General features: G+C 41.0%; 1 protein-coding gene across 1 annotated transcript; it reads right to left on the bottom strand.

Annotated features, from left to right (window-relative positions):
• Positions 1-13,545: 13,545 nt before the first annotated feature.
• LOC126262741 (ejaculatory bulb-specific protein 3-like) lies at positions 13,546-64,233 on the bottom strand. The gene is made up of 3 exons (XM_049959549.1): positions 64,096-64,233; positions 25,668-25,859; positions 13,546-14,776 (listed from the first exon to the last, which is right to left on the bottom strand). Exons 1-3 carry the CDS (start codon positions 64,148-64,150, stop codon positions 14,580-14,582), a joined length of 444 nt encoding a protein of 147 aa, XP_049815506.1. The 5' UTR covers positions 64,151-64,233; the 3' UTR covers positions 13,546-14,579.
• Positions 64,234-72,089: the final 7,856 nt, after the last annotated feature.

Here is a 72,089-nt window from a genome sequence, read left to right as displayed (position 1 = left end):
TTTTAGAAATGGTTTAACAACTGAAAATGCTATATTCTCTTTTCTCTGTGAGGTTTTGGACGGATTAAATAAAAGGTTGCGAACGCTAGGTGTTTTCTTTGATTTAACGAAGGCTTTTGACTGTGTTGACCACAAAATATTACTGCAGAAGTTGGACCATTATGGAGTAAGGGGAGTAGCTTACAATTGGTTCGCCTCTTACTTTAAGAACAGAAAGCAGAGGGTAATTATCCGCAATATTGAGAGTGGTAGTGATGTTCAGTCCAAATGGGGCACTGTTAAGTGGGGCGTTCCCCAAGGGTCGGTGCTGGGGCCACTGCTGTTTCTTATTTATATAAATGATATGCCTTCTAGTATTACAGGTGATTCAAAAATATTTCTGTTTGCTGATGACACCAGCTTGATAGTGAAGGATCTTGTGTGTAATATTGAAACAGTAACAAATAATTTAGTTAATGAAATAAGTTCGTGGCTTGTGGAAAATAATTTGATGCTAAATCACAGTAAGACTCAGTTTTTACAGTTTCTAACTCACAATTCAACAAGAACTGACATTTTAATCAGACAGAATGGGCATGTTATAAGCGAGACGGAACAGTTCAAGTTCCTAGGCGTACGGATAGATAGTAAGCTGTTGTGGAAAGCCCATGTTCAGGATCTTGTTCAGAAACTAAATGCTGCTTTATTTACCATTAGAACAGTATCTGAAATAAGTGACACTTCAACACGAAAAGTAGTCTACTTCGCATATTTTCATACGCTTATGTCGTATGGTATTATTTTTTGGGGTAATTCTTCTGATTCAAAAAGGGTCTTTTTGGCTCAAAAACGGGCTGTTCGAGCTATATGTGGTGTAAGTTCGAGAACCTCTTGTCGACCCCTATTCAAAAATCTGGGAATTCTGACATTGCCCTCACAGTATATATTTTCTTTAATGTCGTTTGTTGTTAGCAATATTAGCCTATTCCCAAGAGTTAGCAGCTTTCACTCAGTTAATACTAGGCAGAAATCAAATCTGCATGTAGAATGCAGTTCCTTGACTCTTGTGCAGAAAGGAGTGCAGTATTCTGCTGCATCCATTTTCAATAAGCTACCACAAGAACTCAAAAATCTTAGCAGTAGCCCAAACTCTTTTAAGTCTAAACTGAAGAGTTTCCTCATGGCTCACTCCTTCTATTCTGTCGAGGAGCTCCTGGAAGAGCTAAAAAATTAAGCAAATTCCAGTGTTACATTGTTGATTGTCTTCATTTAAACTTATGACTTGTCACCTGAATATGTTTTTTTTTTCTATATTTCATTTTATCTGTTTCTAATATCGTGTTATAATTTCATGTATTGACTCGTTCCATGACCATGGAGATTTCTCCTTAATTTGGTCCCACGGAACAATAAATAAATAAATAAATAGATAAAAGCCAGGCACTGGCACCTCAGCAGTCAGTAAATCACTGCAAGTGATGAGGGGAATGTGGTCACTTGCTGAAACACTGTGCCCTTGAACACTAACACCCGGCTATTCACCTGTAAACTCTTTCATTATTAATCAGTTACTTTGACAAGTCTATGACTTCCTAAAACAATGCCTTGAAATAATGTCCATACTGTCCAACATTATCCCCACCACACCTAGAATAACTTGCCATCACCCTCCCAATCTCCGTAGTATCCTTGTCAGACTCTAAGTTCCTTCAGCACCCATCTCCCTACCCCGTGACTCCTACCCCTGTGACCATCCCCACTGTAAGACTTGCTCTATGTGTCCTCCTGTCACCACCTATACTAGCCCTGTAACTGGCAAAACGTACTGTATACTATCAAAGGGAGAGCCACCTGTGAAACAACATGTCATATAAAAGCTGTCATGTAAACACTGTTGGCCTTTTACATAAGCGTGACTACCACCAAGTTATCAGTTAGGATGAGTGGTGATAGGCAGAAGGTGCATACTTGGAACACACAGTATCCTGTTGTGGAGCATGCTCAACAACATGACAGTTATCATCTCAGTGCCTGTTTCACCACACTTACCATCTGGATTCTTCCCCCAGATACCACTTTCTCAGAACACTGCAGGTGGGAAGTGGCACTACAGCATGTCCTCAGTTCTCGCCACACACCTGGTTTTAATTTACGTTAATTTTTTAGTCTCAGCATTTCTTCACAGTAACTATTCCTTCCTTTACTCTCTTTTAGTTTTCTACATCTTCCATTTTTTGACCTGTCTGTCCCCCCCCCCCCCCTCTCCCCTCTATCAGATATGATACACTTAACTTTGTAAGCAATGTGTTAGCAATCTCTGTCATGCGTCTCACCCAATCTTCCACCTTTAAGCCCTCAGGTTTTCAAATCTTGTCTGGTACAGTCCCTAACATCAGTTACTTGTTCTCTTCCTGTCCAGTAAGTCTGCTCTGACCCTGGGTTCCAGGTAACTTCCAAACTCTACACCTTCTCCTAAATCTTACCAGTCCTTTTCCTGCACCCCTTTTCCTTCCCATTCAGACCTTCCGCCAGAAGAAGGAGCCACTGGCTTCAAAAGCTTGCAACATTTAAAATCTTTTATATGTGTGTTCTCTTGCCACTGCATTGTGAGATTTTTTTTTTACCTATAAAATTACATTATATTTTCTACCATCTCTGAATTTTAATATCTCCTATTCCTCTGGCACAAGCACCTGATGCACATTTGTGTGTGACACCCAATCATTTATATTATACTCATGCTCATCCTTCCCCATCCCCGTGTGTTAATATCACCACATGATTTCCATCTTCCCTGAATGCAAATGATTTCACTTCATTTACTAAGCAAATCTTATCACACCTAATATCTGCCTCACTGCGTCCTTCCTTTTCCATTTCATTATTAACCCTTCAAGCCGGTAGCTTCTGGGTGTGTGCCTAGCCTACTGGCAGTAGTTCATATGGCTGGCTGGCCCCAGAATGCAGCGTTTCAGTGAAATTGCTCTAGGATGGGAATTACTTGTTCAAATGTTATGAAAATTTCAGGAATTGGTATCAATACATGTTTATTATGATTAAAACATACATTGTCACTTGAAATGAATTTTGAGTGTTGTATATTTTGAAAAATCTTCGAAACAGAGTCCTACACCACAGTCCTTGCACCAGAACGATGTTTCCTTATGTTTCCCCATCTTCTTGCAGCAGACTGCACATCTCTTTGTAGGCTTACTCTTCTTCTCTGTGGGTGGGATCTTCTCAATAAAATGCCTCGCTGTGAGCCTTTCAGGCACAGGAGTTTTTGAAGGTCGCCCACATCGAGGTGAAGTTACATTCTTCCCGTGAATTTCCAGCAATTGTGTCATGAGCAGAAGCCTGAAATTTATATGCGTTTCTTCCATTGTTTTTTCGCTAGCATTGTAAACAATAAAAGCATTGTGCACTGCAACATTCATCAGCCTTCTAAACATTTTCATATACCACTTTACACCTTCCTTCCTTTCCATGAGAAAAGGTTGTAGTTTCTGATCCTTCAAATCTACACCGCCCATAAAACTATTGTACTCTTTTATGCACTGAGGCTTTCTTACCTCTTTGCCCCTTTTGGTTGCCATAACAACTGCATCATTATGAAATGTAGAAATAAAGGCAACCTGCTTTTTATCCATCCATTTCAGTACCATTACGCCATGTGAATGGGTATGCTACAAGTTCACCTTTCCTCAGTTTTGCACGTCTCAAGGCATCAGGTACATTCTTTCTATTCAGTCGAAGTGTGCCAGCTACATTCATACCTCTTTCCTTCAAAAGATGGCACAAAAGGATGCTGTTATAATAATTGCCCATCCAAAGCGTATGGCCTAAGTTGAAAAGAGGCTCAACAAGCTTCACTACAATCTGACCGGTTTTCAGAGTATCTGCAGTAAGAAATTTTGTTTATATTTGTGTGGAACTGTTGCATAAATAATAAATTGCCATAAATAATCTGTGGAAGATTCGCAGATCTCATAGGACTTTTTACCAAACTTTGCCGATTTTAGAGGTAGATAGGTTTTTATTGCAGCCTTCCTTTCCATAATGTATGAGATTCATCAACAGAAATGTTTTCTCCCATGTTGTATGTATTTCTAAATGTATCATTCAAGTGTTGAATGATGGAACCCAACTTGAACAATCTGTTACTGCATTCAAATGTATTCAGTTCTTCATTGTTTACAAAATGAAGGAATCCGCAAAGTAGCTCAAACCTTTCTCGTTGCATACTCTGGTAAAAAATCGGTGTGTTCAAAAGCGGATGCTTGCTGAAATACAACTTTATGGATGGCTTCTGAATAATTCCCATCAACATCTGCGAAAAACACATAAAGCTCATCTTTGTCAGTATCTACCCAGTTACATAGCCTAGAACGAGGTTGTAGAACAGTCTGTTTTTGTATACAATATACAGCATAATTGTATACAATGAGGAAAGAGCTACTTGACTTCTGCAATTCCTGCTTGAAAATATCACTATTGAGAAAATTTAGATGACTGGCATTTGAAGTTGATTACAAAATTATCCTACTGCTGCCAACATACATTTCACATAATGACCATGAAGATAAGCTACAAGAATGTAGGACCCATATGGAGGCATATAGACAGTCATTTTTTCCCTTGAACTATCTGTGAGTGGGACAGGAAAGGAAACAACTAGTAATCATACATGGTACCCTCCGCCACTGTGCAGTGGCTTTGGGAGTATTTATGTATATGTAGAGGGGAAGCGGTAAGCTCTGCACTAATAAAGTGTTGCCAGTGTGAGGAATGGAATGCAGGGATAATGAACGCCTAGATATGTCATATAATTAAATTTTAAACTATTTTATTGCATAACAGTAAATACCACTACATCTTTAAAACCACTTATCAAAACACTCTAAAATTGAAAGTAAAAGTGTGAGTTTGTAACGACAACTGTATCTATAATAATTTTTTCCTCTATGAATTTAGATAAGTTAATGTTGGCAGGGTTTTGAACTTCTTTTTCGGCTCGTATAGTGATGTTAAAGAAACTGCGAGTAACTTTTGTAATGAATATTATTATTTATGCTAGATTTCAGAGAATGTGATAATCAAAAGAAAGTGTACTTAATGTTAAAAATATTGTAAAATGTGGAAATTGTAATTTAAACACTTGGTCCATACGTAGGTAATGCATTAGAATATGTGTAATAGAAAACCTGTGGTGAATACCCTACCTGTAGGGGGGCGGGAAAAGGTGGAGGCAGGCGAGCGCGGGAAAACGCACACTGGGCGCGGTTTGGCGCAACGGGCACAGAAGTCAGTCGGAGGCGAGCAACAGTAAGAGTCGGAGTGGTAAATTGATCCGAGGAACAAGTACTGTACCGAGGAGGCTACCTAGGAAAAGTGGATTACATTGAGCCTCGGGTACACCGATTCCGACGACTACCTGGCATGGCTATATTCTGAGGCACAATATTGGAAAGATTACGACGCTAAGAAGATGGAAAGTGCCTAAGTAACGTGAGCCTTAGCCGCGCTTGTATGTGTGCTGTGCTGCCCGTAACCTCGCTGCCCGCCAACCGCCGCACCGACTTGCACAGGTCAAACTTTTATTTCATCTTTAGAAGTGTAAATGTGTGGACCAGTGTCGAAACTGTTTCTAATTGTGTAATAATAACGTGAATTTTACCAGAATTGCTTTAGCCATGACTTATCCTGATCACTGACCTAGACAGGATCCTTACCTCGTATTGTGCAACCCGAGTATCCTGAACTGAAAGTTTATAATTAGTGCAAATGAGAATTATCAGCAATCAAACTTTTGCTATAAAGAAATGCAATAGTTCTGTGAACTATTGCAAATGTTGGTAGAAGTATAAATAAACTGAAAGATAGTCTTTTGAATTGAGTTATCGATGCTATTTAATTAACTTGAGACAGAACTAATGACAGTTAAATTATTCAGAAGTAAAACAAAAGATTGGTTATCCATTGATTGAGAAATTTGAGTGTTAATTTGACTTTTAGTAATTAACAGTTTCAGTATAACGACCATAACAGTTTCAGGGCCCTCCCCCTTTTCTTGTTCATTCTTTAAAACCTTGAAATGTGCTGATCAGATTTGACCAGTAAAGTCAAGTGCTATATTAATCCTAAGTGTCTTAGTGTTGTTTTCCAATTTTAATAGTGACATGTGTGCTTTCAAAACTGCTTATTCTAGGGAAATCTATGCCCGATTTCAGTCTGATCAATATACTAAATGCAGTTCGTAGTAATCATTGCAGTGTGGTGTTGTGTGAATTTAGCTCGTCCAAATTAGTACAAAAAGAGAAAGCTTTAGTTCAGTGGATTTTTCTGGTTCCAAACTTTGCCATATAACGCATCATTACTACAGGTTACTATGCTTGTACATGCACCCAGTTGTACAAGGAAAAACTCACTCATTGCCTAAGTAGGCTGGCGACCGAATTATTAATTAACGGTAGCATCTACTGTGTGTACTTCTTGTCCATGCGAACGCGCAGTTATACTATACATTTGCTTGATACATCACTGTAGTTATTTACTGATTACAAGTCCGATCTTGCTTCTATTAGGTACACGCGGTCAATTTATGCACTAAAATCCTTGTTTATAAGGTGAAGCCCGTGAACTTATTACAGTACAGGCTTTATACAGCTAACGTACGTCCGTTAAAGGGCGGAAGCGTTACATGTGGCGACCGTGACAGGACATCCAGTTGTAGTCGATTACAAATTAAAGTAAAGATCGAACAGTGGATGTCCAGTGGCACGAATAGCAATAAAGATCAGTAAAATAAACTGCAGTGGGAGTCAAGTATAATAGTGTGGTATAGTTGGCGTTTAATATGGACAGGAACGTAGGCAGGATAGATGCGCCAAGCGAAATGGAGAATGCGGCTGGCAGTAGCAGGAGTTTACGCGGCCAGATAACAGATGGCGTTAGCGGAAGACAATTAGCATACATACAGTACCATGAACACGTCAACGAGCAGATTGAAATGTCGAGATCGTATCGAACACAGCAAGGGACAAAACAGGAAGTAGAGGGTGACTTTGTAGATGATAGTGGGTACGTGAACGAATCCACTGACATGTTTGATTCACCACAGATAAAGAAAGAACCGAAAGAAACTTCTGAAGTAGAACCGGAACACGCGGATTCCGTAGAACAAAACAGTATAAAAATTTTAAGTATGAATGACTTATTTGAACAATTAACCAAACAAATTGCAGGACAGAGTGAACAACTCAAAACACAAAATGAGCAACTTCAAAAACAAGTCGGCAATCAGGTTAATCAGCTTAAAATGCACGTAGACGAGCAACTCAAAACACACGTGGATCGAATTGAAGCACAGGTTGAAGGACAGGGAATTAAAATTAGTAAACAAATAGAACAGGTAGAACAAAAAGTGGGTAATTTAAATTCTGTGGTAAATACTCTGAAACTTGAAGTTGATACCATTAACAAGAATATGGATACTATGCAGGGGGAAATTGTTAACACTAACAGTAGGTTCGATGTTGAAATTCTCAACATCCAAGAGAAAGTAGAGCCCCTGGTAGAAACAAAAGTAGACGAAAAAGTCTTCGGTCTCAAATCTGAGATCTTAAACGAATGTCAACACGGAATTTCACAGTTAAAAAGGGTAGTTTCAGACACTGAAAAAGATTTAGGCGAGAGAGTTACCGAATGTGAACAAAATTCTTCGAAAATTCAAGGCAAAATTTTTGACCTTGAGAATAAAATTAAAGATAGGCCTGGTGTTGTCAGTAATGGCACACCGATTACGAAGCTGTTAGAAGGCGAGGAACGCTTTGATCCCGCCAAGAAACACAACGGATGGCATCCGTTAGATTTCATCAAAAATTGCGAGAGAATATTTCCTGAACACTTGTCTAATCAGGAAAAGATAAACGTTGTAATTAGCACCTTAGCAGGTGACGCTAAGCGCTGGGGAATTAATTTGGACACCGAACGAATGACGTTCGAAGAATTTAGGCAAAGATTTACGGAAGAATATTGGTCCGAACAAAAGCAGGACCACTTATGGCGGGAGTTCATCATGGCCAAACAGCATGATAATAGGGGCAGGAATTCTTTGAAAGATTTCTGCGAGTATTGGTACAGGAAGCTGACGCATTTAAGAGGCCGAAGATCAGATTCGGAAATTATCTGGGAGTTATATAAAAAGCTTCCGGAGGATTCAAAGAGGTATGTAGGAAGCAATCATCGTAGCTTCCAAGCATTTCTCGAAAGAGTCGAAGACGAAGATCATTGGCGCGAAAGTCGGGCCAATTATCAAAACTATGGTAACCGTAATAACCGAAACAATGACGAACGAAATGACGGCGATGGATTTCGCGTCAATATAATACAGAGAGGAAGAGGCAGAGGAAGAGGTAGAGGAAATTATTCAGGTCGCGGTAGAGAGTATACCGCGCAAAGTAATAACGACGCGGGAAACTAATTTCCGCGAACGTTGCGGGCCAAACGGAAGCGGATAATACATACCGGCCCCGATTTGAAAAAAGATACCGGACCGACCGTAATGTAATGAGACAGGCTAGGGACAGGCACGGAACGCCGCGACGTGTTGTGGCGAAACAAGCGTCAGCTGCGAGCCAGAATGAGTCATTTCTGCCGCACAGAACGCTACATGTTAACAGGCGAGTGGAGCATCAGAGGGCAACGACCCAGCCTAGCAGAACATCTGTTGGGAAAGAAGCCGCTAGAAATACGGCAGCAGTAGATACGAACATAGCCGTCAGGGCTAATGAAAACTTTACGAGTGATAATTCTGTGGCAAAGGAAACGATAAAGGAAACTGTGAATACACAGAGAGGTGCGGTTAGCAGTGTTTGCAATGAAAGAAAAGGCGAGGATGAATTAGCAGAAGTAACTGATTGGCAGGTGCAGATCGACGATCTGTACAAGGGCCTGAAGCAATGTGAGTGGGAGGATTTTAAGAAGGAATATGAGGCAAAGAAATTAGTTAGTGGAAAAGGAGATAGTAGGGACGTCGATAAGGTGACGTGGCCCGCATTGGAAGAGGAGAGAATAAATAGCGCCGCGCAAAGTACGCGTGCCGCCAATAGGATGCAGATTAAGGGTAGGAAGGATTTGGAGGATGAAATCCTCAGCATTGACGAAGAAATAACTTCTGCTAACAGTCCGCCAATAGTACAAACTGCTACCGAGAAGCACCGTGGAGAAGGGGCAGATGATTACCTGAAAGTAATCAAAGTCCACGAGGATTATACCGAATATGAAGTCACAGTGGATGTGAATAAAGCTGAGGATGAGGCCGTTTTGCCAAAAGAGGAGATTGAATTGAAATCCAAGCCTGACGACAATACAGAGGAGGAACTTAGTGCCTGTCTCAGAAAAGCTTTTATGTTAGAACCTGAAAGCGATCCGGAATGGTCGGATTCCGACGATAGTTTGGATGATGAAAGGTACGCAAATACGGACGAAAATGAATGTACTAACTTTCCCTATTGTTCAAAAGTAGCGTACTTAAGTGAATCTGATGGTGAGGAAGAGAGTAATGATGACTCTAGTGACGATGAATTTGCAGGTGTAAACGAAAGTGAATATACTTTTACTGAAAGAGGGTACGAGAAAATTAGTGACATTTTTCCAAAGAAAGATACAGAAAGTAGAACTGGGCCAAAACCGAATGAATTATTTAGTAATGTAAAACAGGGGCATAATTTGCAGGAGCCTCCAGATGATTCTATACTGGGGCACGCCTTAATAAATGTTTTGAAGGAGTGTGAATTACAGGAACAGAAAGTACCACCTGATAAAATGATGGCAGAACAGGGAATGTTGTACCTTGCTAAAGACTTTGAAATTTCAAAACCTAAAAAGCCACCTGATGAAACGAAACGTTGGCAAGATCTGAATGGCTTAGTGAAAGATGTAAAAAATAGGAGGCCTAAAAAACCACCAGACTTAAGTGACTGTTTTATGAACCCTAAAAGACTGCCTTGTTAATAAAGAGACTGGGGACGGAATACTGTATTTGTATTTATTATTAGTATTATGTATGACTTTATTATTACTGTATTTCAGTGTTACCTGGAAAATGAATTATTGTTTTGTTGATTTAGAGTCTGGGGCAGATTTATATCGGATTTTGAGAATGTCATGAACACATTACATCATGAAACTACAGGATTTCCACCGGAAGAAATTTTGTTAGACAGAAGTAGTAAAAGTTTAATTGAAGAAAAACTAGAGTTTCCACCTTGTACAAGTTTGGGGTTGGATCAAAAGAAAGAATTGGTGATAAAAAGGGCAAAGCAAAAAGCTGAAGCTAGATCTAAAAGACACAATAAAAATTTAAAAGTTTCAAAATTTAAAATTGGAGATTATGTTCTTGTAAAAACCCACGAAAAGTCTAGTGAACTAAACCATGAAATTTCAAAATTTAAATATATTTATAATGGACCATATATAATACAGAATGTTCCACACGACAATGCTTACTACCTGATCTACCCAAAATCCAAAAGACCTTTAGGTGTAAGAAATATTGTGGACCTGAAACTGTATGTTCCTAGAAATGAGTGAAATAAGAATAATCAGAAAACGACTGGCAATAAATGTGCTGTATCTTATGCTGAACCCAAGTTATTCTAAAAGTAACTAATCTTTGTAAATGTCTGTATACCCTTGAAAGTGTGCTAATGTAGTTATGTAAGTTTCAGATTACCACTTGTACCGTAACTGTAAAAATGTATGGAGAAAGGATAAAGGCTATAAGCCAGATAAAAGATGGGCCTGTCAAAAAGGAAAATGGGCAGTGTATGAACCATGATATGAAGGACGGCCAAATACTAATGAGGGCAGATAAATAGTCGATGGAAAATTGTAAATATGATCCAGAAGAAGTGACAATATGAAGTGAAAAGGACTGCCCAAATCCGCATAATAGGCAGCAAATAGGTGTATTTAAATTTTTTCAATATATGTGTGTGTGTGTTTTGTTTAGTAAGTAAGGAAATGGACTGCTATTCAAAGCAAGCAGCGACAAATTACATTATAGTGTGTGCAAAATATGCAATTGTTTTGTAATTAAATGTTTGTATTCCATAGTTTTAAATTATTTCTTTGATAAATTTAGGAAAAATAATTAAATTACTATTTTAGTAATGTTATGATGATAAGTTGGACTGTGCAAAAGGCACTTGAGTAAATGACAAGTAAATGTTTTTGGTATGTTAAAAAATATAGACCTATATAATGTGAGTGAAAGGAAGTAGGTGGTATAAAATTTTGGACATTTACGTAAAAAGGATTCAGAACAACTGTATAAATGTAATATTTAGTGTTCCCATTAAATTTACACGTTGTGAAAATTACTGGAAACAGGGGCATGTGTAACGACAACTGTATCTATAATAATTTTTTCCTCTATGAATTTAGATAAGTTAATGTTGGCAGGGTTTTGAACTTCTTTTTCGGCTCGTATAGTGATGTTAAAGAAACTGCGAGTAACTTTTGTAATGAATATTATTATTTATGTTAGATTTCAGAGAATGTGATAATCAAAAGAAAGTGTACTTAATGTTAAAAATATTGTAAAATGTGGAAATTGTAATTTAAACACTTGGTCCATACGTAGGTAATGCATTAGAATATGTGTAATAGAAAACCTGTGGTGAATACCCTACCTGTAGGGGGGCGGGAAAAGGTGGAGGCAGGCGAGCGCGGGAAAACGCACACTGGGCGCGGTTTGGCGCAACGGGCACAGAAGTCAGTCGGAGGCGAGCAACAGTAAGAGTCGGAGTGGTAAATTGATCCGAGGAACAAGTACTGTACCGAGGAGGCTACCTAGGAAAAGTGGATTACATTGAGCCTCGGGTACACCGATTCCGACGACTACCTGGCATGGCTATATTCTGAGGCACAATATTGGAAAGATTACGACGCTAAGAAGATGGAAAGTGCCTAAGTAACGTGAGCCTTAGCCGCGCTTGTATGTGTGCTGTGCTGCCCGTAACCTCGCTGCCCGCCAACCGCCGCACTGACTTGCACAGGTCAAACTTTTATTTCATCTTTAGAAGTGTAAATGTGTGGACCAGTGTCGAAACTGTTTCTAATTGTGTAATAATAACGTGAATTTTACCAGAATTGCTTTAGCCATGACTTATCCTGATCACTGACCTAGACAGGATCCTTACCTCGTATTGTGCAACCCGAGTATCCTGAACTGAAAGTTTATAATTAGTGCAAATGAGAATTATCAGCAATCAAACTTTTGCTATAAAGAAATGCAATAGTTCTGTGAACTATTGCAAATGTTGGTAGAAGTATAAATAAACTGAAAGATAGTCTTTTGAATTGAGTTATCGATGCTATTTAATTAACTTGAGACAGAACTAATGACAGTTAAATTATTCAGAAGTAAAACAAAAGATTGGTTATCCATTGATTGAGAAATTTGAGTGTTAATTTGACTTTTAGTAATTAACAGTTTCAGTATAACGACCATAACAGTTTCAGGGCCCTCCCCCTTTTCTTGTTCATTCTTTAAAACCTTGAAATGTGCTGATCAGATTTGACCAGTAAAGTCAAGTGCTATATTAATCCTAAGTGTCTTAGTGTTGTTTTCCAATTTTAATAGTGACATTGTATGTGTGCTTTCAAAACTGCTTATTCTAGGGAAATCTATGCCCGATTTCAGTCTGATTAATATACTAAAAATATACTAAATGCAGTTCGTAGTAATCATTGCAGTGTGGTGTTGTGTGAATTTAGCTCGTCCAAATTAGTACAAAAAGAGAAAGCTTTAGTTCAGTGGATTTTTCTGGTTCCAAACTTTGCCATATAACGCATCATTACTACAGGTTACTATGCTTGTACATGCACCCAGTTGTACAAGGAAAAACTCACTCATTGCCTAAGTAGGCTGGCGACCGAATTATTAATTAACGGTAGCATCTACTGTGTGTACTTCTTGTCCATGCGAACGCGCAGTTATACTATACATTTGCTTGATACATCACTGTAGTTATTTACTGATTACAAGTCCGATCTTGCTTCTATTAGGTACACGCGGTCAATTTATGTACTAAAATCCTTGTCTATAAGGTGAAGCCCGTGAACTTATTACAGTACAGGCTTTATACAGCTAACGTACGTCCGTTAAAGGGCGGAAGCATTACAAGTTTCTTTCCTGTAGCTGCCTGTACAAAATATTTGAGGTGAAGACTTGATAGCTGATGATGCAGTCTGTGTATGCTTTTGGATTGAAAGGGAACTTTGTAGGATTTTTTAAAGTCTGGGTTACAAATGATAATAGGAAGAATACCAGTACCAGTACATTGAAACAAATGTCTAATTTCTTTTTAAACACGTAATTATTTAAACACTTCACAGGTAATAAATATGAAATGCTTTTCTGGAACAATAGATAAATGATTGTAACGTATGCCTGACGTACTTAATTCCTCTATAAATCAAGTGATTTAGACTAGTTGTAAGGGAATTGGATAGATTTTTTTCAGTTCTGGATAGTATTATCACTGTGTAAAACTGACATACATCAACTGAATTTTGTATTTTTACTGTAGAAAAATCCCAATCATGAATACATTATTTTCGTATGAACTACCACAATAAAATGATTTTCAAATTTATGTATATGTATGGTCTTTTCCTTAGAAAGTTGGCCATTTCCATTTCAGAGTAATAAGGACACTAATTGCTAACCTTTAGCTTCTTCAAATATGGCCACAGTACTGTCATTTCCCTTAACTGTAAACCTAAATAGCTTTTACACAACCTCATCATATTTTTCAAAGAATTTTACTCTCCTATGTCACTGATATACTGTATTAGGATATGTCTAATTACATAGATTCCTAGTTAACTTTTAATCCTGTAAATACAGAAAAAATACAAAGAACTGCATAGTGTTGTGATCTGTAAGTGTCATGCAGTAATATTCCACAACAGATCATTTTATGTTCAGAACCAGCATTACATTATCAGACAACCTTCTAATAGAATATTTACAGCATACAGCACAGCAATTAGCCACAGTTTCAATTTTGTTTACAATGAAAGAGCACTATACTAGTTTCAAATTTACACATTCATCATTTACACTTTATAAAAGGCAATGCAGTGTGTTGTGTTTTGATAAAAGCATAAATGGAACCAAGCCATTTGGGAATGAATGTGTAAATTCAGAACCAGTAATGGTATTTTTCTATAAAGTAAACCAAATCCAAATTGTGGCTGATAGTTATAGTATGCTATAAACATTATGTATCACACAACCACCACAACTCTCCAAGAATGTCATTACACGACAAAATTAATTACACTAGATTTTTTTAGTTCTAGGAGCCTAGCACACAATTCATCACTTTCTTGCCAATGAGTATTCTTTCTGAGAAAAATTATAAGGATCATTGTTTCTTATCAGAAGCACTGTTGCACCTGACAAGGTAAGTATCAATGTTCTTACAAAAGAATGGGAATTTTCTATTACTTCAAAAGGCCTTTTGAATCTTCAAACTGTGATGGATTGGAGTGTTTCCTTTCCTCTTTCACCACTTGTATTTATATTACTTCTCCTCTTCATCATCATCCTCATCATAACCATATTTTTTGCGGAAGTTGCCTTCTGGGTCATACTTGGCAATAAGTTCATCCCAGTAATTGCGCTTGTTCTCAAGGATCCAGGCCATGACACGGCCTGCTTGTTTCTTCTGAACAGCACTACATTTAGAGCACTCTGTTTGCAGGGCATCTGGAATCGCCGCTGGAAAAATAATAAGAAAAGACATGTATAGCTTCAAAGGGTAATTGGTTTGTTAGTTTATAAAAACATGAGGCAGCACAATTTTTGGAGGAGTGCTGTACATGAGAATTTTAACCAACATCAGTTATGAGGTAAGTTGACATAGCTTTTTGTTAATCAGCTTGTTTCAAAAGTTTTAAAAGGTTATATAGCAGCACTCACTCTGGATCACTGAGAGAAAACTATTTTGTTGACAGAAAATGTTACTGAGCTACAGTAGTGCAGTTGGTGTTAACACCATTGGCTGAAATTAATACCAAAACATCAAGCAAATACTCCCCCCCCCCCCCCCCCCATAAACTCCAACTACTCTCATCATTCCCCTACTCTTTTTTTTGTTCAGGTGTAATTTTCTTAAATTACTTGAAAACTGGAATGTAGGACATACAGCAGACACCTATGAAATGGTGAGAACATAACTGAGTGATAAGTAGTAATATTATGTAAAGGAGACTCTGTAATTACAATTGTAGGTAACTGTTTTCTTTGAGAGCATCAGTGTAATCAAGTATATGTTAAGATGTCTATTAAATTAGCTGAATTAGCACAAATAGCACTACACAGTGTAGCTATTAATACAATGTACAGATTAAGCTACTATGAACTGCAACATGACAATGCCTCACCAGGAAAGCCTGAAGAATTACATTAGAAGACTCTACGGGGAGGAAATGTATCTGAATATTAGAAAGCTGGACAAGCTTTGACAAAGGAAGGGAAGACTGCTCAGTTCTCTCTGTTTCCTACTGTGATGCCAAGAAGAGGACATGGCTCCAGTATCTGTTAGAGTTAAACATCACATCAATTCCAGAGTGGCCGACAGAATTAAACATCAAACAAGCTTAGCATTGGTCAGGAAGAGAGTACGTGACATGTGCCACCAACTGATGTGACGTCCAGAGAGTTGCTGGTGTGGCCCCTTTTTAAAGCAAATTCTCTAACCACACAAGACTGGGACCCAGTTGATGGCATGTCCTGGGCCCTAGTGGAGTGCACAAGGAAGAAATCAGTGTCCTGTCAGCTAGCCATGTTTGAACGTCTTAACAACAAGGCATAGCAGAACAAGGATGCTCACGTGCTTGTCAATCTGTGTGAGAAGGAATTCAACACGACCACCTTGAAAGTATTGAGAAAGGGTCTTAATTTTGCAGTTATCCCCAGAAATGTTCTTTTTGTGGCCTTTGTCAGTGCAGTGGAGCAGGTCGCCCTGAAATTTCCTGCCAGTGAGGCTGAAGAAGTCTAACGAGAGTCGTGTAGGCACTCACTAAAACCAAGGTGCCCAAATCAAACACCTGGTGACGAGAGGTTGGCCCTCAAAAACCTATATGACAGCATTGTGATGTTACCAGCAGATAAGGCGGATAAGGGAAATACTACTGTTGTCCTACAGAAGGCAGATTATGACAGTAAGGTGTGACAACTTCTGGATGACCTGGTATATAGACCAGTAGAAAGGGACCCACAGACAAGGTGGTCAAGAAGACCAGGGCTCATCTAAAGAAACCAGCCTTCCAGAAAAGATCGTTAAGCAACTAAGGGCTAAAGCACCAGTACCACCCAGACTTTATGGGCTGTTTAGGGTGCTCAAGGAAGGGGTTCCTCTGCATCCAATAATTAGCAATATTGATGCAGCCACCTACCTCACTGCTCAACACTATAACAAAACGCTTTTGCCATATGTAGGGATGTGTGCCCATCACCTTGGCAACTCAGAGGATTTCCTACAATGCCTTAGGCAGCTACAGATCACAGACTCTGACATTATGGTCACTTTAGACGTGGTTTCCCTCTTCAGCTGATGGGAGAGAAGGTCAGTGGTGCTCTCCTGGACTTATTCAGTCACATATTGACCTCGACGTACTTCTTTAATGGGGGTTACTTCTATGAGCAAACAGAAGGGGTGGCAATGGGCAGCCGTCTCTCACTGGTGGTGGCCAATCTCAGTATGGAAAGATTTGAAGAGGAGGCACTTACATCAGCCCCAGATCAACTGAAATGCTTTTTTAGGTATGTGGATGACACCTTTGTCATATGGCCCCATGGGAAGGAAAAGCTCGATGCTTTCTTGGATCACCCTAACCATGGAACTGGAAATGGACTACTCCCTTTCCTAGATGTACTAGTTAAAAGGAAGGCAGATGGTACCTTCAGTCATAATGTGTACTGCAAACCCACTCACACTGACTTGTATGTGCAAGCCAGCAGTTGCCACCACCTGGCACAAAAAAGTGGTGTGCTCAGAACTCCTGATAATTTGGCAATGGAGACAGAACATCTACAATCGGTGTTCTACAAAAATGGATACTCTTCTCGAGATGTTCAAAAGACACTGTGTCCTGTTTCCTGAAGAGATACAAGAAGAAATGCAGAAGGTTGCATATTTGCCATATGTTGGGCCGATTTCTGCCTCCTACATAATGCAGTGGTAGAATTACTGCCTACAATGCAAGGGAGCCTGGGTTCAATTCCTGGCAGCGGATTGGGTTTTGTGTGTCCTTCATCATCATTTTCAACATCATTGACACACAAGTCACCAAATTTGCGGTAACTAAAAAGACTTCCAGTACGGCGGCTGAACCCGAAAGGGGATATCTCGGCCAATAAATGCCATATGATCATTTCATTTCATTTTTCCTCAAACATAAAATTAAAAGCATATTCCATCCACCCACCAAGATTAAGGGTCTGACAGGGTGTGTGAAGGATGATCTGCATCTAAGAAGCCAGGCATTTACCACGTACCATGTGAATGTGTTATTGCATACATTGGGCAGACAACCATGACCACTGACATTGGGTGCAAAGAGCAGCAAAGGCACACCAGACTGAGACAGGCAACTATTCTATGAAATATAATGATGCCCAGATTTTAACACAAACATTGAGATACTGGGACAGCATCATTAAAGAATCTATTCAGATAAAAGTTGCAGAGAATCTCATTAACTGGACACTGATTTCCAGCTGAGCTCGGCTTGGAACCCGGCACTCGATCTTCTGAAAAAGCAAAGGTGGAAACATCAAGACCCTAAGGGACAAAGTATCAAGATGGAGTTAGAGATGACAGCCCAGTATAGGTAACAAAGGATGCGCATGAAATGGTACTTCAGACAACAGACTCAATACCTAAGGATGTTCTTCTGAGTTGTGAGCAACAATCTGAACACTGTTGGCCTGAATATAACACTGCAGCCATTCCTGGCAGACAAGGTCTTCAGACGGAGTGTCTAACATGCCACACCGCGGTAATAGAATGCCCTAAATCATTGAAGGACTTAAATGATGAGAGTCAGAAGGTAGAAAGTCTAGCACAGGTTGTACATCCTACAGAACTTAATTCAGCAATATTGACAATGGAGGATAACCACTAAGTACATTCACAGCATTTGGAACAGCCGCGACTGGAAGAAAACACTTTAGCTGCTGCTATTGGTCAGCGCACACTACAGATAGCAAGCTGGATGCAGTGTGGACTGCAGAGGGACCACCTAGCACAGCATAGGCATAAATACCAGACTCAGTCCACACTGGAATCAGTTATCAGACAGCACCTGAAGAACACTGTGAGCCACGCAATTGAAATATTATCCAGGAAAGATGCGAATAATAGGCAGAAACCCAATTATTCAACATGACAAAGCCTTGCCTGGAAAGTTTGAAGAATTACAGTTTTGGTGTTGTTTTGTTTGTTTATGAAAGTGCCCCTCAGTGACTCTATGGGGCACATCAGTTCCATTTTCCCACAAGACATTGCAAAGCTCTTTCATGAATGGCTCACCACAAGCTATTTCATGTGGAATGGTAACTTCTACAAACAGCTGGAAGGCATCACTATGTTTAGCCCTCTTAGTCCTTTGGTGGTCAATCTCTTCATGGAACATTTTGAAGCACAGGCGCTGGACTTAGCACCTTGTAAACCTAATATGTGGTAAATATACATCGATGACACCTTTGTTGTTTGGATCCATGGGGAGGAACAGCTCAGTGACTTCCTAAGACACGTGAACAGCCTCCATGCCAACATAAAATTTACCATGGAAGTAGAAAAGGACAAAAAGTACCATTTCTAGATATGCTGGTTACAAGGGATAATGAAAACCCAAGGCACAGCATGTATAGAAAACCAACACGCAAGGACCGATACCTGCACAAGCTATCAGATCACCACCTGATCCAGAAAAGAGGCATGATTAATACACTCATAATGCGAGCAAGTTGAATATGTGAGCTGCAGCACCTCAGATATGAAATGCATCTGGAAAGTGTTCTGAGGAGCAACAGGTACTCAAGTTATGTTAGAGTTATAACTGAGTCAAACACTCAGTGAAGTGATACATCAGAAAAAGATATGCCATACACTCCCAGAGTGACAGACAGAATCAGCTGTATATTGCGCAAACATAGTATAAAGACTGTTTATAAACTGACAAAGAAGGTCTCGTATTGGCAAAGGATAAAAGGGACCCACTTGCAATGCCGGTAATATATCGCATACCATGCACATATGGAAAAGCCTACTTTGGAATGACAGGGCAATTAATCAGCACCAGGATCACAGAACATAAGTGACATTGCAAGTTGGGGCAGGTGGAGAAATCGGCTGTGGCAGAGCATGTGTTGTGTGAGACCAACTACATAGTAAAATTTGCCGACGTGTAAGTTCTGGCTACAGAGAAGAGCTGTCACACCCGCTTGTTGAGAAGCTATAGAAATACACAAACATAAGAATAGCTCCAACGAGAAAGAAGAAAGACTCAAATGAAACCTGGCTACCAGAAGAGCTATCACACCCGCTTGTTGAGAAGCTATAGAAATACACAAACACGAGAACAGCTTTAACGAGAAAGAAGAAAGCCTCAAGGTAAATGGATTCTGGCTTCTCATACTGCATCGAATGTCCGTTGTTGGTAGCAAGAAGAGAACCACAGCTGAAATGACCGTGGAAAAGCCCTTGAACATTGGCGTGCCATGTACATATACCTGTAGTCTGTGGATGTGAACCCGGCTCAAGTCTACCACCAGCAACAAAGGGTGAAACTTTGATGATCCAGCCACTCATGCTGGCAAAATGTCAGAAAAATCATCAGACAAATGTTGGCTGAAGAACCCAAGACAGAAGCCAACAGGCAGTTTGTCTCAAAAAGGAAACTCTGATCAGTCAGTCTCAAATAGCTCTACTGTTGATGCTACAGTTCATTACATACAAGACATGCTGCAAAACATTAAAGATAATAGTAGTAACAGCAAAGCAAATGCATTAAAACAGAGATAATCCCATCAGATAACATAATAAAGACAATATGGAATTTAGTGAAGGAAGAGAATAAACATTTTAATGAGCATTTCATAACTGTTATAGGAAATATGTAGTTGCGGGGTTCAGTAGATGCTGCCATGGATATAACAGATCAGCCATTACAAGTAACTTCAGTGATATGAATATGCCCTTCACTACACCAGTAGAAGTAATGTCAGCCATAAAATCTGTAAAAACATAACATTCTAGTGGTTATGATAATATATCAACAAAGTTAATTAAAGAGTGTGCTTCTGAGTTTAGTAACATTTTAAGTGATTTGTGTAACAGGTCAGTTATCAGAACATTTCCTGAACAGTTGAAATATGCTGAAGTTAAGCCTTTGTTTAAGAAAGGAGATAAAGAAATACCAAAAAACTTCCATTCAGTTAAACTTTTGCCAGCATTCTCAAAAAATTTAGAAAAGATAATACACCATATGTTTGTTAAAGATCTGACAACAAATAATATATTGTCTGAATCACCATTTGGATTTCTAAAGGGTTCTGATATTGAGATGGCTATCTACACATATAACAAGAATGTACTCAATTCACTGGACAATAAATTACAAACTACTGGTATGTTTTGTGATCTGTCAGAGGCATTTGACTATGTAAATCACAGTATTCTGTTGAGTAAATTAGAATGTTACTGTGCTGCAGAATTGTTAAAAATCCTATATCTGTGACAGAAGACAAAGGATGTCAGTAGGAAAGACAAGTGTACTGAGCCATCAGACCTAATTACACATGGTGTCCCACAAGATTCAATCTTAAAGACCTTACTTTTACTTGTGTATGTCACTGACCTATCCTCAGGAACATTGGCAGAAGTCAAGTTCATTTTCTTTGCAATGATGCAAACACTGCAATAAATAATAAATCAAGTGTGGTCTTAGAAATATCATTTAATGAAATTTTTATTGACATTAATAAACAATTCCTTGCCAATTCTTTATCACTAAACACTCATTGCAGTTCAGAACTTTTAAGAGGTTTCTGGCCAGGACGGGCTGATTTTTTCCAACCATTTACAAACTCTAGGGGTTGATCAATGGCGGGATACAAAACAAAAAAGGTCTAATGAACTTATGTCCAGAAATGCATGGTTTCCATGCTAGAGACCATTTATTCAGTCATACTTTGTTACAGAGACTGTGGTCTAATATGTGCTGTACCATGCAGCCACAGTTATAGTATGCATGGTTTCCTCCTAGAGGGTGGTACTGTTCCTCATATGTCATGCCTTCATGCCCTCTCCTGCCATAGTAATTCACTTCTCTTGCTGACTCACATTATAGTGGATGTGATACAGCATTGTACACAATGGTTCCGTATTTGAATCAAGAGATTGCTGACATGGTGTTTACTTATGGAAAGGCAAATGGCAATGAGTGGCAGGCAGGGGGACCCTATCGCCACTGACAACAACCACAGCATTCAATGCTTGCAACAGTGTTTTGCCATTTGTCTGATACAGGGTCATTTCAGGAAGCAGGAAATCACGAAGGATGTACCCGAAATATTTGGACACTAGACTTGGAGGAATATGTGATTAACACTGTGGAAGGTGACCACCATGTCAGTACCAGGTAGTTGGCTGGCCAGTACATGTAAGACAGACGACCATGTAGTACATCCTTCATGACAACTGCTACTACTCTAATCACTTACAGTGTGTGCAGGGCTTACTAGCAACAGACATGCCACATAGGGAGCAGTTTTGTTACTAGTTTCTTCACCAGGCAAGCATGATTCTGGGATTTGTGTCCTCCATCCTATTCAAAGATGAGGCCACCTATATGTGGTGTGGTACCTTCAGCTTCCATAACAGTCATCTGTGGGATGTTATGCAGAACATCCATGGTATGGTGACAGTGAATCATCAGCATCAATGGAGCCAGAATGTGTGGGCTGGGAAAATTGGCGGCCGTATTTTGAGACCACTCTTCCTTCCACATGTTGTCTAAGAGACCGGAACTATTGGCATTCCTTGTGGATGACCTAGTCTCCCCTGCTGGAGGAAGGCCATTGATGATTCAGAGGGTTATGTGGCTGCTACATGATGGTGCTCCAGACCACTTTGCCATTAATGTCTGGATGCATCTCAGTCATCTCTTCCCTGATTTATGGGTAAGACGAGCGGCTCCAGTTGCATGGCCTGCTCATTCACTGGATCTCAACCCATGCATATTCATGCTGCCTTTGACACTGCTCGGATGCAGCATGACCGTTGTGAAGTGAGGCAGAACATGCTACAGCACATACACGTACACATTTAGGAACATTGAAACCATTTTCAGTACATTCTATATATACTATAACTGTGGCTGCATGGTAAATCACATATTAGACCGCAGTCTCTGTAACAATGTATGGTTGAATAAAGGGTGTAAAGGGTCTCTAGTATGGAAACCATGCATTTCTGGACATAAGTTCATTAGATCTTTTATGTTCCATATCCTCACATCGATCAATACCTAGAGTTGTGGTAAAAAATCATCCTTTTATGCCTATAAACAAACAGATAGAATAAGTTGAGAGTGTAAAATTTTTGCTATTACAACTTGGTAATAAATCAACAGGGAGGTGCATACCACAGAACTGCTGAAGCATCTGAACAGATCTCCACTGAGTATACAAATGTTGTCAGATAAAGGTGATATAAAAATAACAAATCCAGCTTATTTTGCATACTTTCATTCCACAATGTCACACAGGACTCTTTTTAGGTAACTTATTAAAGCCAAGCTAAAGTTATTATCTGAAAAAATGTGTAATACAAATTATTTGTGGTGTGAACTGATGGACATACTACAGAGACATCTTTAAGGAAATGGAGACATGAAGTACTGCTTCCCAATTTATTTATTCCTTAACGAAATTTGTAAATTAAAATATCTCTCTTTTCCAAACCAACATCTCAATTCAAGGAATCAGCACCAGAAATAAGAGTAATTTTTACAAAGATTTAGTGTGACTCATTTTGGTCCAGAAATGTGTCCTATAATCAGGGACACACATTTTCAATAATTTGCTCGCAACCATGAAAAGTTTAAATACTAATAAATGTAAGTTTGAGAGGAGCCTGTAGGAAACTCTTTACTCCACTGGTGAGTTTCTTAGCAGAACCAACTGATGTGTATATATTAATAACATCAAGTAATAAAAGTATTACATGCAATCTGCATTGTGTACAACTTCGGTGCAGTAATGCAATCACTGTACGTAAGTATTGAAAATGATTTCTCTATCTGATGCTGTGTGGCTACAATAGCCTAAGAATTAATTATCATATGCACCTATGTGCATTGAATATTTACTTATTTTGTGACACGTGTTAATACCTTTTAAATGAAAATCTGTTTTTTTTTTTTTTTTTTTTTTTTTTTTTTATATCCATGAGGGTCATTTCACTTGGCATCTGTGGATGGCACATTAGCAGATCTGTTTTTCTTTGTAAATATTTATTGTGTTTCATTGTTTTCTGACACATTCTACATCCTGGAGGTTTTCCTTGCTATGGATCAATTGGAATGAAAGTACATCTTATCTTGAAGCTCTGTAAGTAGGTTTTAGTGAGACAATTGGCATCTATCTTTTTAATGTCTTCAAGTTCAGGTTTTTCAAAATTTCTGTGACACTCAGGAGTCATAAAAGTATGTGACCACATGTGCTGCCATTCTCTGTATACATTCAATATCCCCTGTTAGTTCTTTTTGGTATTAGGTCCACACACTTGAGTAATATTGTAAGATGGGACAGAAACACGATTTGTTTGCAGTCTCCTTTGTAGTCTGACTGCATCTTCCCAGTATCCTGCTGACAAGCTGAAGTCTGCCAACTATCTTACCTCTATCTGAGTCTATATGATCATTCAGTTTCATATCTCTACATGTGCCATTAACCAGCCTTTCTTCTGCTAAAGATTTTCCTTACATTTCTTTCTTCGTGTTTTCTTTCTATTTTATGGCTTTTCATTTCATACTCTTAATGTTCACTTTCATTTTTAACATCCTTGAATGTCACCTATTATATTCAGCTATCACTTTTTTGTAAGTTAGTTTCATAAGACCTTTGAGTATGCTAATCACAACTGGAGAAATTTAAAGTTTCTGATTTTTCAAGGTACAATGCAAAGTGATTCACTTAATATGTAACTTATACAAAAGGAAGGGTCATGTTGGTTACCTCATGTACTTTTCGTCTGACATGTCAGATACTGTTGTACTGAATGGTATAAGGACGAATAAATAAATAAAGAAATGTGTAACAATATTAGAGAAGGAAAGTTGCTACTCACTACAAAGCAGAGATGCTGACACACACACACACACACACTCTCTCTCTCTCTCTCTCTCTCTCTCTCTCTCTCTCTCTCTCTTTCTCTCGCAAATGCAACTCTCACACATGACTGCAGATTATTTTACTGAGTGGTGGTAATTATTTCTGTCCCTGCACAGAGCTCAGTACTGGGACTGCTTGTTTTTGCTATGCATGAATGGCCTTCAGTCTTACACTGTAAAGCATGTATAGTTAAGTTTTTTTTTTTTTTTTTTTTTTGCTGATAACACAAGCATCACAATCATGCTCAAGAGATATAAAAAATAGAAAAAATAATAAATGAAAGATTTGATAAAATACTGATTCGTTCATGATAACTGATCTATTACTTCACTTAAAAGAACAGTTCTTCAATTCTATACAAGACAAGAGATATTAAAATAGAAAGAAAAATAAATGAAAGATTTGGTAAAATACTCATATTAATTCATAATAACTGGTCTATCACTAAACTTAAAAGAACAGTTCGTTCAGTTCTATACAAGACTGAATATATCGTCATTAATAACAGTGAATCACAGGGGAAATGAAATATATAAAAATGAATGTTAAACATTCTTGATAGTATGTTTTGATCAGAAGTTGAATTGAAAATTATGTATTATAGATCTTTTTGAACTCTCCAGTTCAGCAACACTTTCTTTGCATGTGGTTAATGATTTTGTTCATGAAAGGATCACAATGCTGGATTACTTAGCTCACATTCATTCATTAATGTCATAGGGAATAACTTGCTAGAACAATTTTACACACAGACATGAAGTATTAGGTACACATAGCCTCACAACAAATTTACTTTCTTATGAAATTGTTGTGAAGGACAAATCACAATTTTAAAATAACAGTCACATTCATTCATGAATGTAAGACAAGGAACGAAAATGGCCATGACTCTCCACAACCTAAGCTTGATTTTGAGTAGAAAGGAGTGAAGTTTGCAGCCATAATATTTTACCGCATTACTTTGAATTAAAGGCAATGGCAGAACCTGAAAATTATTTTTCAAAAGAAACTGGAATCATTTCTGCTCAACAACAATCTTTACTCGATAGGTAATTTTTGGAATGGATGAATGTCTCAAGTAGCCTAATTTTCATTGACAAACAGTAAAATATTTGTAAACCCACTGATGCTTTCCACATCATATCATGCTGTCACGAATATAATGCATGCATGAAACATGCAAATAACTAAACTAACAAAAGCTTACCTTTGAGGAGGCAGCCCTCTTGAGTGCAGGGTCCACGATCCATCAGGCAGTCCATGTAGCTCCTCAGCAGGCGGTCGCTCTTCAGGATGCTGTCAATATCGATGCTGTCATAGCGTGTGGTGTATTTCTTATCATTTGCTGCTATGGAAGAACATCTCTGAGGTGCTGCTGATGTCACAGTCACCATACAGGCTGCAGCAAGGATAAAATGATATGTCAAAACTGAGGCCTCATATACAGTTTGTTTTAGTATCAAACAGTCTGCAGTGATTAAGCTGTAAAACCAATAGTCTGATTCATTTGACCATAATGGTCACATGTTGACAATAAAATTATACTGAATCATGAATATTAATTCTGCCTTGGAATTTAGAAATAAATTGTAGAGAAAATGCTGGGGAGAAATTTATGTAATGGGGATGTAAATGGAAAATTAGATGTAAAGTTAAGGGATAGATAACTTCTGCGATTAAAGTTACTTCCCTAATTCAGAGAACAAGCTGCAGTCAGAAGATGAATTTCCATTACCACTCGCTATAGTAAAATCCTCAAGTCTGTTACAGAGAAAATGAAAAACAAGCATTAAGGTAATAAAATAAAACACTTCCAAGAATAAAAAAATGTAATATTATTCAGAATTAAACAGACAGGGACAGTGATTCAAATGAAACTGAGCTTCTAGAAGTCCAATACTGCAACTGGCTATTGCAGTCTGTGTCTGCTGGATGAGATAGTTCCTACCATAAAAAACAAGTTGCAACACTGTCATAGACACATTTGTGTGTGCTATTGAATTGTCCTGCAAGAAATAATCTACATCTATATTTATACTCTGCAAGCTACATTAAAGTCTGTGGCAAAGGGTACTGTGCATACTACTGTAACTTCTCCCATTTGCTTTCTAGTCATGAATGGTTGATGGGAAGAATGATTGTCGGTAAGCCTCTGTGTGGGCTCTAATCCCTCTCCTTTGACATTCAAGATTTCTTTGGAGTTAGGAGGAAGCAATATACTCATTGACTCTTCTAGGAATGAAGATTTTGTAAGCTACGTCCATTGTGGGTGGACTACACTTCCTGAGGATTCTTCCAATGAATCTCCATCGGACATCTGCAGTACCTGTGATTAGCTTCATGTGACCATTCCAGTTTAAATCACTCTGTATGCATACTCCTGGTTTTTTTATGTATGCGAGTGGATCCAATGATTGTTCCACATTGGTATAGTCATACAATAATGGATACAGTATTCCTGCCTATTTATTCACAATACTAGATGTTTGGTCACAGGAAAAGTTATAAAATGTGAGCATGAAACATGTTCCAAAACTCTATAACACACGTACATCAAGCGACATAGGCCTATAGTTTCATGCGTCTGTTTGATGACCCGTCTTGAAAGTGGAAATGACCCGCACTTTTTCCAATGGTTAGGAACCATTTGCTCCTGCAGTGACCTATAGTAGACTCATGTAAGATGAGGTGCAATTCTTTTGCATCATCAGTGTACAATCACATTTATGTCCAATCAGGTCCAGTGGCCTTTTCTCTGTTAAATGATTTCAGTTGATTTTCCATTCCATGGTCATTTATTTTGACATAGGCCTGTGTCATTTTGATGTTCATGTGAGGATTTAAATGAGGAACCACAATGTAATCTTCGTCAGTGAAATAGTTTGGAAAGAAATGTTTAGTTTTTCAGCCTTCTCACTGACATTCTCCATTTCGATGCCACTGTCGTCACAGAATGTCTGGACAGTTGGCTTTGATCCTTTTTCTTATTTAACATAAGATCTAATCCTCTCAAGATCTTCTGTCACAGGATAGACAATTTTACTTTCAAATTTGTGGAATGCATCATTCATGGCTCGAATTATGATAATTTTGATTTCTTTCAGTTTTTGTTCGATGGTGAGGCTCTGGTTATGTTTAAATTTGCTGTAATGCTTACTTTGCTTTCATACCAGCTTTCTAATAAGGCTGTCAAACTGTGGTGGATCTTTCATATCCCTCTTGAACTTTATTTCTTTATTTGTTGCTTATTTAGCCTGATCAGAATAGGGCCTCAAGTCTCTCACTTACATCTGACCAGGATAAACACACACAAAATAAGTAGGAAGGACATAGGGATTTTGATGCACTTTCTTTACACTTTAACTTCTAGCCCACTTTGTTTAAATAGTGTGACACAGGTCATTAATCTTTGAGATGACATCATGAGAACATGCCCTTGTGTATGATGTCATCATTGTGAGATCACAACCACATCCCTTTCTTTGAAGACATATTCAATATAGTAGAAAATTTAAAATTCTAAGAAATTTGAAAAATTTGCTGTATATTTAAAAACATTAAAGATGGCAGTGGGCAGTAAATTTAAACACACACACACACACACACACACACACACACACACACACACACACACACACACACACACACACACACACACCCCTTGCATGGTTAAAATAATATCCAAGTATAATTACGGACCTCTATAAAAATCAATCAAAATAACATTATATTGTTTCTAGAAATATTTATGATTTTACACATGTTGCAAGTACATTGAGGCTATATATTAAATATTTCGACTTCTACATTATCTGTTATACTTATTAAAATACATCCAGATTGATTACTGGCACTGTTTAACTAATAACACTCACAACCCACAATAAGATTTCATGCACTTTGCAAGCGCTATAAGGCTCTATATGCAATATTTCCACATCTAAATTACCTGTACTACTTATAATAATACATGCAGCATGCTTACTGGCACTATGTAACTAATAACCTACAACCTATAAAACTAAGCCATAACCTGTAACCCATATGGCCCAACAAGGCAAGAGTTTCTACTGCTTGTCTTCATGCTTGCCAAACTCTGCCTTACCAGCAAGGTCACTGGATCTCTCCACAGCTGAGAACATTTGGAGCATTGTGGGCAGGGCCCTCAAACCATCACCAGATTTTGACAATCTAACATGCCAGTTGGAGAGGATTTGGCATGATATTACACAGGATGACACCCTACAACTCTATTAATCAATGCCAAGCTGAATAAATGCTTGCAAAAGGGCTAGAGGTGGAACAGCATGTTATTGACATGCTCAATTCATAAAACTCTTTTTCTTGAGTATAAGATCAGCGTCCATCTTCTTTGGATAATTCCGTCATAGTGTAACATGTTTTGTTGCTTAGAGAATAAAAGGAAGACAGAGCAAGCTAAATGGACTGAAGAAGACAATGATGAGAGATGATCTTGGATCACTGTCACATCTTTGAACAATCCAATGATCATCATTGAATACTGATCATCATCATTGACTACTGACAATCACTGACTGGTCCGATTATCATTAGTGATCACTGATCATTAAATCTGTTATGGGTTACAGGTTATGTGTTCCCTGAAATGATGAGTAATGATCTTTTGTGGGTAAAGATTGCTTGCATTTTAGATGAGCTAAGTTTCAAACCTAAATTCAGCACCCACTCTGATAAAGGAAGTAAATCAGCATAGACATACTGGAATGTTCTGTATAGGTTTGTTGAACTTGCACTTAAGTATAACTGAAGGTCATCAGAATATAAGTGATATTCGGAACAGGAGAGAATAATAGAATAATTGGCACTTCATTGTGTAATGAGTAAGTTGATGGGCCCAGTACTGATCATTGTGGGACCCCTGGTACTACACTGCTCCGTTGTGAACCTTTTATTCTCATCATTACATGCTGTTGGCAGGTTGTAAAGATAGGAGTGGGGCTATTGTACAGCATTTGAAGAAAAAAAAATACTTTTAAGAGTTTCACAAGTAGAATGTCGGCAGAGTCAAAAGCATTCCTGAAATCCAAAAAGCACAAAATAGTTGCCTCTTGTCTGACAGAATATTTCAGTTACTCACTCACTTTTGTAAGAGCAGTTGTTGTGCTGCCACACTGGTGTTCATCTAAAAGGTTATTTGATGTTAAGTAATTAATAAGCTATTTGTGAGCTATGTATTCTAAAACCTCATATAATGCTCGTGGACTGCAAGTGGAGTTGTAATCTGAGGGTTGTTTGGTAGATTCCTTATTGGGTAATGGCTTTATGAGTACTGGCATCCAGGCTGTTGGGAAGATACGAGAGGCCAGAGAATGGATAAAAATGCCCATCAAATTGGAGAGTATTGGATCAGTGAGGAAAATAATCATTTGCACAGTTATGTCTTCGGTCCTGCAGCTGCCAAACGAATTTGTGCAGCTGCGCTCCTGTGCCTTATTTATAATAAGCAGAAATACAGGTCGCAGGGGAAACTGCTATTTCTGGAAGGTGAGGTAAAGGTCTCTGGGAATAATTGGAATTTGTGGGATGAACAGTTTCACACCCTCCCTTCCCTATTAAGATGACAGCATCAGTCACGTTAGTGATTAGAGAACCAGTGGATTTGCCTAGTTTTGGGGGTAATGGAAGTCATGATTGATTAGTGCCTGTTAGCTGTCCACAGTGTAACTTTGATGGCCACTCAGCTCCATGTACAGAATCAGTTCCAATAAAATGTTGTACATTTAATCGTTGGGGGCATATGGCTAGGCAATGCCAGGAGCTGAGATAGCTCATGATTAGACGTAATAATCAAGGTTATGTATTTTGTTTTCTTGTCTTGTGAGTGTTAGTTCTCAAAATGAGTATTGTCAAGAACAAAGCTTTGACAGAACCAGAAATGTAATGTTCTTCAGAGATGGAAGCAGTATGCATATTGTTAGAAAAGGTAGCACAATTAACAGTGGATAATAATGGAGAGTTGGTAGACTCATGATTGTCACAATGGGGTGTAGATTTGTCAGTCAGAAGTTTAATTGCTCCTTTTTCTGGTAGGGCAACCAAGAATGTGCAGGCCTATGTGGAAGACCTTGGAAAACTGGCTGAGATGGAAGGCTTGTCTGATAAGGAGACTGAGAGGGGAAGCTAAAACTTCTATATGGTATGCAGAAGCTTTTAAGGGAGCCACAACATTTGAAGAATTTAAAAAAGTGTTAATTCAGAGATATACAAAACAAACTAGTGCCAGACTCTATAGAGCACAATTAGGGGTAATAACTAAGAGAAATATGGAAACAGTGGAACAATTTGCAGATAGGTTAAGAGAAATTAATGGCTGTACCTATGAATTAGGACAGGCTGCTGAAGTTGATGAAATTATTTTGCAAGAAGCTGAGCAGATGGTGCCTGATGCTTTTTTAAGACTGTTGCACATGGAAATGTCAAGATGTGCATGGACAAGGGGGTCCAACAGATTTGCGCACAGCAATGTGGTTGGCTATAGAGTGTGAGGAGACTGATTTGTGACTGGGATGCGGAGTAAATAAGGTAGGAGACGAGGTACTAGCAGAAGTAAGGCTGTGAGGATGGGGTGTGAGTCGTGCTTGGGTAGCTCAGTTGGTAGAGCACTTGCCCGCGAAAGGCAAAGGGTTCGAGTCTTGGTCCGGCATACAGTTTTAATCTGCCAGGAAGTTTTAAATAGACAGTGTTTACAGGTAGTATAAAATGTTTCAGATGTGGACGAATGGGGCATTTGAGGAGGCTGTAGGATTTGAATAAAGTAAGAGGAATTAATAGTTTTAGAAGTAGAGAACTGGGGAATAATAAGGTATTAAATGTCAGTGGGAACCCCAGATCCACCTACTGTCATTCTCAGTAAGATTGGATGCTGCAAAGTCATGTGCAGAGGTGGATTGTATGATAAGAGGAATAGTAGGAAAAAACAGTTGCAGGATATTATTGGACACAGGGGCACATGTGTCGGTCACCAGTAGTGATATGGTGAAATGTAAGCAACGGGATCCACCACGGTACAGGGTGTGTGGAGTGGGTGCTAAAGATGTCACACCAATAGGATCAGTGGACATAGACTTTTGCCTGGATATGGTTCAATTTGAACAATGTATAGAGATTGTGTGACTTGAGATTGAGGGCTATGACACGATTCTAGAATTAGATTTCTTATATCAGCATTGTGCCACAATCAATCTTTGGCAACATCAGGTGGTACTTGATGGAAAAATTTTTTAGTTAGGTGAAGCCACTGCCAGTGCAACAATGTTGCAAGGGGAATCTGTCAAGTGGAAATAATCACACTAAGTCTCAATTCACATGATTGTGTACCCTTGGGTACTGGGAAATCACTCTTAGCCAGTGTTGAGTCTAGCTTGCCACTAGGATTTTTGTGTGCGGTGGAACCATTAGAAGAGAATGAAGTATTGGATTAGATGGATTGCTTAGTTAAAAGAGGTACTGTACGCATACAAGAAATAAATGGTGAAAAGAAGACACCTACATCTATAGATAAGTTTAGTGCAGATGACATAGGATAAATAAAGGGGTTGGTAATCGCTAATGGATATCATGGAGGAAGAAGAACATAACACGAGGGTCATCAGCTATGGACAATTGCCAGATGCCATTAAAAATGCATTACGAGGAAAAATGAAGCACCTAGAGGAAAGTAATAGGAAGTAGATGGGAAATTACTTTTGGAATTTAAGAACTTATTTTTTTCCAAAAGCGCCACTACCAGCTACGCATATTACACAGCACCACATACCAACAGAAAACGAATCACCAGTCTACCGCAAACCATACATAATACTTAGGTACTTACAGCCAATTTTAGAGGAATCTGTCAATCAACAACTGAAAGATGGAATTATTGAAGGAAGTAATAGTGCATGGGGAGCATGAACAGTCATTGTGCCAAAAAAATCAACAGATGGAACATGAAAATATAGGTTTTGTGATAATTTAAAGAAATCTAAATGTGATGACTATAACAGACTCCTACCCTTTGCCAAACATCACAGAAACCTTAGATAATTTACAGCAATGCATTCCAACAATGGATTTGAAGAGTGGTTGTCACCAGATAGAGGTTGCACTGCACGATCAGTATAAAACACCATTTTTAGTGCCCTGGGAACACTACCAATTCGGAAGAATACCATTCGGATTAAGAGGTACACCTGCAATGTTTCACAGATTGTTGAATGGAGTACTACCAAGGGAAACTCCACATTGCATCCCCCTCAGATTTAGTGGTAAAATGGCCCATGAATAGCATGTCAAAAACTGAACACAAATCAAGCATGAAAACAAGAAGAAAGTGTACTGAACTGTGTAGAAAGAAGCAAAATCGAAACAGTGAGCAGTCCAAGCTCAAGATGTATAAAATCAAGCAAACTGCAAGAATCATTGCATTGTGATTATGCAGTAACGGTGTTGGACTGCAAAGCAGAAGATATGTCTTCAGATCTCTCTCTGGACCCACTTTTTTTCTCACAAAATTATGAACTTCCTGTCCAGTCACTGACATGACTGTACTTCTATAGCCTTGGCAATTGTGATACCATACATTGGTTAAGCAATATGAGAGTTATGTGGCAATAATGTACTACCATCACAAGTAAATGTGATTAATAGCAAGAGTGGGCGAGATGCTGCATAGACCTCTCACAGAAATGGAAAACAACAAATAAACAGGTGTGAACTATGTTACAAAAGGAATTCAAGAGTCAAAACTTCCAAAATGGAAAGCAAGAGTCAAAACAAGTGGTACTCGTGTAGAAAATAGGAGGTACATACATCTGAAGGGCCCTTTTTTACACCTCACTGTTGCAGCCGAACGGTACACCAAGACACAGACACAAATTTGAATACAGCGAACAAACCCAACAGACAGTTCATAATCCTGTTAAAAAAAGGGGGGGGGGTGGGAGGCCATGAGGGAGATTTGAACACAGATATCTCTCTTCACAGTCCAACACTGTGCTCACACAACCACAAAGCCATGATTCTTTCAGTTCACTCGATGTTGCACATATTGAACTTGGACTGTTCACTATTTTGATTTTGCTTCTTTTTTCACAATGCAGTACACTTTCTTCCTGTTCTATGTTCAGTTCATAGCAGGGCTACTGATCTTTGTCAGGGTGGAAATGTTACAGAGCCAGCCCTAGAAGGGGGAGCACCGCTCACCAAGCAGGAAGAAGTAGTGATTAATAGTCATTGGTGGGTGATAGAGGTATTATTCAATGCTTGGGAGATGCAAAACGAGGTGAGAAGATTGGAAGAAGCTTTCAACAAATTCCGTCAGGGAACAGAAAGGCACAGGATACTCAAAGGAAGTGTCAGGGTACATGGGAGAGGACACTGAGTTTATGAGAAGTTAAGGAGGAAGACATTCAAAGGGTGAACAACACCATAGAAGAGGTTAATCTGGGCAATAGGGAACAAAGCTGTGAGTGATTGTCACACTAAGCAGATTGCGAGTTTAGAGAAGGACATAATGACACACAACTGCTAAAGCAACTAACTGGAGAAGTAATGCGGTGTGCCAGAACTGCAGAACAGGCAGTTAATCAGATTATCAGGGAACTACAAACCAAAGTAGAAGTCTTAGATAGGGAAGTAGTAATGATAGAAAGGTTGCAGTCTGTATTAGATAGTGTTTGGGAAGCATGAGGGAAAGTAACAGAACTGCAGGAGCCTATGCAGCAGGCTCTAAGAGGTCAGCTAGGGCAAAGCTTGTTGTCATCAGAGTTGTGTTTAGAAGATATGAGGAAGGTACGGAGGGAAATATTGTGAGTGTTGGGGTTGGTTTTAGAACCTAAATACAAAAATTCACCTTTTTATTTCAAGACAGCCACAGTATCAGTGAGAACTGATGAAATGAAAGTTTCCGTTTCTGTAATTATAGCAGTAGCAGGGAAATGAGCATTTTACAAGTGCTACATAGTTAATGCGTATCTTGTCAAGTGGGGGATATTGAAGAAATGTGTAAGAGTAAAAACACAGTGATTATTATTAACTGCAAAATACAAGGGAAGATATGTGGAAATGGAGGAAGCAGTTACAAAAATGCTACCGAAGGGAAATCACAATCTGTCCATGTATGGTAATAAGAGAGAGGTGAGATTTGTGTGCAGTGAAATTGCTAATGGGACAAATGAAGGGAAGAGAATGCAATAAAGAAGTGATGGAGCTGGAGCTGTACTTTCAGCAGGTTGAAGTGCCATGGTTGAACTCCACCTTTGACAAGATGGTAGTAATAGTGTGTTGTTTCAAGCATGGGAAGCTCATGTCAGCAATGAGGCTAGATTTAAATGGGAGTGGTTGGTCATTAAATGCAACAGTATGTGAGACAAGGGGGCCTACTTTCCATCTGCCCACTACAATTTCGGGGATAACTCACCTGAATATTTCGCAACCAAATTTGTATTGGTCAGAGGAACCCATGGAAGTGCTACCTGCTGCAAATCTAACCATGTTAAATCAAACTCTAGGGATGGAATTAATGCAGTCTGTAAACATGCTTCTGAACCAGCAGGAGGGACGAGTCTCCCTGGAAACATTATTGCAGCATACAAAATTTATATTAGGAGCATCAGTACCGGAAAGAGACAACGTTGACTACTGCCATACCAACCACTGTGGCAACACTTGTTCTGCTGAGCATAGTCGTTTTGTTTCGTAGGAGACAAAGCACAAGACTGAATTTGGACCCAGCTGTCATTCAGATTCCAGTGGATTGGATACCCAGAGTATAAAAGCAAAAGAAGGGGCTAGTATTAAGGGCAATTGATTCATTTTAGCTTGTAAGTTTGGGGTAAAAGGAAATTATTTTGCAAGAAGCCTAGTAATAAAATAAGTTTCATGGTGTTTGATTTAAGGAGCAGGGCAAGGAGCCCTGTAGAAATATGTAAGATTAAATGATAGGGTTATGGAAACCAAGTACTAGAATAATTCTTAAGAAGTGAAACAGGGCCAGAAAGGCCGGTCACCAGGAACTCTAATGTAAAGGATAATCTAGTTTGCTCGACTCAAAGGATGGGGCCTTGATAAAAAGGAGGGCAATGTAGCGTATTGACTGTATTTGGTCAAAAAGTATGCCATAGAGGAAGTGAGTTGCAACAGAGACAGACAAAGGTTGTCATGCGTTATCGGGGTACGGCAACAGCCAACACAGCAATACGCTAGCAGAAGGATGGAAACCTTTCCTCACTTGCCACCACGGAAGTGTTTCAAGTATGTGTCTTAAGCCGGGGTCCGCTGTTTGTCTACGGGACAAGGCAGACTGCCCTGAGCCAGGAGAGAGCTGCCGCCGGGGCAGAGAGCCGCCCGCTCGCTGGGGGGAGGTCACGACCGCCTCCGTAGTATTGTCGAGTGCGCTGCCACACTCATCGTGGTCGCAGGCGGAGATGTCACTGACATGCTCGGTTTACACTAGCAAGTTATTGCAGCAATTTACTTGCGCGGAGGAACTTGCTTCCAGTCTGAACACCACGTAAGAAGTATCTGCAAGTAACTTGCTGCTTTTAGGATTTATTTCTATTTCCTGCAAGTAAGAAGCGCAAGTGATGGTAATTATGTCGTCTGCATAGCACTCGTATTTGACATTTTACTTAATGCGGTGACTTAATTTTATGCAACCATCTTACGTATTATATATGCAAACAAATTTCAGAAATGGAGGAGAAACGGGAATGGATGAAGCAGGATACAGAACATTTTATTGAAGCTGTGGAGAGCTACCCCGAAATACAGAACGTGCATAACCGAGACTTCAAGGATAGAGTGAAGAAGATGAGCCCATTAAATGAAATCTCGTCGATATTCGACACATCTATAAAAGAAGTACATAGAAAGTAGCATAACTTGAAGACACAACCACTTGGCCACCTGCATCCACTCACTTGTTGTTTTAGGAGTCTAGAAAAAGACGATGTGTAATTATTACATGTTCTATTTACTTAGCTTGTCACTTTCCATTTCATGAACATTAGAAAAAAAACATTTTTATAAGCATATCATTCTGTAAAATGCAGTTTATTTCAATAAAAATTTAATTTCATTGTTGTGTTTTCTCATACCTTCAAATAATTTTCCCTTTTCAAGGCGTTAAAATTGGCTCTACGTACATCGCGTACGATCAGAGAAATCGTGCTGACATATGAAACAAGTACATTAGGGACTTGTATGAGTCTCCTACAAAGAAAAGATTTCAAAATTCTAACTTTTTTTGGTTATATGTTTCACATAAATAAATGAAATGCCTATTTTATTTGTAGCTCACCGGTAGCTATAAATCATAGAGTGACTAGCAAACGTTCCTTTGCTGAAATAGCAGTACCGAAGTTTGTGTCTCGTTTTGATATGGCGCTATTAACATCAACAAATACTCCAGATCATTTGAGGACATTCTGCAAAAGTTTTCAAAAGTATCCATGCTCTCGATACTAAGTTCTTGCGAAAGGTTATTACAGGCACCATTTTGCGATTTTCTCATTATCTACTCTCTGACCCAAATACTTCTCTTTTTCACGTTTTGCATTGCAATTACAAGGGCTGCAGCATACCTGACCCGCCTACTTGTCATTTTACACTTCAGCTGACACTCGTAGTGGTACCCAGTCTAACATATAGACTGTGGTGGTACTGAAAGCATATGTAAATTAGAGGTGGGCCAAACGGTTATTCTGGAGTAACCGTTATCACAGTTCCTGTTATTCTCTGATAACCGTTATTGTTAACGGTTATTAATAACTGCCAAGTTATTTTTCGCTAGCGAATACCGAATACTCCGAGAGTTAAATAACGACATAGTTGGAATCCATCAGTTTAGTTATCAGTATAACTGCGAGTAGTGTGAAACAGCAGGAATGTCGTATGAATCGTGTCATAACCTTAGCTTATTAACTCCGGGTACATTTTAGTTGATGTTAGAATGATTATTAGTGTTTCATATTATATGTTTGTAGGTTATCGGTCGCTATTAGAAATATTATCTTCGCAGCTGCATCAGAAAGTAAGCGGAACTTCGCCACAGCACTGTGTAAGTAAAATGTTAACAACGTGCGTTTTTAAGTATGAAGTAATGTGTAAACTGAGTACTGTAGGTTAAATTCGAAGCTTAATTTCTTGTGCTGCTCACATAATAGAATAAAGTGTACAGCCTTGTAATACAACAAAAAATCTACGTAATGTGACAGATTCGTTTACTTCTGTGCTGTAAAAGATAGTCCTGTTGGGGAAAGTGTGAGTACGCTAATCCAAGTCTTATGTGAGATTTGGAAACTGCTCGATTTCTCCAGCTACAGCATGTTTATAACATATGAAGACATGCAGATCGAAAAGGTTGACAGTGTTACATTTCTGGGACTACAACTCGATAATAAATTCAGTTGGGAAGGGCATACCACATTTTTTCACTTTATTATTTCATAAGGGAGCATATTCTGTGGTAACTCATCAAACGTAGCAAAAGTTTTTTGCATGTAAAAGCGTGTAATAAAAATCGTTTGTGGTATAAATTCAAGAACATCATGTAGGAACCTGTCCAAGGAACTTTGTATTCTAACCACTGCTTCCTAGTATATTTATTCTTTAATGAAATTTGCTATAAGTATTTCCAACCAATAGCTCAATACATAATATCAGTACCGTACTAGAAATAGGAACAGCACTCTACATAAAGACCTAAAATCACTTACCTTGGTCCAAAAGGGGTCCAATATTCAGGAACATGCATTTTCAATAAACTGACAGCAAGTCAGCAACCATTAAAAACTTGGTTTCAGATAAAGCACGGTTTACAGTGTGTTTGAAAGACTTTTTGATACAGAAGTGTCTGATTCCACCCGTCATCAATATGCTGGAAACGGCTATTTTAAGTGTGTCCATGACGTGACTACACACACACACACACATGGCAACAAACACGAAGATAGGGTGAAGGCTTCTAGTTTTGGTCACTACCCCACTTATGGCCACCTCAATGTCAAAGGTTAATTTTTAAGCTTCTCTGGAATACCAGCCAGTTCTACCATAGATTATAATAAACTTTGTGAAAGACTCTATTCATTTGTCTACATAATTTGTTTTTGTTTGGAGACACCATTTTGTGAAATGATCAGTGTTGAAGAAGCTGGGTTTTGCAGAAGTTTTCTTGAAGCAACACATGATCTGTTGTTTTGTATTTTACATGTTTAAATAAAACATCAGAAGAAACTTAATCTTTTCAGAGGTAAGATAAGACATCATATTTTCATTTCTGTTAAGTTTTATATGGCTCAGACTAAAAACATGTTATCAAAAGTAAGTGGCCATTAACAGATCCATATTTAGCCCTGGTTCCGGGTTATGGCCACGCATGTGGCCATAAGTGGAGATATATATGTATCCTGTTTTGGCCACTTCTAAAAACTGATACAAAAACGTCAATATTGATGTTCTGTCCTACATTACACTAGGCTAATTTTATTTAAATAGGCTTATTAAAAGATTTTTGGTATTTTTATATAAATACATAAGGGATTGAAACTTCCTGGCAGATTAAAACTGGGTGGCAGACCGAGACTCGAACTCGGGACCTTTGCCTTTCGCGGGCAAGTGCTCTACCAACTGAGCTACCCAAGCACGACTCACGCCCCGTCCTCACAGCTTTACTTCTGCCAATACCTCGTCTCCTACCTTCCAAACTTAACAGAAGCTCTCCTGCGCTCCTTCATCAATATTGACATATATTCAACACACAGCAGCATTTTACAAAATACAGATATTCCTTCAACACCCACCAACAGTCTTATTCCTGCAGATATATCAACAACCCACAATAGTATTTCACATAATTCAGGTACTCCAACTTCCAACCATACTCCATCTTCAGTGCGTATCCAAGTGACACCACCAAAATCATTAGCAACAGTTTTTGAAGGTGTCATCACTTGGCCAAAACCCAAAGAACGCGGCACAAAAAGAAAGAAAGAACACCCACCCACTGTTGTGACTAGTGACAAGTCGGTGGAATATCATGAACTGAAGGAAAAAGAGAAGCAAGAGAAGGAGCAGGAAAAAAGGAAGAGAAAAGCTATGGAGGAGTTAAAGTCCAAAGAGCAGCACTTGGCATTATCTTCTTGTAAAAAAGGGGAAAACAAGAAACAGACAAGAGTTAAGTGATAGGCCGACAAGTTCTTCCGAGAAAGAAGAACGGATGGACAGTGGAAGCAGTTTAGATGACTATGTAGAAGGAGATGAAGATGATATACCAGAAAATGTGAAACTATCTTCGAGTGAGAATTTGAAAGTAGGGGACTTTATTTTGGGAAAATTTAGTTTAACAGGAAATAGAACAACAAGACCTTCAATTTTTAAGTATGTATCTGTAATTTTGAAAGTGCTTTCTGATTCTGAATATGAAATTCAGTGCCTAAAAAGTTCTAATGTTCAGAAAACTTGTTTCGAATACATTGAAAATGATGTTTCGACTAGAACGGGTGAAGATATTATAGGGAATCTGCCAGATCCAGTCTTGATGCAAGAAGGACGTTCATTAAAAACAAAGTTTCCTGGTTCCATTGATACTCGTAAGAAATAAACTTGTCTGGAAGTTGATTTAAGTAATTACTGGGACAATACTTTGCCTAATGATTTTTTTTTCTGTTCATTCAGTTGCTGTACCTTTTACCTATTTGATGTATTTTGTTGTCTTCTATACTTGTATAAAGCACAAATTACCTTCTGGCACATGGATTAACAGTTATTTTAGCCATAGTTTTATTATAATATGAAGTGGCCATAAGTGGGGAAACAACTGGTCATAGGTAGGGTTTACATGGCCAAAACCGGAGAAATGCGCCATTTATTATTCAATATTTTTTTCTGCTTTTGTTATACAACTTAGAATATTTGTTTTTAAATGGTTGTAATGTGTAGACTTTGAAGCAATAGATACGATTTTTTGAAGTAATTTGTATACTTTCTTCCTATAGTAAAAATGTGATGTATCTCAAATTTCCCTTAATGTGGCCATAACTGGGGCCTCGACCCTACATATAAATAATACAATAACATCAACCACCAAAAATACAATCAAACCAACGGGACAACTGCGGGAAGTTGGGGGTTTTAGGGTGAGGACAAGCTAGTAAAAAAAACACACCATGATCCCACAAAACAAAATTAAGAACAAAAAGAAAAAAAATACAGCATTCTGCTACACCAACAAAAATCTGCAGGAATCGGACACTGCCCTTGAACACTATAGGTCAACCATAGGTGACCATACCAAAACACCAATACCCACAACTAAAAGCACGAAAATGGGAATCGGACATTTTCCTTGACCTACATAGGTAAACCTCAGATGACGATGGCAAAACATCAACACGTACAACTATGAAAATGGGAATCGGTCATTTCCGGTGACCTATATAGGTCCACCACAGCTACTGATGCCAAAAAACCAACACCTACAACTGCAAAAAATAAAACCACAATCCCAAAAGTCCACAAATCAATCATCCCTACATAAATTAAATCACTTTCAATACTCCATAAATACACAAAACATCACAGCTATAAAAAAAATTAATTAATTTCCACCAGCAAATTCCGTCACTGCAAACTAGATCGGCTAGCCGCCCCCCCCTCCCCCCCCCCACAAAAACCAACTCATAAACACCGTGCCGTAATGACATTCACACACAACAACACCTTTTTACATCGAAGCAGACGGGTGGAATCGGACGCTTCCATTGACCCCTCCTTCTACTCTGTAGATGAATATCGTAACAGAGACTGATAGACCAGCTTACATAAAAATTCTGCTATATTTCAGTTTTGACAGCACTTGGTTGCAACAGTCAAGATTGGGTATTCTGTGTATGATAAATTTATTAAAAGTGGGTAACTGTGTTTTATTCTGACAGTATATCAATTCTGTATATATTAGCAGTTACTGTAATATATTCACATATTTTGACAATCTCCTGACAAATGATGAGGATAATAATTATTATATTCAACTGTATTGTGTTATTCTTCCTGACATGTTATTTGTCATTCGCGGTGGCCAGCGGCATTACCGAAGAAGTACGTAAATATTAGTTCGCTCCAGTAACTATCGTCTCTGAAATATCACCGGGGTCTAAGACTGGAGTCACTGTGTCAGGAACACAGACACACAGTTATTCCGTTACCAACTTCCAGGTTACCTGTAATGGTAGCCCGATAACTGCCAGAGAGCAAGAACTGTGAGCTAGACTTGGCCACTGTTTCTATGTTTCGATACAGTGTATCGATACGGGGAACTGTTTCAGTGTTTCGGAACGGCTGTGGTTCACTGTTTCGAAGCAGTGGTGTTTCATTCCGCCCCTGTCTCGGATAAACGGACCAGATTCGATCTCGAGCCAGACACAGTGTTTCGGATCGGCTGTGGTTCACTGTTTCGAAACAGTGGTGTTTCATTCCGCCTCTGTCTCGGATAAACGGACCAGATTCGATCTCGAGCCAGACACAGAAACTGTATCGTTGTTTCAAAATAAGGCTGTTTCAGTCCACCTGTGCTTGGAACGGACTAATTGTATCGAAACAGTGATGTTTCGTTCCGCTCTGTGTCGGACGAGATTCGGACTCGGCACAGGTACTGAAACACAACATACCACTTCATGAAACACTTTCAAGAGTGTCGGAATCTTTTTGACAAGCAATAGCATGAAGCTTAAGATATCCGAAAATAAAGCTTCGTTTCTAGCTGACTGTCCTATTCCGAAATGGCGTAACATCTGCTTTATAAACATTAACCAAACAATAAAACAACACATATTATTCACATTCAAAATAATAAATATGTGAAAATCATTCAGTTAAATTACACTTTTTTTTATAACATACGCTTCTCTGTTCATATGCAGTAATCATATTAAGAAACGCAAGTAAGCCTACAACATTTTGAATAAAAAAAAGGCGTAGAGTGACAGTTATTAGACATATATATAAATCTGATGTAGGTATAATTGCAAGCAATCTGTTTGACATATCACTGATACTGTAATGGTGAACGGGAAGGGCTGGGAAGCATGGTGAATTTATAGTAACGGTTCGAAACACCTTGAAAGACAAAATTTTTTTCTGTTATATTTTGTTATTTATTCGAATTATTTGTGAGTCTATAGTCACTGTGCCTATTATCCACAATGATTCCCATTGTGTGCAGGGAAATTAGCAGGATGCGTATATTACCCATACTAACGGAATGTAGGAATCCCAGTAGCAAATCCGTTGTTTCTGCAGTTTGCTGCCACCTCCGGTTCCGTTTGTGGTGGTTCTTCTGTCTTCAGCTATGGCTGTCCTCAGCCAATTGAAAAGAATGAAAGTCACACGACACGAAAGCAGCGCATTTGCTGCAGGAAATACGAAACTGCCAAGACGCCTAAGTGATAGCTTCATACTTTCTGCGATATGATTAGCGCTCTCGCACCTCATTTGTGTTTATATGGACATACTTATACAGTAGACATTCAAGATGATAAAATGTGTAGGTTTATTAGATTACAAAACACAAACTGTTTCACTGTTTCGAAACAGCGTATCGAAACAGTACATTGTACTGTTTCATTTGTTTCGAAACAGTTACGTGTTTCAGTTTGCCCATCTCTACTGTGAGCCAATAACGATAACTGCCAGAGGAAAATACCGATCTCTGACAGTTATTTCCATAGTCGCTCGAATTCCTTATGGTACCTCTCTTTATACTACCCGTCCAAGCTAAATTGACGTATGAGGCGGTGGCTTAAGGGAACGACCGTACTTGTTAATGCCTGTACTGCAGCTCCTATCAGCCAGCGCTCGGACATTAACTTTATTTAATTATTTGTGCTAAAAGTAACGAAGACGCACGATATAGTACACAGTTCTTATCAACAGATGGCGTGCAGTCTCACAGTTATTCCCATGGCCTATAGAACGCCTACCATATGGTCTACCCTCTCCCTAGTTCCTAGCCAGATCTCCGATGAGTTGACGGGAAAGCGTAGTACGATCTTCGGTCAACAGATGGCGCGAGGCACTGTTGACATTAGACAGTTATTGAAATAACTGCCTGTATTAGAGGAACGGTTATCGCAGTAACCGGTACGTCTCAGTAACCGGTTATTTCTATCAGTTACGTTATTTTTTGCCACCTCTAATGTAAACAGTATCAGCAAGTTGTTGATGCAAGTTTCTTGGCAAAGAATTTGCGGAAGAATCTTGCTTAATTCTTGCGCTGCTGTGTAAACACAGCTGCAAGCAGCTAGCAATAACTTCTGCAAGCGACTTGCTAGTGTAAACCCAGCTTAACGCCAAGCTCGGCCCTGCTCTTTTCGCTGTCACCAATGCCTGACGTCTATTGTTTCGCATGAGAGGCAACTGGACGCCTTCACCAAACTGTTCCTGACATACTACGGCTAAGGGCTGGAATAAAGAAGCCAGTTAAATAAAGGTACTGTCGTTTTGACGTCTCCTTTGACTCTGTGGGGTGACAATCTATTGGTCATGTAACAATATCTATCACTGAATGTACCTTCAAAATGAGGTTAGGTTACATTATATGACAGATAGTTCAGGAGAGATGATGTCATAAATATTGAGATGCGCGAAAAACTAGTTTTTGCCTAAAAGCTAAATAGCTTGTAAGAAGGGATTTCATAAACTAACAAGGGGAGGCTGCCAATTGTGAAATTCAGATTCGATTCATACTGTGCATAATAAAAGCTCATGGCCAGAGGTGTAATGTGGCAAAGCATCAAGATGCACTTCTCAGCCGTTGTCGAGAAAATTGACAGTTAAAAGAAACCGTTGCGATGAAATACTCTCTACGCTTCATAATTTTCTACAGCGTCGTGGCGCAGCGGTAAGCGCTCGGGTTCGAAATACGAAGGTCGCCGGATCGAATCTCGCGCCATGCAACATTTATTATTATTATTTTTTTTTTTGTAATTCAAATGTACACACACACACACACACACACACACACACACACACACATATATATATATATATATATATATATATATATATATATATATATATATATACTTGAAATAAATCCAATCCATCGTCCACCACCAATTGTCTTCTCCGATTTTTGCCGATATGATACGATACGCGTGGTATGCATCAAACCTGACGAACGATAGAACAATTTTTCAGAATGTCAGTGAGGTGTGTTTCCCAACAGATAATTTAAAAAACAATTGTTCTTGTAAAAACGCATCGTTTATCAGATTTGCTCGATGTCGTGCTGTTTTCTGCTTTCCATGTTTCCATGATAACTATCACTCTGGTTCGTGCGATACTCCAGCTACTTCTGGTCACTAATTGTTAATTATGTGCGAGTGTATACTGAACTTATAAATAAATTGTATCCACTTGAATATTATTTGTGATATTGTGTTTTATTTCAAGTTTTATTTTTCCACGACAAACGACTTTCAACAACTTATTATATGCATAATTGTTGCAATTTATTGCCGGGAATTATATACATATATATCGGGGCGGTTAGTAGACCCGCAACCGAGCACCTCCCCAGGTGGCGGATAGGGGAATGCCTCCTAGATATAGGTGGTACCGAGGAAATGAAATACTCGGGGCGGACCAAAACTACTAGTATCGTCTGTTCCCACAGTGGGCTGCTACAAAAGGCGTCTGCTCCACATGTCAGTGGCGGCCTCAACCAACCTCGGCAGCATGCCATACATCCAACTACTAAACATCATGATGGTACAACGAGAAATATCTCATTACCCCGGGCCCCAGTCAATAGACTGGGATCGTCGTGAGCATCGGATTAAGGCTTTCTGGCACAGGATTTGCAGTACATAGGTCCTCACGGACAGCATAATCGACTTTTCGTCACCAAACGAAAGAATCAGCACCATCACAGTGAAACAAGCCAATAAATCCTACACAATAATCAACGCACATGCACCGACTAATGACTACAAAAGGAAAAACCCGGACGAAATTGATGACTTCTGGACGATAATGGAAGAAACTATCGGAAAAATTCCTGCACATAGAGTCAAAATAGTAATGGGAGACTTCAACGCTAAACTCGGACAAGAAAAGATATACAGACATATCACAGGAAAACATACTCTACACAAGGACACCAACAAAAACGGAAAACATCTGATAGAATTTCGCAAAAGCCACGACCTCGCCATTATGTCAACAAAATTCAAGAAACCAGCACGAAAACTTACCACATGGAAATTCCGCAGCGGAAGGCAAGAACTACAAATCGACCACGTAATAGTCCAGAAAGACTCATAAAAAGAAATTTTGAACATAGACACCCGTAAAGGCTACTTCGACTCAGATCACCATCTACTACAGATCAGGATTCGTCTTTTGCCCAAGAAAAAGCTCCAGAAGAACAAAATTGTTAGACCAGATCCAGAATACGTTACTTTAAACCAGATACAAATATTACACAAAATTAAAATGACGTCGAGAGGCCATGAAACTAGCACAAGCACCACGCACACGAAAACACCGTTGGTGGAACCACACATGTGACCAAGCTATTGACCAACGAATCAGTGCATGGAAAAAATTTTAGTAGCCATAAATCCCAAGAGAATTGGATGAACTTCTTGAAAACACAGAAGCAATCAAGCAAAATCATTCGCAGTGAAAAACGACAGTATGACAGTGTGAAGGCTGATACAAAATACGGCGGATGTCAGCAACTGGTGGAAACCTTTCACAGCATACTGTGGCTGAGCAAAATTTTATAAATGAAATCAAAATCTAACTGTCCTAGCCAAGTTGACTTCAGATTAAAGTTTCGGAATTTTTGGATTATCCAGATATTCCATAATCCGGATGACCTATGGTTCTATTTAGTCCAAACAAAATGAATTTCCGCTGTACGCGAGACTGCTCGCTTCCTCCCAGTGGTTGCGTCGCAGCATTATGCATGATAAACTTATTTCCTGTTGGTCAATCATTTTGCCCCCTTTGGTACCACTCACATGCTGATGTTGCGCTCTTTGACGTCGATGAGACATACTGGCCGTTGCTTTGGCATTTTCACTTTGTCTGGTTGTTCATCATTGGCTGAGTTGGCTTCAGCCGACTCTCAGTGAAGAATATTACATGAACCACAATTTTTTAATAGTGGTTCGTAGTCAATACTCCTTTAATTGATCACTAATATCTCAACTCGTTCCCTGATGACAACATTTTCTTGGGTTTGTTAATGAGAATTTTGAGGTTTCTGTACCAATGTTTCCCACGACTGGCCGTAGAATCTCTTAATACCTTGTGTGCATTCTGAACACATCCAGCTACACTTCTGGAGTATTGTGCACAAATGATTCGTCTAGGGGATCCCTACAATTTTCATTGCTCGATGTCTTTAGTTATTCCAATCTGATACATTCACCACATTCGATGATCTTACATTAACACACGAGTGTTTTACAAGCATTTCTCTTAGTGACCAATTGCCATTTCTCAGTGCCCCACCAACGAAGCGCAGCCTTACCCGCGACTGAAACTACTGAATTTGTTCCAATTCAACGCGTTCTGTCTTGCAGTTATTGCTCACTAATCGTTTATTCAGGGAAAGAATACGTTTTAAGGTCCCATAATTGGCACGTCTTTACAGTCTCATGTATTTCGAAATACTTGCACAACTTCTCAAATGTCTAGTATTTTGTCGAGACCTAGCAACCTTATTATTACATGTTTTTGTCGGATAGCACATCATCGTAGATAGAGAACAACAGTTATTTTCTGTTTTCCTGTTGCAGAGCATAAAGCATGTGACATTTCCCAGTCACTGAGATTACATTTCAACTCCAGATATCTACGGTGAACAAGAGGAAAAAATTCCTTCACAAATTCCATGCAGAATTAGATATGGACGGGGTCCAGCCGCACTAGGAAAATAAATGAATTACGTTTTCAATAATAAATCAACAAGAAATGAAACCATAGTATGTAATACTACTATTCAAATGGTTTATTCATTGCAGAAATGGACAATCCTTGAAAATAATGGCATACTTTGTGGGCAGCAAAGTTTCCAGATATATGTCTCTCCTCTTTCCCCCCCCCCCCCCCCCCCATGAGAACAATACAAAAAAAGAGAACACATAGCCTGCACTGAAGCTGCAATACCGCATATGCTCATTTAGAACGGAAATAGAACTCTCACAACAACACTACATAAGGTTTAATAAGGGAGTGACCGTGCTCGATTGTTATCTGCATCCATTGTCTATGCAGAGTATTGTGAAACTCATTTAAAGTTCGTGGAAAGGGAACAATGGCAATCACTTGTTCGTCGTTAGTATGCCCGCGTGTGTTCGATATCACTGCTGCCCTCTTTATTCCTCGAATAGTGTACTCCCACCAGTCCTGAACGGCTACACGTGAGGCCATTATTACGGCTGACATGAGAAGAATTACGCCCACTTCATTGTAAGGGATTTAAACCAATGTGCGGCAGTCGTTTCGGAAAGTTACACTCCTTTCTTGAATCGTCGTGTGCTTTGAGAAGATACCTGTAAGATTATGAGGTTACTTGAGAAAACATATATAGCAGCGATAGTGCTGATGGTAGGGATGGAGGTCTTCCTCGGAAATTTAAGTGATAAATTGCTATTGTGGTGACTGTAACACTGACAAGGGGAGGCCGCCAATTGTGAAATTCAGATTCGATTCATACTGCGCATAATAAAAGCTCATGGCCAGAGGTGTAATGTGGCAAAGCACCAAGATGCACTTATCAGCCGTTGTCGAGAAAATTGACAGTCCTTTTTTTTTTAAGTGTTTGTTTTTTGTAATTCAAATGTGTGTATATATATACAAACACACACACATATACATAAAATTCCCGGCAATCAGTTGCAACAATTATGCATATAATAAGTTGTTGAAAGTCGTTTGTTGTGGAAAAACTGGCGACTTCGAACATCATTATGTTTTCCGCAAACAAAGCTTTATTTCACGAATGTTATTAATTGTCTTCATAATGTTAACCACGTATAGTTAACGGAAGACGTAGAAACGATATTCCGAAACGAATTCGTATAGCGTAAGTCAAACGTTCGAATTAGAATAGAAACCCCACGAACACAAATTTGCTGTGGCAGGTATGAAATATAAACTCCGTTACTCGCTCGTTACACTTGAAGGACAGATGTTGAATGGGCCGAAACGAGCCGCCGCATAACAGCGTAGTTGCCTGCTAACTTCGAAAGAAGGTAGATGCGGTCCCTAGCGCAACTTATAACATCGTCGAAAATCAATGCGGACGTGAGAGCTTTGGTACACCCTGTTAAACAAACGGAAAAATGGAGGCGGTACAATTGGAGAGCGATCCGCCTTCACCAACATGCATAAGCAATTCATTAATAATATATATATATATATATATATATATATATATATATATATATATACGAATTACAAAAAACTAATAATAAAACAATGTTGCATAGCGCGAGATTCGATCCGGCGACCTTCGGATTACGAACCCGAGCGCTTACCGCTGCGCCACGACGCTGTAGAAACTTATTAATCGTAGAGATTATTTCACCGCAACGTGTTCTTTTAACTGTCGATTTTCTCGACAACGGCTGAGAAGTGCATCTTGGTGCTTTGCCACATTACACCTTTGGCCATGAGCTTTTATTATGCGCAGTATGCATCGAATTTGAATTTCACAATTGGCGGCCTTCCCTTGTGAGAGACTTTTTACTGCAAGAAAGGAGACTGTAGCAGCAGACAGGCCCGGATCTAGGGGGTGGGGGGCAAACCAGGGTATTTGCCCCGGGCGGCAATTTCAGGGGTTGCCAAATTCATATTCTTGAAAGGGAAAAACAACAACCTTCTTCCACAAAGCGCCTAGCATCCAGCGCATGTCGGTCTATCGATTATTCTTATGATTTTGAAACGCATCCTTGTGGTTTTTGAATATTTTTGAACAGATTTTGAGTTTATTTCTGAATGAATCATAAGTTGATTTTTGAATGCGTGCATAGTGTACGTGATGCCCCTGCCAGGGGAAAGGGGAGCTGAGCCGAATAAACCCGACCAGTTGAATGCCAATCGCTGTTTGTTTATGTGAGTGATAGGGTATGCGAATGATCAGTGTTATTATAATTATTAGCGAAATCCATAGATTCATACTACCTGCATGGAAATAACTGACTAACAAGAATAACAGGTGAGAAAGATTACATATTATCTTTTTCGGTGTATCCAAGAAAATGAAATTTTGACAGAAAATTTTTGCCAGATTGCTGCACTATTAAGGGACAGTTCTACAATCCCCGGTTAGCATGGCAGCCGCTGAAGTTCTAGTCTCTAAATAGTGCGGAAAACACGTTGTACGAACACGTAATAACGCCTAACCGAAGTTTTGACAATAGCAGGAATAGTTACAGAATTAGTGATGACAAGATTTATTGTTAGAACGAGGAAGGAGAAGAAATGTGGACATCACGCAAATTATATGGAGGAATATGACGGTTCCAAATTTATATAAAAATTTCGTGCTATGACTTTTCGATCTCATATGTTTCACATATGTATGAAATGCGAAACTATTTCCTAACGTAAAACTTTTTACTTGCAGTAGGCTCAATAGGCATTTGATATTGGTAATTCGTGAATTATATTGCGTCGTGTTATTTACGTAAATGAGGTAGATAAAAAAATGACCAAATAGTCTCGCTTATTTAGCGTGTGTTACGACTGCTGGAATATTAGAAAGGCCTATTTCGTTTTACCTAGCAGACAGTGACAAAATATACGTAATCAGATCGAGAAACCACACCAGTCTAGGGTACTATTCGTATTAACACTTTTTCATTATTAGGCAACGACATTTTGATTTTTCATGTAACAGAACGTTTGACGAACTTTGATGAGGTAACAGATTCTTTCTCAGAAAAGAAAGCACGCCGTATAAAGCTGTAGCAAGATTAGAGAGAAAAAAATAGTGGGGCCTAAGGATTAAAGAAATGTGTACTGTCTTGCTTCTCTCTTGTCTTTACTGGTTTTATGTTTCCTGTATTTAATTTTATGTCACACAAAACAGAACGTTTTAGCTAATAGGCAGTAAAGAGTGCAGATTTTCTGAAGAGTTCTTATTCTGTCGGTCACAAAAAATTCCACCCAGTATTAATTGTGAGTTCTTTTTTGAGGGAGGTAGGATGTCAAACCGGCCGACTGGGAACAGCAGAGACAACACAGGACTTCCGTTACAAAATATACACGTTTGAATTCCCCAGAGCGAAATACCGTGAAGTGCAGTAGGAGAATGCTGTGTGGAGAGGCGTGGCACTGTACTTTGGCACACTTCAGACCAAAAAACATATCTTACATTTCCTCGAACGTATATATTTTATGTGTCAAACTCTTCAGAGATGTACGCTGCAAAATGAACATATTTTTGAAAAATTGCTTTTTCTTTAAATTTTTGACGTCCTATCTCAAGCGCTTAAGGGGCGGGGGGCGCCACTAACAAGGTTTTTTCGCGGTTTGGAAATATCGTAGATCCAGGGATGGCAACAGATATCGCATTCCCAAGGATTTGAAAAGCAGCCGACGTTCGCGGCTCGGAATGCATGCAGTGACAAGTATAACATGAGGTATTCTGGGCCTTACACTGAATTTCTAGGCAGCGGTGTTTGGCTCCCGGTTTAGTAAGTTGGTTTGTACAATGGTAGAAATGGCTAGCAGCTGAGTCTTGACAATGGAGTGTAGAAAACTCGGAACGAAGTGAGATTAGCAGAAGTTTCAGTGTCAGAACTTAGGTGTTCATTTGGTTGTGCAAGAACTTCCAGTTAACACAATATGTCTGTCGAATCTCCGTGGAGTTCCAGTGTGTAACATCAACCACTAATGAAAGATCCATTACCCAAGTATGTAGTACGTTTTCCCTTCTTTTTTTTTTACATTTGTTTACTGCCAACTCCAGAATATGAACGACTTACATCACCCCGGATACTTGTACTGTATGCTAGAACAGGAGATTCAAAGTCAGTTTCGTGTTACCCTTTTAATAACGCCATGTTTACGTGAATGAAGAATCACAGCACAGTTTTAGAAAACTAAGGTAAGGGGGAGTGATTCAGTGTGAATTAACATAAACTAATATGAAGAGCCGAATTTTTAACTAGTCAACTAAGATTCAGTTGTGCACTTATTTAAATATATCGAGGTGAATAATTGACTTTTGGAACAGAGTTTAGTACACCGTGCGAGGTCCAAACATACGACTAAGAGAAGCAACCATACTGAATTACCGATCAACTTTGAGACCTCTGGTGAATTTATCTTTGTGGTACCCATATATTATTAACTGCCCCCGATTAAACTGCGAAGCATCAAGAACTTGATTAAATTGTTGGATATTTCTGGCGCAGGTAACTTATGATCTATGTAGATATACGGGGCGTGTATTACGAAAGCTGGTCACACTATACGAATCTGTACTAGTGATCTCATAATGCAATTATCCTAACGAGGATTGCACTGTTCATATTTTCGTAACGAACAAAGTTACAAGAAAGGCAGGCATGCTGTTTGAAGCCCCCATGGTAGCTAAATGTTGTTTGCGTGACACATGCTTTTTATTTTGCTTCTGCCCAAAAAGTTATTTCGGACAGTCATGATAAGAGGACATCCTGCATACACAATATTCAAAATAAATACGAAGTAATTTCGATGGAAAATGGAATGAATTTTAAATTAGTCATTTAATGTTAAATCCATTATATTTTCGGATAAAAACAGGAATTTTCGGTAAAAATATGTACTAAAATTGTAAATCAAATCTCTAAGTTATTAGTATTGTAACACTCGTAATGTAAACATTAAATGCTTCCGCGGCAGGTGTCAAGATGGTTAAAATTTTTCTGGGTGTCGTACCGCGTGATTGTACAAAATACTTTAAAATGTTGTTGTTGTGGTCTTCAGTCCTGAGATTGGTTTGATGCAGCTCTCCATGCTACTCTATCCTGTGCAAGCCTCTTCATCTCCCAGCACCTACTGCAGCCTACATCCTTCTGAATCTGCTTAGTGTATTCATCTCTTGGTCTCCCTCTACGATTGTTACCCTCCACGCAGCCCTGCAGTGCTAAATTGGTGTCCTACCAACCGATCCCTTCTTCTAGTCAAGTTGTGCCACAAACTCCTCTTCTCCCCAATTCTATTCAATACCTCCTCATTAGTTATGTGATCTACCCATCTAATCTTCAGCATTTTTCTGTAGCACCACATTTCGAAAGCTTCTATTCTCTTCTTGTCTAAACTATTTATCGTCCATGTTTCACTTCCATACATGGCTACACTCCATACAAATACTTTCAAAAACTACTTCCTGACACTTAAATCTATACTCGATGTTAACAAATTTCTCTTCTTCAGAAACGCTTTCCTTGCCATTGCCAGTCTACATTTTATATCCTCTCTACCTCAACCATCATTAGTTATTTTGCTCCCCAAATAGCAAAACTCCTTTACTACTTTAAGTATCTCATTTCCTAATCTAATTCCCGCAGCATCGCCCGACTTAATTCGACTACATTCCATTATCCTCGTTTTGCTTTTGTTGATGTTCATCTTATACCCTCCTTTCAAGACACTGTCCATTCCGTTCAGCTGCTCTTCCAAGTCCTTTGCTGTCTCTGGCAGAATTACAATGTCATCGGCGAACCTCAAAGTTAACTTTAAAATATAAACCATTAAACAGACGTTTCGGCCGCATTATGAAGACCATCCTCAGGGAAAGCTCTTGCCCTGAGGAAGGCATTGCAACACGGCCAAAACGCCTGTTTATATTTCTAAGTGTTTTATACAATGACGCCGTACAACACACCCAAAAATTTTAATCATTAAATGAACAATTTCATAGCAAAATGTAAAAACAGAACGAAAATCTTCCATCTCATTAGCATTAGCGGAAAAGAGTAAAGTAATACCTATTGTGGTCGATATTTAAATACCATTCCAAGAAACCAAACAAAAATGAGAGTTGCACGAGTACTACAGTTATTATGTAACAATTCCATGGAAATGATCCTGCAGTGTAAATATTCAATGTGGAAGAATAAATAGGAAAATGGCTCTGAGCACTATGGGAGGTCATCAGGCCCCTAGAACATAGAACTACTTAAACCTAACTAACCTAAGGACATCACACACATCCATGCCCGAGGCAGGATTCGAACCTGCGACCGTAGCGATCGCGCGGTTCCAGACTGAAGCACCTAGAACAGCTCGGCCACACCGCCCGGCCGAATAAATAGCAATTAAGCCGATAAGTTGCAGGTAAAGACCTTACTTTGGTGAAAAAATCATACTGCAGTTATTTAATCCTTTTTAAAGTTACTTAAACTTGAATTAAAGATAAGAAATGAGTCATACAGCGAATAGAATGACAGGAAGTACGTGATTTCGGTAGTCTCAATGGCGACTCATAAGTAGGCTGTGCCGCGGCAGATTTGACAATACACGGAAACAAACGACAGACAGAAACCTTAGTTGCGAAGCATTGGTACGCTGGAGCGTAGACCCGGCACAGAAGGATGCAAATGGGGAGTGAAAGAGATATAAAAGCATTTGTAAAAGTTAATCACTATCCGTTAACCGATGAAAACATTGTCGCACTTCCTTACAGATGTTTGATTTAGTATAACGACGCTTTTGCTGACACTTGGAGTGAGCAATGAGATCTATTTGTGTACATTTATGACAACGTTTAAACAATTTCTGAATGTGAAATGAGGCCAAAGATATATGACACGTATTTACATTAAGTCACGCTGTATGCACAAAATATTAAAATTCTCTCGTAAACACGTATATCGTGCCGCTTTCAAATTTTCACATAGACATTGTGAAGAGGAACACAAACAGGAAGGCAAGCAGAGAGAATGGGATGGAGAGAGTGTGAGGGTATGAGGTACAGAGGGGGGGGGGGGGGTGGAGAGAGGTGGGAGTGAGTGAGAGAGAGAGAGAGAGAGAGAGAGAGAGTGTAGCCTGTGAACCTTGACACCCAACCGCAGCGTAAGTACAGTCTCCTTGTCCTCGTTGGGTGGCTGTTTTTTCTCATCTTTGCGCAACCTGGCCGTAAAGTAGCACGGCCAGGCGCCAAACAGAATGAAGTACAGTACATCTCATGTGCTGTCTGCGGTCGGGGCGGGGTATTTCGCTGGTTTTTCTTGCGTTTCACCGGCGAAATTGCGTGATACCATTATCCTCCACAACTGCTGTTAATTTGGAATCGAGATCACGGCCGGAAGCTGTATCTATCCTTAGTAATAAAGCAGTGGCGAGGCGTGAGGTATTCGTAGCTGTAATCGCTTTTAAAAAATTGTTAAAAATAACAGTACTGTTGTTCTAATTATTATAATTATTATTGTCATTGTTATTTTTATGATGTTTTTGTTTACGATTATCCAAGTCACAGTATTGTTGTGTAATTATTGTTATATTATTGTTTACGATTATTCATTACTGCGTCGCTTCACGCCCGAATATGACACCAAATAATGCCGTGTGTTGTCAATTAAAGCACAAGGCCAAACCTCCTAAAGTTTATGAGCGATACCGGATACTCGGAAAATACCAGTCATTGTATCTACTTGAACAAGGATGATATTAAAAGTTTTAGTACTCAAAATTTTATTTATATTTAAGGTCAGTCGAAAACTCCAGTCACGGAGTCGTAGGATGATGCTTGTTGTTCAACGGTTTTGAGCAGTCGTTTTTGGTTCAAATGGGTCTGAGCACTATGGGACTTAACATCTGAGGTCATAAGTCCCCTAGAACTTAGAACTACTTAAACCTAACTAACCTAAGGACATCACACACATCCATGCCCGAGGCAGGATTCGAACCTGCGACCGCAGCGGTCACGCGGTTCCAGACGGAAGCGCCTAGAACCGCACGGTCACACCGGCCGGCCAATCGTTTTTCAACGGACAACAAAGCAAGGTGAGGAAATCTGGTTTGCGGATGCTTATTACGAAGATAAGTTTTGATTCTATTCAACGCCGAAAACGGTCTTTCTGTCGAAGCACTGGCTGCAGGAACGATTAAAATTAATTTCATTTGTTTTGATGCTTCGGGTACTGATACATTGAGATCATAGGAGGTGAGATACTGACTTTCTCTAGATACGAAATACGAAGGCAACAGTACGATTTTTGTCTATTTTCAACCACATAGCCATTTGTAAGAGGAGTGCCAAGATTCTTGAAAATGTCTGACATAATTTTTAGTTACTGTATTTGAATGCATAAGATTTGGTGTAGGCTGTCCCTCTTTGATCAAGTCACTTTTCCTCTCCAAATTAAGTCCTCCAAATGAATGTGTCCACAGACTTTCGAGCACACATTTACAATCTGATATGTCTGTATCTTTTGCGGTGCCCGCTACTTCGTCCATATTGCTTCAGCAACTCAACATCACACTTACCCAGAAACTAATCTAAAATCATTAAAAATGTACCTATTCACTGAAACTAAAGTGAATAAATAATAATAAGTACTAGAACACTATGAAACGTTAAAACATGTACCTTGGTTTATAACTGAACACTTTGAGCCCTTTAGCGAGCGAAAGAATAAAACGCGTCTCTTTAGCACGGCCAGAGAATCGTAGATGCTACACGATTATCAACTGCCTTCAACAGCTGTACTGCCTTCGTTCTCTTTCTAGAGCTGAAGCGAGAGAGGGGATGGACCTCGCAGTGGGATGCGCCCTTTCCATTAATCGCTGTTGCTGGGAAGTTACAGGAGCGTAGCATGTAGCCGACCAGTCACTATGGCCTTCCAAACTGGCGTATGCGAAACTAACGGACGTTAACGTGTTAAATGTCCCTGGGTTAACTGTGCATTTTGAAAGTATGAAGCATGCATGCAACTGAAACTATAGATAAAATATACAATGATGAGCCGAGACATGACCACTGCCCATCTCGCGGTTGTATGCTGTCTGGTGGTGCTAGGGGCACGTGACGCGATAACAGAAGCATATGAGCGGAGAAGAGACGAATGGGGAATCTTTCTAGGGACGATAAGTGGCGCAAACGCGGAAATCCGCCGACTTCGGCGAGTTTGACAAAGGCCAAGTCATTGAGGCCCACTGCCTGGGAGCGAGCATCTCGGAAACGGCGAAGCTGGTCGGCTGTTCACGTGCTACTATCGTCAGCATCCGTGGAAAGTCGTTGAAAAATGCTGAGACTAACAGTAGGAGACAAGAATCTGGACGCCCACACCTCATCAAAGAACTCAAGGATCGGAGGCTGGCCCGCTCTCTAAGGCAGGAAAGGCGGAGATTTGTGGCAGATATGACGTCAGAGTACAGTGCTGGCGCAGGCACAGGTGTTTTGGAGCACACCGTTCAGCGCACAGTGTCTGTGTTGAACGCGGTGTTCCGCAGTAGAGGATGTCTACGTGTTCCACGATGTTGGACCGCGTATCAGTGGAATATTGTTGTCCGTTCGCATGAATCCCAATTATTGTTAAATCAGGTCGATGGTCGTTGTGCAAAGACGCTGTCATCCGGGCGAACGACTGCTCGAGACATGCAGCGCGCCTCGGACGAAGGCAAGTGGGAGCTGCAGAACGTTATGGGGGGCATTCAACTGGGCTTCCGTGGTACCTGTGGTAGTAATCGAAGGTACGACGACAGCTGTGGACTACGTGAACATTATTGGGAACCACCGGTTACCTCTTAAGCTTGATGTCTTCCCAAACAACGATGGCATCACCCAGCAGGATAAATGTCCGTGTTACGAGGCCAGAATCGTACTGCAATGGTTTGAAGAGCGTGACAGTGAACTCATGTTGATGTCTTGCCCATCAAATTCGGCTCATCCGCAAGTGCTGAAGCTCAACTGGGACGCTATGTTGCGCCAGCTGCGCGCCCACAAACCAACCGGCCGTGAGTTACGGGAAGTGTGTGGCCTGCGCGTAGCCATCTGGTGCCACAAACCACTGGAAACCTGTCAAGTACTTGTCAAGTCCATGGCACGCAGAATCATTGCTGAATTGCGTTCCAGAGGTGGAAAAACGCGCTTTTTAGCAGGTGGTCATAATGTTTTGGCTCATCAGTGTATACCAAGAATGTTTAAATGTAAAGAAAAGCGTATTATCAGTAACTGTAGTCGGCGATTACAGCAGTTACTAGCGCGCCTCCCCCCTGTAATACTGTCATTACCCTGGTCGTAACTGTGGTTTCCGATGTTCCGGCTCTTAACAAAAATTCGCTGCAAGGAGGGAGGGGGTGAAGGAGAGAGAGAGGGGGGGGGGGAAGTAGTGCAGGGATCCAGGGAGGAATAGAACTATGCACGAAAGCCTTGACAGTGCCGTGTTTATAACTTTTACTGTGCGAGTATTTCGTCGTACACACATGAGCAATTAGTTACTGCTGCTGTGTCCGTAGGGCAGTAAATGCTCTCGACATCACACAGAACGGAGTAGTTCAGTATCTCACGTAACCAGAGTGTCACCTGATCTTTTCTCTGCCTCGTGATGGCTGGGTGTTGTGTGCTGTCCTTAGGTTAGTTAGGTTTAAGTAGTTCTAAGTTCTAGGGGACTTATGACCACAGCAGTTGAGTCCCATAGTGCTCAGAGCCATTTGAACCATTTGAACCTGATCTTGTGCTTGCCCTAGGTGTGACAGTCGATATCAACGCATATGGTGACGGTCGGATAGTGGATGATGATGGTGATGTTGGTTTATGGGACGCTCAACAACGTGGTTATCAGCGCCCGTACAGATTCCAATCTTTCTATTTCCAGTCTCGCCACTACCCGAATGATAATGTGGACAACAGAAACACTCAGTTCCAGGGCGGAGAAAATCCCCGACCCGGCCAGGAATCGAACCCGGGATCCCGTGATCCAAAGGCAGTAATGCTAGCCGCTAGACCACGAGCTGCGTGCTCGGATCGTGGATGCTCGACGCGTGGCGTGTACTGTGAGTACCAAGACGGGGGGAAGAAAAATGCCGCTTTGAGAGTTAGCTGCCGAAGGCTACAATTTGCTGCTTCTAGGGGTTACCGCCTATTATAGTGTGTTATGACAGCGGATAAATGGGCAACAGAAAATCTCTCACCAGTTCGACACTGGACAACAACAACTGGTTAGCAGCTATTTCATCCAAAACCATCTTCACCTCCAGAAAATCGAGCACACCTGTCAAGCTGTAGCAATGTCTTTCATTGTATTAACAGACTTGGCCGACAGATTCTCGCGCAGCAACGTTACCTAAAACGATTAAGGTGAACGTGGGCGCGGTTCTATCGAAGAAATAAACAATTCCATTAAAAAAACAGAAAGTGTGTTACTGAGTTCCGTGTCTAATGACGTCTTCGGCAGCTGTCACCTTTCTTACTTTTCTCGTGTGATGCCTGGTGGGAAAAAAGCATGCAGACTGATGAGCCGAAACATTATGACCGCTGCCCACGGTGAGATACAATGTCACCGCGTCGCGTTGCGGCTACGTGACGCGGGAAGTAAGGTACATAAGCGGAGTTAACGACTAATGGGGAATCATTATAGAGAAGATACGAGAAGCACATGGGGAAATCCGCTGACATGGTGACAGTGACAAGCGTCGATTTGGAACGACCTCCTCGGTAACAGCCAAGCTCGTCGACTGTTCACGGGAAAGTGGTTGATCGATAGAGAAACCACGACTACGTCACAAGGTGTTCCACGCCCACGACTCATTATCGATCATGGGAGATTGGAAACTTGCCCGCTACGTAAAGCAGGATAAGTGGCTATCTGTAGCAGATCGGACGGCATAGTAAAATGCTAGTATTTGTACAACTATTTTCGGAGTACACCCTTCAGGTCACATTTTTGAATACGGGGATCCTTAGCAAATAGCACCTACGTGTTCCCATCTTCACGCCACGGCACTGCCAATTACGACTTCAGTGGGCGTGGGATCATCGAGACTGGACCGTGGATTAGTGGAAACGTGTCGGCTGGTCGGATGAGTCTCGTCTCTTGTTACAGTACATCGATGGCCGTGTCCGGATACGCCATCATCCAGTTGCACAGCGCCGCGGGCTCAAGACTTCTGGGGAAGTACGAAGTTTAGCAGACATTCGCCTGGGATTTCGTGGGGACCTGTGGTAATCGAAGGCACCATGGGAGTTAAGCACAAAGTGGGCATTAAAACTTTGTTGTAGTTTCACTACTTTCACGAAAAAGCCTATAATGCTACTGTACTGCAGAGCTCGTCTCTTCCATTAGTCAACAGTGGACTTTGCTGCTAAACTTCCCACTTGCGGTCTCACTGTACACTGAGGTGACACAAGTCAAGGGATACCTCCTAATATCGTGTGGGACCCCCTTTTGCCCGGTGTAGTGCAGCAACTCGACCTGGGTCGGACTCAACAAATCGCTGGAAATCCCCTGCAGAAGCCGTCCATAATTGTCCATAATTGTCCATAATTGTGAAACTGTTGCCGGTGCAGGATTTTGTGCATGAACTGACCTCTCGATTGTGTCCCATAAATGTTCGGTGAGATATACGTCGGACGATGTTGATGACCAAATAATTCGCTCGAATTGTCCAGACTGTTCTTCAAACCAATCGCGAACATGTGACCGAGGGACATGGCGCATTATCATCAAAATCCCATCGTTGTTTGGGAACATGAAATCGATGGACGGCTGCAGATGGCCTCCAGGTAGTTCAGTTGGACCAGAGCACCCAGTCCATTCCATGAAACCACAGCCCACACCATTACTGAGCCACCACCAGCTTGCACAGTGCCTTATTGACAACATGGGTCCATGGCTTCGTGGGTCTGCACCACACTAGAACCCTACCATCAGCTCTTGCCAACTGCAATCGGGACTCATCTGACCAGGACACGGTTTTCCAGTCCTCTAGGGTCCAATCAATATGGCGACGAGCCCAGGAGAGAAGCTGCAGGCGATTTTGTGTTGTTAGCAAAAGGCACTCGCGTCGTTCGTCTGCTGCCAAATTTCATCGCACCGTCGTAACTAATACGTTCGTCATATGTCCCACACTGATTTCTGTAGTTATTTCACGCAGTGTTGCTCGTCTGTTAGCACTGACAACTCAACGCAAACGCCTCTGCTCTCAGTCGTTTAGTACAAGCCGTCGGCCACTGCGTTGTCCATGGAGAGAGGCAATGCCTGATATTTGGTGTTCTCGCCACACTCTTGACACTGTGGTCTCGGAATATCGAATTCCATAACGATTTTCGAAATGTAATGTCTCATGTGTCTAAGTCCAACAACCATTCCGCGTTCACAGTCTGTTAATTCCTGTCGTTCGTCCATAATCACGTTAGAAACCTTTTAAAATGACTCATCTGAGTACGAATGAGAGCTCCGCCAATGTATTGCCCTTTTATACCTTATGTATGCAACACTACCGCCATCTGTATATGTTCATATCCCTATCCCGACTTCTGTAACCTCAGTGTAAGTAGCAAATACGGAAACCTTAGGATAAAATTGATAGGCGTTACAACTTTCCTTTTCAGTCTCATGATCTCTTAATGAGATATATCAGCACCTGCGAGTAACAGCGAAACTCACTTTAAAATTATTTTTATGATGTCTATTTAATTTATGCAGCATTACATAAAGAGCTGATTGAGAACGGTTGTGTTCTAGGACGTAACAGACAGCGTTATTCGAGTCACGAACAGCATGCAAATCGTGAGCAAGTGCCAATGAACGTCACTGCATCAGTGATCGGCAAGTGGCAGCAGCGCCGCGCTAGCCACGACCTCGAATGAATCACACAGCTGGCTAACGTCCAACCTCAACGTTGTGTGATGAGGCTGTGACGTCCAACACCTTGCCGCCTATTCGTGATTCCACCGTTCTCCAAACATTTTCCATCGATAATCAGTGGCTCGTGAAGCTGCTATCAGCTTTACCGTTTCCGAGAGCCACTTTCCCGGGCGCCGGGATATAACAATCTGCCCTTGTCAAAGTTGCTTATGTCATGTGGATTTCCCCCACTCGTGGACCGTATCGTAGCTGCAATAATTCCTTATTCGTTCCTCCACCGCTTGCACAGTTTTCTTATTGCGGCACGCGCCTGCAACTCCACCTCACGGCATCCAATGTCACAATAGACAGTGGTCACGAGGCATTGGCACATCATTGTAAGTCCACAGTTTTAACCACTTCTCCATCCCGCTCGGTGACTGCCAGTATCTTTGTACCGCGGAGGCATTACACCCAACAGTTTATTTGTCTAGATTTCTATTTTAATTATAAACATTTTGCGAACACCGTGACTGCAAGACAACTTCATGAGTAGCATCTGATAATTTTCTGGATAATGACTATATCACTCATGATACAAAGTAATATGTCATGGAACATTAACAACTGAAGCAGAGAAAATATTACGAAAAATAGGGGATGAGAAAGAAAACGAAACTAATACAATGCATGCATAATACTATGCTAGTGATAGTTTCAGATGTAGCTGTTCGAATTCTGGGGATGGGAGAAGTTTTCAGCACTAGTATTTCGCCCTCCAGAGGGAAAAGCAGTAACTTATCGCTTCTGATAACAAAAATGTACAACAGCATCTTGACTAATGTCTCAGACCTCTCCGCAATGTCTCATCCAGTGGCAGAGTATGACGGTAATGGTGATCCATCTGACGGATGTTGACATTTATCTCAGTGGCGTTGTACGGGAAGAGGTGGCTTCCTTCTGCTACTGATTTTAATCCCGTTCCTTTCTTTCAGTTCTATAATCATCCTCAACACACTAGCATGGCACTACACTACACAAGCACTCACGATAGTGATTCACACGATAATGTTTCACTGTTTCACATCTTAGTCACCATTGACAGGTGAGATGCAGGCAGCGTTGAATCGTTGTAGTGGGATGTTTCACATTTTTATGATCAGTAATGGGTACAAAAATAGAATCAGACCAGCCAAATCGTTAGCAAAGCGGTTGACACTTACGAGACAGGATCCTATAACTACTAACTAATTAGGAAACGGACCTCGATTCTCCGTATGAGTTGCCGCTCGCTAGTTGCTACACACTTTCCACACCACCAGGAAGTTAGTGTTCAGGAAAATGCCCCATATTAGCTGTATTATACAGCCCTCCAAGGAAATGCTATTTGGGTAATTTCCGCATACTTTATATTCCATACTTTATGTAAGAGAAAAAATCGAAATGATCGTATGGCATCATTGTCCAGGAGACCACATCTGCTCTAGTCTTTCTATTTGACGCCTCTTCGGTGACTTCAACATCTTTGTTATGAAGATGAGATGGGAGTGTTAGGACAACACAAACACCAAGTACTCGAGCCAAAAAAAAAAAAAAAAAAAAAAAAAAAAAACCTCCAACGTGGCCAGGAATCGAACCCGGGACCCCCCTGATCTAGAGGCAACGATGATAACTACTTTCTTTCGTTTTTCAACTAACTAGACCAGGAGCTGCAGTGAAAGAGTATTTGCCACGCAGGGGCTGATGTTCAATGTCTCGTTGAGATCTAGTTCCTCAGAGGCGAAGAAATATGCCAAATGGCCGACTATCGGGGAAGGACCATTTTGCTGGGGTAGGAAGCGTATACAGAGAAGTTGCAGCATTAGAAAATTGTAGTGAAATGCAGGAAGATCTGCAGCAGATAGACACTTGGTGCAGGGAGTGGCAACTGACCCATAACATAGACAAATGTAATGTATTGCGAATACATAGAAAGAAGGATCCTTTATTGTATGATTATATGATAGCGGAACAAACACTGGTAGCAGTTACTTCTGTAAAATATCTGGGAGTATGCTTGCGGAACGATTTGAAGTGGAATGATCATATAAAATTAATTGTTGGTAAGGCGGGTACCAGGTTGAGATTCATTGGGAGAGTCCTTAGAAAATGTAGTCCATCAACAAAGGAGGTGGCTTACAAAACACTCGTTCGACCTATACTTGAGTATTGCTCATCAGTGTGGGATCCGTACCAGATCGGGTTGACGGAGGAGATAGAGAAGATCCAAAGAAGAGCGGCGCGTTTCGTCACAGGGTTATTTGGTAACCGTGATAGCGTTACGGAGATTTTTAATAAACTCAAGTGGCAGCCTCTGCAAGAGAGGCGCTCTGCATCGCGGTGTAGCTTGCTCGCCAGGTTTCAAGAGGGTGCGTTTCTGGATGAGGTACCGAATATATTGCTTCCCCCTACTTATACCTCCCGAGGAGATCACGAATGTAAAATTAGAGAGATTCGAGCGCGCACGGAGGCTTTCAGACAGTCGCTCTTCCCGCGAACCATACGCGACTGGAACAGAAAAGGGAGGTAATGACAGTGGCACGTAAAGTGCCCTCCGCCACACACCGTTGGGTGGCTTGCGGAGTATAAATGTAGATGTAGGTGTAGTGTCTTAGCCACTGTTCCACATCGCTCCGTGCAGTACTTGTCAACCTGTTACCACCGCTGTTCTGTCGTTGGTCCATGTCGCTCGATTGTCTTCAGTGCGGAGGTAGAGTGGTGAAGCGGTAGCGCAAGTACTCGGAGGAGAGCGAATTAGCGATGAGGAGGCAACCTTACCGGCGACGGCGAGGAGAGCGGCGACGGCGGCGGCGCTGTGGCGGCAGAGCGGCATGCTGGAAGGCTACCGGGGCACTGGTGGGTGGCTGCGGCGCGGCGCGGCGGGCGCCCAGCCCGGGCCGTGTTCAGGGTCGCCGAGTCTCTCTCTCTCTTCCTTCTCTCTGCCTTCGCTCCTCCTGGCGCCTGAATTTTTTTTACTCCTGATGTTGTTTGCCACGAGAGAGGGCTCGTGCATGTCGATGGGACGGATCACAGCACAGTTGTCCACCCACAGAATGCCAACGTTAGTAGGGCTGCATCACTTTTGCTGCACTAGTAGCTTGCATTCCCAGTTTGTGAGAAGATGACAGATGCGAAGGAACTGCTCTTTCCGTACAAACGTCTGAATAGATATCGGCAGATGTCTGTGGCTCTTGCCGAATGACGTAGGGGAGTTCTAGCGAAGATAATTGCGGATATCCTCTGATCTTACAAGGACACGACATATCTGTATATCTGGAATTTATTGGTATGCGTTTTTGGACCGTCATTGTTTGTGAAGAAGCTACATTGTTGGTGTAGGTACATTTTTTAAGTTACTTTTAAAATCAAAAGTCTTATTACATGCAGCATGACCAAGATCAATGGAGAGATGAATCGCCGGCCGCTGTGGCTGAGCGGTTCTAGGCACTTCAGTCCGGAACCACGCTGCTGCTACGGTCGCAGATTCGAATCCTGCCTCGGGCATGGATGTGTGTGATGTCCTTAGGATAGTTAGGTTTAATTAGTTCTAAGTCGATGGGACTGATGACCTCAGATGTTAAGTCCCATAGTGCTTAGAGCCATTTGAAACATTAGAGAGATGAATCCATAAGAAACGTATATAGGGTGTCCCAGGAGGATTGTCACTACACAGGGATATGACAGCAACGATCGTTAGAAGCAAAGATGCCTAGTAAAAATGGGCTCGAAAATGCATAATTTTAAAAATGGCTCTGAGCACTATGGGACTTAACTTCTGAGGTCATCAGTCCCCTAGAACTTAGAACTACTTAAAACTAACTAACCCTAGGACATCACACACATCCATGCCCGAGGCAGGATTAGAACCTGCGACCGTAGCGGTCGCGCGGTTCCAGACAGTAGCGCCTAGAACCGCTCGGCCACCACGGCCGGCCTTACCTTTAAGAGCTATGAGGACATCTTCTTTGATGCTGTGAAACAAATCTCTTCTATTACATGAAACCATCAACTGTGCAAGGGAAAAAGGCAATTAAATTTTGTGAGTGACCGGGACTCGAAACCGGAATTTCCGCTTTAAGCTAGTGGCCGCCTTAACCGCTTCGGCTATCCGTGCACGGCCGGCCGGGGTGGCCGAGCGGTTCTAGGCGCTACAGTCTGAAGCCGCGGGATCGCTACTGTCGCAGGTTCGAATCCTACCTCGGGCATGGATGTGTGCGATGTCCTTAGGTTAGTTAGGTTTAAGTAGTTCTACGTTCTAGGGGACTGAAGACCTCAGAAGTTAAGTCCCATAGTGCTCAGGGCCATTTGAACCATTTTTGTATCCGTGCAGGACTCACGGCCACACCCAAACTTCCATACGCCCTCGTTCCTGCGTCACAGCCTGTACTCCCACACACATTATGTAATTCCCTTACAAGTGAATACATTTTAATTGAAAGTCGCTGCCTGATATCGGCGGATAAATACGACACTGCAGAGACAGTGTTGTTAAGAAGAAAGGTGTACTGTTCCTTCGGACATGCACACATGTACGTCTGCAGGAATATTATATCGCTCTTCTTAACAACAAGGACACTGCAGTATCGCAGATCTCATCTACTGCAAGTTCTTTTCTTTCCCTACTTTGGCAAGAGGTAGTGTGTGCCGAAATTATAGAATAATGTCCAGTAAACATGGGCTCCATAATGTGCATATTATGAGCACTTTCTCAGTAGATGAGATGCGTTTCATAGTAGTGAAGATGAACAAGTGTTCACAGCTCTTCAGGTACGCACTTTCGAGCCCACGTTTATTGGACATTTTGTGCTTGTTTTGTCCGTATTACCACCTCTCAAATTATGGAATGCAAAGAGCTTGCTGTAGAAGAGATTTGTTTCACGGTAATGAAGATGAACAGCTCTTAAGGAACACATTTTAGAGCCCACGTTTACTAGACTTTTCTGCTTTGAATTATCGTTCCTGTTATATTCCTGAGTACTGACCATTCCTTCAGGAACACCCTGTACGAAGGGTGTATGATAATTAACATCGCGAACTGAAATGAATGAATCTTTACGAAACTGTAGAAGCAGAAACTTCCCAGTAAACTTGAGTCCGCTTACAAGCAGTGTTTGAGATAACCGTGGTCACAAATCACCACTTACTTTAGCCTGGCATATTACCACAGTTACGATAAATACACTGACCGAAAAAAATCGCAGCACCAAAAAAATTAATGTTCAGTAATGAAATTTCGAGAATACATTTGTGTAGATAACGTCACTGTTTAATGTAAGCTCAAGAGAAACCACTGCAAATATTAAATGCGGGTACGTTAATAATCGGTGTAACCACCAGAATGTAAATTACAAGCATGCAAGCGTGTATGCATTGTGTTGTACAGGCGCCGCATGTCATTTTGTGGGATAGAGTTCCACGTCTGTTCCACTTGGTCGGTCAGTACAGGGACGATTAATACTGTTTTTGGATGATGCTGAAGTTGTCGTCCGATGATGTCGCATATGTGCTCGATGGGAGGTAGATCTGGTGATCGAGCAGACCAAGGCAACATGTCGATACTCTGTAGAGCATGTTGGGTTGCAAAAGCGGCATGTTGGGGGAGGGGGGCTTATCTTGTTGCAAAACACCCCATGGAATACTGTTTATGAATGACAGCACGACAGGTAGACTCACCAGACTGACGTACAAATCTGCAGTCAGTGTGTGTGGGATAACCACTAGAGTACTGCTGTCATATGAAATGGCACCCCAGACCAGGTGTAGGTCCAGAGTGTCTGGCCGGCCGGGGTGGCCGAGCGGTTCTAGGCGCTACAGTCTGGATCCGCGCGACCGCTACGGTCGCAGGTTCGAATCCTGCCTCGGGCATGGATGTGTGTGATGTCCTTAGGTTAGTTAGATTTAAGTAGTTCTAAGTTCTAGGGGACTGATGACCTCAGATGTTAAGTCCCATAGGGCTCAGAGCCATTTGAACCAGAGTGTCTAGCGTGCAGATAGGTTGATTCTAGGTCCTTAACTGGCCTCCTTCTAACCAACACACGGCCACCTCTGGCACCGGGACAGAGCCAGCTTTCATCAGAAAACAGAAAACACCTCCACCCTGCCCTCCAGTGAGCTCCCGCTTGTGTTTAGTGAAATGCACGTTACAGGCCTCTGGCTCGGAGCTGTCCTTGAAGTAACCTTATCATTATTTCACTGTAGTGCCAACTGCTGCTCAGATTGCTTCTGCAGACGCAATAGGATGCTCCATGGCCATACGCCGAACACGATGGTCTTCCCTCTCGGCAGTGCCGAGTGACGGTCCAGAGCACGGTCTTCTTGCTACCGTATATTCCTGCGACTACCGCCGTCAGCAATCATGTACAGTGGCTAAATTCCTGCCAAGTCTTTCTTCAGTACCGTATAAAGAACATACAGCTTTTCATAGTCCTATTACACGACCTCGTTCAAACTCAGTAAGGTGCTGATAATGGCATCTCTGTAACTTAAAGGCATTCTTGACTAGCATCAACTCACCATGTCCAATCTCGAAGATAACTAACAATCACGGCCGTTACAACGTGTGTTTAAATCAAACCTGAATAGCATTCTCGTTGTGGTGCTATTAGCGCCACTCTTTTGCGTCTGGTGCGAAATCTGAAGAGGCATCATCAGTCGGATGTAGAAACACGCCTACCAACATTATTTTATGTCGCACAATTTCTTCTTGAGTGGCCACTTTTTCCGTCTGTTCATATTTGCTATGTTCACTTTTCGATAAATTTCTATCCAGTTTGGATTACCTAAAAAAGAAATGAAATTCTCCTTTACTTGGCATGATTGTAAATTTGGGAGCCCCAGTTCAACGGCCGGCCGGAGTGGCCGAGCGGTTCTAGGCGCTACAGTCTGGAACCGCGCGACCGCTACGGTCGCAGGTTTGAGTCCTGCCTCGGGCATGGATGTGTGTGATGTCCTTAGGTTAGTTAGGTTTAAGTAGTTCTAAGTTCTAAGGGACTGATGACCTCAGAAGTTAAGTCCCGTAGTGCTCAGAGCCATTTGAACCCAGTTCAACGTGAGAATACGGTTCAGGAATCGTCTCATAAGTGAAGAGACAGCACTTCCATGGAGCAGCGAATTGTTCAGTCTTGTCAGGCCTTACGAAATGATCTGGAAGTGACTGAAAGGATTCGTAACTCGCAGCAGGGACGAGTGCAGCATTGTATCCAAATGCGAATACGGTACGTGAAACACCTTCCTTCAACAATTGTGCTGTCCAGTCGTGTTCCGGTGTGCTAGTGCACATACAGTAGCTTGCGAATACGTTTCACGCCAGTCTTTAGTAGTACGACCTTCAGCGTCGTCCAAAAGGCACCGGAGGGAGTATTTATTTTTATTATTCGGCCGTCAGAAATGGCTAGGGGCCGTGCTCGTTGTGTGCAGACACAAGCTTAATTGGCCTTTGTCCGGAAACAGCCATAAGCTGCATAGGTCACGGTCGACGGGCTTCAAGCTGCCTCACTAACGAGGAGGACAGGGCAACTGCCACAGCCTGGTTTCTCGGGAACTTCGCACGGTGAAAGAGGAGTGGAAGTAAGCGAACACGGGTCTAGGCTTAGCCGCAGACACTCAATCGTTTCTGAGAAAACGACGGTCAAAATTTTCGAGGTACTTGACGCGCCTTTTATAGCGCGGTCAAATCAGACTAAATGATTGTTCTGTTGTTAGCTTCGCGGCTTTTTAATTTTGGCTCCATATTCGAAACCCGATTATTTTTTCATTTATTTTATTTTGTTTTTATTGTTTTCATTTATCTACCCAAGTTAGTACAAGCTTACTACACAGATGTTTCTTATCAAATTATGGGAAACAAGATCGTTACTATACTTGTAAAATTGCAAGTGGAGTTTACAATAAGTGTCACACATTTATTACATAACATAAACTGATCAACCAGGACATTATGACCACCGACCAACTATCGACATAAACCCGTCCAGGTGATAGAAGCGTCGCGTGGCAAGGAACGATTGATAGACACGTGCACGGTGTATGCAGCATCAGTGAGGCTGCTGTCCGTGTGTAGAATGGGGGCGGCGCGCGATCTCTCTGAGTTTGACCGAGGGAAGATTGTGACGACCCGGTGGCACGGCACGAGCCTTTCGAAAACTGCACGACTTGTCGTGTGTTCGAGGAGTGCTGTGGCGAGTGCCTTCAACACATGGAAAAACCCAGGTGAAACCACGTCCAGACGTCTTGAAGTTGGGCAGCTACTTCCGATTACAGACGTCAGACATCGTAGGTTAGGCGGGCTGGTAAAACAGAACCAGCGGCGAACTGTGGTGGAAGTAACATCAGACCTTAACGCTGGCCAGAGTAGAAGTGTGTCTGAACACACAGTGCACCGAACACTCTTGACGATGGGCCTACGCTGCCGGGTACCCAAGCATGTAACGCGCTGTTTCCCGAGCAGGAAGGCGTGCCGGTCCCCGGCACGAACCTGCCTGGCGGATATGTGTCGAGGACCGGTGTGCTGGCCAGCCTATGGACAGTTTTTAAGGCGGTTTTCCGTCTGCCTCGGCGAATGCAGGCTGGTCCCCCTTATTCCGCCTCAGTTACACTTTGTCGGCGATTGCAGCGCAAACACTGTCTCCACGTACGCGTACACCATAATAACTCTACCACCCAAACATTTGGGGTTACACTCGTCTGGTATGAGACGTTCCCGGAGGGGGGTGGGGGTGCGGAGGGGTCCACTGGGGTTCGAACCGCACAATAACCCTGGGTTCTGTGTGGGACGGCGGTGAGGTGGGTGACTGCTGTGGCCTGCTGTGGGGTTGTGGAATACTGAGGGCTACGACGGGACGAAGCCTCCCTGTCGTTTCTAGGTCCCTGGTTCAGTATACAATACTCCCATGCATGTGCCAATTTTAACGTACGACAGCGGCAACGACGACTGAAATGGACATGTGACCATCAGCACTTGACGTTGGCGCAGTGGCAGAGCGTAGCATGGTCTGATGAATCCCGATACTTTCTTCTTCACACCGACATGAGGGCACGGATACCTCCTCTTCCACGCGAACAGCTTCTTGGCACCTCTACTGAGGGACGGAGACAAGCTGGCGGCGGCTCCACTGTGCTCTGGGAAGCATTCACGTGGGCATCATTGGGTCCAGTGGAGCTCGTGCAAGGCACCCTGACGGCCAAGGAGTATTGTACACTGGTTGCAGACCACTTACATCCCTTTATGACGTCATGTTTCCCGACGGCAGTGGCATTTTTCAGCAAGATAATGCGCCGTGTCACAAGGCCAGGATTGTGAGGCAGTGGTTCGAGAAACGCACTGTCAAGTTCCAGTTGATGTGCTGGCCCTTCTACTCGCCGTATCTGAGCCCGATCGAACACATCTGGAGTGTGACTGAACGTGGAGTTCGAACTCATCGCCCTCCTCTCGGAAATTACGGGAATTAGGTGTTTTGTGTGTGCAGATGTGGTGCCAACTCCCTCCAGTGACCTACCAAGGCCTCACTGCTTCCATGCCAAGAACTGTCGCCGCTGTTATCCGTGCTAGAGGTGGACATACAGGCTGTTAGGTAGCTGGTCATAATGCTCCGGCTGACCAGTGTACATGTTTATGGTGTGTTGAGGGGTTACAATGTTTTTAAATTCTCACAATCTGGTATTTCATTCTCATATAAATGCTTATATTTTATTCATATGTTTTTCTTCATGATGATTTGGTGCATTCCAGTGGATAATGCCGATCGTAGAAACATTCCAAACACAGATATTCCGAACACCACGAGCATCACGCGAAAGCAGGTTTGCCACAGAAACATTTCTTGGTATAACTCTCACTCTGGAAGGAAAGATATCGGGCGTTTGCAATAATTTCGCGGCAGACAGTGCATAACGGATCTTTTTTTTTTCCGAAAAATGGGGCTTACAACTGATTATGAATCGCCGGCCGTTGTGGCCGAGCGGTTCTAGGCGCTTCAGTCTGGAACCACGCGACCGCTACGGTCGCGGGTTTCGAATCCTGCCTCGGGCATGGATGTGTGTGATGTCCTTAGGTTAGGTAGGTTTAAGTAGTTCTAAGTTCTAGGGGACTGATGACCTCAGATGTTAAGTCCCATAGTGCTCAGAGCCATTTGAACCCTTTGATTATGAATCAAGATACACCACAGGAATTTCACCAAAACCCATGTCAAATACTTTCCTCTTTTTTTTAATTCATTCATCTGACGTACGATTAGCAGACGAATAAGTACAGCATTATGTAAATCTATATCGGAAAACATTCTTGTAGTAATCTTCTACAGACATGGGTGTACAAATGAAAAGCAAAAATATAAATAATAATCGGGTTTCGAACACGGTTCGCAAAATTAAAAAGTCGCGCAGCTAAGCAGAGACACGTGTTTGCTTATTTTGCACACTCTTTCAGTGAAAGAAGTTTGTGCCGGCCGGAGTGGCCGTGCGGTTAAAGGCGCTACAGTCTGGAACCGAGCGACCGCTACGGTCGCAGGTTCGAATCCTGCCTCGGGCATGGATGTGTGTGAAGTCCTTAGGTTTAATTAGTTCTAAGTCCTAGGCGACTGATGACCTCAGCAGTTGAGTCGCATAGTGCTCAGAACCATTTGAACCAAAGAAGTTTGTGGGAGATCGGGATTACTTATCTTGCCGTGTTCTACTCGTAAGCTGCAGCAACTTTGCGGCACCACTGGCGAACACTGCGACACACTGGCAACACCGATGACACTGCGTCTTCAGAAGCGCAACATATGACCGATTTG

Source organism: Schistocerca nitens, chromosome 6, assembly GCF_023898315.1.
Source record: "Schistocerca nitens isolate TAMUIC-IGC-003100 chromosome 6, iqSchNite1.1, whole genome shotgun sequence".
NCBI classification, from domain to species: Eukaryota; Metazoa; Arthropoda; class Insecta; order Orthoptera; family Acrididae; genus Schistocerca; species Schistocerca nitens.
The sequence above is the reverse complement of the archived record's forward strand: the minus strand, read 5'-3'. Positions and strand labels throughout refer to the sequence as shown.

Bases quoted from the DNA above. Each gene is read 5' to 3' on its own strand.
- LOC126262741 (XM_049959549.1), bottom strand. From the start codon at position 64,150: ATGCCGCTCTGCCGCCACAGCGCCGCCGCCGTCGCCGCTCTCCTCGCC. The intron at 25,860-64,095 runs GTAAGGTTGCCT...TCCTTGCTGCAG, and splicing joins CGCTCTCCTCGCCGTCGCCG to CCTGTATGGTGACTGTGACA. The intron at 14,777-25,667 runs GTAAGCTTTTGT...TTATTTTTCCAG, and splicing joins AGAGGGCTGCCTCCTCAAAG to CGGCGATTCCAGATGCCCTG.